General features: G+C 41.6%; 1 protein-coding gene, 1 long non-coding RNA gene and 3 pseudogenes across 4 annotated transcripts; 3 read left to right on the plus strand and 2 right to left on the minus strand.

Moving 5' to 3' along the window:
* Positions 1–1,321: 1,321 nt before the first annotated feature.
* On the plus strand, positions 1,322–3,794 carry LOC116274540. The gene has a single exon (XM_031665440.1). It carries the CDS (start codon positions 2,023–2,025, stop codon positions 2,740–2,742), a length of 720 nt encoding a protein of 239 aa, XP_031521300.1. The 5' UTR covers positions 1,322–2,022; the 3' UTR covers positions 2,743–3,794.
* A 13,170-nt stretch (positions 3,795–16,964) lies between these two features.
* LOC110742699 lies at positions 16,965–19,353 on the plus strand. Its single transcript, XR_002520703.2, has 2 exons — positions 16,965–17,217; positions 18,099–19,353. It is a non-coding gene; the product is annotated as an uncharacterized LOC110742699 (long non-coding RNA).
* Positions 19,354–19,664: 311 nt separating this feature from the next.
* On the minus strand, positions 19,665–21,200 carry LOC101015436 (annotated as a pseudogene).
* A 7,384-nt stretch (positions 21,201–28,584) lies between these two features.
* On the plus strand, positions 28,585–30,924 carry LOC101015789 (annotated as a pseudogene). The gene has a single exon (XR_160298.5). The product of XR_160298.5 is annotated as a selenide, water dikinase 1 pseudogene (transcript).
* A 12,821-nt stretch (positions 30,925–43,745) lies between these two features.
* Positions 43,746–59,225, minus strand: LOC116274636 (annotated as a pseudogene). Its single transcript, XR_004183410.1, has 4 exons — positions 59,048–59,225; positions 53,180–53,464; positions 45,196–45,332; positions 43,746–44,816 (listed from the first exon to the last, which is right to left on the minus strand). The product of XR_004183410.1 is annotated as an uncharacterized LOC116274636 (transcript).
* Between the last annotated feature and the right edge of the window lie 10,468 nt (positions 59,226–69,693).

The following is a 69,693-nucleotide window of genomic DNA, read 5'->3' on the forward strand; positions in this document are numbered from 1 at the left end:
AGGGGAGTTGGGTCCATATTGTTAAATTCCTTCCTTCATATCTTTTAACATCTTCATGGTGGAAGATTAATATCTAGCCTCAGTTGGGACAGACGCTCCTTCTTGACTCCCTTTCCCGGCAGATATTGGTTGTAAAATTATCGGGAACTGCCATGCCTCAAGATCTCCCTGTTTTCTGGCTTTATCAATGATTTCATGCAGTGTACTACTGTGGCCACTAGGTGGTAGTGTAGGATTAAACATCACCGCCATGGCTTGATGGTATGGGGCCTTGCTATTTGGCGAAGGACACACCACTTGAGGTCTGTATTGAACCTCTGGAGATTGCCCGTACTGAAGCACAGCTGGCGGCCAGTACTGATAAACTACCGGTGGTTGGGTTCTATTTCACAGCGGCTGATATTGTGGATATTGTATTTGGATTGGCATTGCCAGGATAGAAACTCTATTCTGTTCTACTTGATATTCTCTTGGGGTTTGCACTTGTCTAACCTGAATTTCAGGTTGCAACGTTACAGATCAACAGCATCTAAGGGCAAAGCAATTGCTTAGGATAGAGGTCAAAATGGAGTTTCTTACGGCATCCATTTCCACATAGACATGCTAACAGTCTGATCTCTCCTTCTTTTCCCTATAATCTCTCAGAAACTGTTTAGCAGGTGAAGGTGCGGGATCCCACCCATACCTCACCAGATTGCATCCTCCCCTATATGACCTAACTGGTGCTCACATTCTTTGTCCACAGAATGAAATCCCAAGACCATCACGACGTGAAGCGGCTGCTCGGCTAGGAACCGAATTCGAGGGGGATTCGAGGAGCCCTGCGCACAGGACTGCTGGGGTCGGGCCCCGGCTTGGCCACAGGAAAATGAGGCACTCGGAGGTTTCTGTTCTCGGGGGTGGTGTGCTCTCTTCCTTGCTAGCAGAGTTGCTGCTTTGCGGCGGGGGAGGTGCTTAGGGCTCCTGCGAGTCTCAGTCAACCCCCAACTCACCGAGGATTCAGGAACCACGGGGAAAAAAACGACACGGAGACCCGCAGAACAAGAAGAGACTCACAAGGAGGCTAACCAGAAGGTGGGGCGACTCGAGGGGAGAAAGTAAAATTAATTTTAACAAAAGGGCTGCAGTGCTTGAGCCATCTTCCTATCGGCAGACGCCACGTACACGCAAAAAAACACACACACACACACACAGCTCACCCCGGATACAGGAACCACGGAAAAAAACAAAGGACACGGAGCTCCGGAACCCAAGCAGAGCCTCACAGAGTGGCGGACCAGAAGGTCGGGCGGCTCAGGGTGGGGGGGAACATAAAATGAAAAAAACAAATAAGGGCTGCAGTGCTTGAGCCATCTTCCTATCGGCAGACGCCACCTACACGCACACAGCACACAGGCCCACAGAGACACACGCCCACACACACGCGCGCGCATACACACACACACCAACACACACACACACACAGTGCCGCCCACACACACGGGCAGCCAACACTCGAAACAATCCCGCGCAAATACACCTCCGGGCAGCTTCTCAGGCTGCGCGGTTCTGCTCCGCCAGGAAGCCCCTCCCAGGAGAGAGCACCCCGAGAACACAGGCCTGCTGTAGTCAGAAATCACGGGGGGGAGGGGGCAACGTTTAAGGAGACTGACCCCCACTGGGTCCAGGCAGGCTTGACGCATGGCGCGGATCCTTTTGGATGGTTAGGGATTTCGCGGTGGATCCCTGGGCCTTCCCCGGACGTTTCCTCAGGCTGGATTGCCCTGCCCTGTCCTAGAAGGTGGGACTATACCGTGGATCCCCAAGAGAACGCAGGCGGGAGCCCAACACCGACGCCCATCACAGAGGTCCCCCCTCTCCGCTAAGCCGCAGGGACTCGTCGCCAGGCAACGAAGACCTTCACTGTGACGCAAGCCAGGGCTCAGCACTCGCGCCAGGTGCCCGGCCACTGACGCATGCGCACTCGAGGGGCTGGCTCGGGCGCCAGGCTGGCATGGTTGTCAGCCTGCCTAAGCAAGGAACATGGTGCAGGCAGAGCCGGCCTGGTCTGAGGAAAAGGGCTGCCTCCGACTACCATTGCGGGCCGAGAAAAGTCTCCCCCAAAGGGCCTCCCGAGGCCGTCTCCGTGGTCGGCTCCCCCTGGAGGAGGAGGCGATGGGAGACTGCGAGGAGGGCGCTGGAAAGGGCTCTTCGGACTTCATTCCCGAAAACGGCTCTGTGCAGGAATCGGGTCCCAGAGGGTTGGGAATGCAGTCTGGTGAGTCGTTGAGGGCTCTCCGGCTGATGGATGAATACCTGAGACCCCAGAGGAGGGTGTCAGCGGAAGATTGCGGGACCCTTGAGCTCACTGCCTCCCTTCATCCTGGGCTGTTTAGGGACTCCTGCTTCTCAGCACGGCAGTCGGAGAGAAGCGGGAACCGCGACCAAGGGAAGGACACGGTGGAGAAGGGGTCTCACCCCTGGAACTGGCATCCCACGGGGGCACGTGAGGTGGAGAGAGGGTCTCAGAGGCCGTCTGCGGCGATTGCAAGATTGAAGTGGTTGTCCACCAGTGCTGCTGAGGGGCACTGTGGATCCCCCGTGAGAGCAAGACAAAAGCAAGGCCCGCCTGGGAGAACGAGAAGGTTTGTGCTGGAGTCCAAGTCAAGTTCACGGATTCTTGCCAGAGGAATCAAGAGCCTCCAGCAGAGTGCAGACAAACCCGGGCCCTACAAAGAGACCACGACCCACGACCTGGACTGAAGTCAGCCCACTCCGAGAGCCTTGTGCCCCCTGAAGTTCCTGGCAGCCCAAAGATCCGAGGCGAGAGGCCGTTCCACCCAGCAACAGCCCCTCCACGAGGACAATGGAGGTGCAGATGAAATGAACCTAGATGACCAGGCAAAAGCCAGACACGGTTGCCCGCTTCTCATCCTACGGGAATCACGCAGCACTCTGAGAGAACTGGGAGGACCAGAGTTTCCTTGTGGGCAGATGTCGCCGGAATTCACTCTTCCGAAAGGATCACAGCAGCCGAGTCCTTGCACCGTGACGGCGTTTAGAAGGAAACACGCGTACAACGGTCCCCATGAGGGTCGTCTTCCGTGAACAGGGAAACGTTGACTGTGGAAGCCTTTGAGCCAGACCCAGGAAACCCTAGGCCCACGAGAAGCGTGGGAGTCAGGAAAAGAGGAGGCCCCTATGCAGGCCACATCCCAGCCAGCCTCAGTGCATCCCACTCCCACGTGTTTCCCGGAATGACAGCCGAAATCGAAAGCTGGCCAGAATGGCCGGGGATTGTGCTCCAACTGATCCCCCAGCACGTTGGAGTCCTCCCACATGGGCACCGGGCCAGGGTGCGGACCGCTAGTGCCACCAAGGGAACGCGAGGGTGGAGTCGGAAGTACCTTCCGTCTTCATCTGGAAGCACCTGTTTAGCAGATGAAGGTGGGGGACCCCACGCACACCTCACCAGACTGCATCCTCACCCCATCTGAGCAAACTGCTGCCCACCCTCTCCGTCCCCGGAATGAAATCCCAAGACGATGGAGGAGGGCCCGCCTCCTGACCTCACGACGTGAAGCGGCTGCTCGGCTAGGAACCGAATTCGAGGGGGATTCGAGGAGCCCTGCGCACAGGACTGCTGGGGTCGGGCCCCGGCTTGGCCACAGGAAAATGAGGCACTCGGAGGTTTCTGTTCTCGGGGGTGGTGTGCTCCTCTTCCTTGCTAGCAGAGTTGCTGCTTTGCGGCGGGAGGTGCTTAGGGCTCCTGCGAGTCTCAGCCAGTCCCGCAGTTCACCCCGGATACAGGAACCGTGGAAAAAGTAAATTACACCAAGCCGGGCAGCCCAAGCAGAGGTGCACAAAGGGGCTTCCCCAAGGTCGGGTTCCTTGAAAAAACATTTTTCAGTTGTTCAACCATATTTCTTTCCGTGGATGCCACGTACATACTCACAGATATACACACACACTGCAACAGTCACATGCAGTCATCCAACATTCACTACACTCCCACATACACACCCAGCCTGGCAGCTTGTGAGGCTGTGCCCTTCTCCTCTGCCAGGAAGCCCCTCCAGGGAGAGGGCATCCTGGGAAACACAGGCCTGCTGTAGTCAGAAATCACAGAGGGGCAACTTTTAAGGAGACTTATCCCCACTGCGACTAGGCCTGCTTGAAACCCCCGGGGATCTTTTTGGATACTTAGAGATTTTGCGATGTATCTGTTGGCCTTACCCTGACTTGTCTTCAGAATGGCCTGCCTCTATTGTATCCTGGATCATGGGTGTGTCCCATGGATACCCAAAGTAGACACTTGAAAACACAATGTGTACGCATGTCACAGAGTTTCCCCTCTTCGCCAAGTGGCAGAGACTTGTCGCCAAGCAACTAAAGCTTTCACTGTGACTCCAGCCGGGGCTCACTACTTGCTCCTGGTGGCCTCCCTCTGGCACGTGTGTGACGCATGCTCAGTCTCCAGGCTGTCCAGGTTGTCAGCCTACCTAAGCAAGGAAAATGGTGCAGGCAGAGCCTGCCTGGTCTCAGGAAATAGGGTGCCTGCCACAAGCACTGCCGGACCTTAGAGTTCCTTACTGTAGGGCTTCCTCCTTTTGTCTCCGTGGTCGTGTCCTGCTGGAGGAGGACAGGCTTTGAGACTGTGAGTTGGACCATGGAACCTGTGCTTCTGATTCCATTCCCAAAAGAGGCTGTGTGTAGGAATCGGGTCCCATTGGGCTGGGGATACAGTCTTGTGAGTTTTTGAGGGGTCTCTTTGAGGTGGAATTTTTAGTTAAAACTCTGGAGGATGGTGTTAGCAGAAGATGGCTGTGTCCTTAAGCTCACTGTCTTCCTTCATCCTGGGACTCGCAGGGGCTCCTGCTTCTTAGCACAGTCGTCTGGGAAAGGCAGGGACCACGACAAAGGCAAGTCCAAGGTGGAGCAGAGGTCTGACACCTGGAGCTGGCATCCCACCGGGGCAGGTGAGGTTGAGAGAATGTCTCAGAGGCTGTCTAAGGGCGATTTCAAGCCTGAAAAAGGTGTTCAGGAGTGGTGTGGAAGAGCACTGTGAACTCTCCATGAAAGCAAAGGAAAATCAAGTATCACCTGGGAGAACAAGGAGGGCCCATGTTAGAGTCCAAGCCACTTTGAGGGATTCCTGTTAGTGCACTCAAGAGCCTCCTGCAAAATGCAAACCACCTCAGTCCCCACAACGAGATCACTACCCACAGTCTGACCTGCAGCCAGCTGTACTGCAGTCTCTGTTGACTCTGAAATCCCTGGCAGCCAACCACATCCATGACGAGAGGAAGTACCACCCAGCAACAGCCCAATGAAAGACCCTCTCCACAGTGATGAAGGTTGTGCAGATGAAATGAAACACAGCCTAGATTACCAGGCAAAAGCCAGACACGGCTGCCTGTTTCTTATACTATAGTAATAATGTAGCTTTTTGATGGAATAGAGAAAATAAGAGTTTCCATGTTGGTGGAAATAACTAGAATCCACAGTTCCAGCAGGATCACAGCTGCCCAGTCATTAAAATGTGACAGTGCTCAGAAGGAATGAGTCATCCAATGGATTTTAATGATGGTCATCCTCTGTGACCTGGAAATGTTTACTTGGAAGACTTTGAGCCAGAGCATGGAAACCCTAGGCCCAGGAGAAGCATAGAAGTCAGGAAAAGAGAAGGTCAGAGTGGAAGCTAGTGTTCATGCAGCATCAGTCATCCACCCCACTGCCATGTGGCTCTGGGAATGAAAGTCCAAAGGAAGAGCTGGCCAGAAAGGCCACAGTTTGGGCTTCAATGGTTTCCTGAACGTTGGATTCCTCCTTCCTTGGAATCGGGCTATGGTGTGCAAAACTTCTGCAATGAAGGGAATGCAGTACTAGGGTTGGAAGCACCTTCTGTGACATTTGTCTGCACCTCTCCTGAAGGGGAAGGTTCGGGATCCCATCCACACCTCACTAGATTGTATTCTCACTCGTATCTGACCTTATTGCTGCTCACACTCTCCGACGCAGAATGAAATACAAAGACGATGGAGGAGTGCTCGCCTCACCACCTGAAGCTCCTGCTCTGCTGGGAACCAATTTCAAAGTGAATTCAATAGGCCCTGCGGACAGGACTCCTACGCTTTGGCCCAGGGTTGTCCTCAGTACAATGAGGCCTTGGGAGGTGTTCCTTCTTGGGTGTAGTGTTTCTAGAAGAATGGCTCCATTGCAGGGAAAGGTGATTTGAACCCCTGCGTATCTCAGCCAGTCCCCCCACTTCACCGCAGTTTCAGGAAACACGGAAAAAACAAACACGCCGCCTGGCAGCCCAAGCAGAGCCACACAGAGAGGCGCACCAAAGGTCAGTGGACTCAAAAGGACAAGCATCCCAGTGTGAGAGCCACGTGAGCCACATCCTTTCAGCAGACACCACTTAAATGCACACACATAAACACACACACACCCACACTGACACACGCACATGCAGACATCCAACACTCACAACACTCCCAGAGAAACACACTGCCCAGCAACTTCTGCAGCTGGGCGGTTCTGCTCCACCAGAAAGCCCCTCCGGGGAGAGAACAGCGCCGGAGAACACAAGCAGGCTGTACCTATAAATCCCAGGGAGGCAAGTTTCAATGAGACTCACCCCTACACAGTCTAGGCAGGCCTGAAGCATCCTGCGGATCCTTTGGGATCCTTAGGAATTCCGCGCTGTATCCCTGGGGCTCCTCTTGACGTTTCTTCAGGCTGGGTCGCCCCTGCCCACTTCTAGGATTGTGGGACTATCCCATGGATCCTTCAGAGAAGACAGGCGAGAGTCCACGGTGAAGCATGTCCACAGAGGTCCCCTTCTCCGCCATGACGCAGGGACCCGTTGCCAGGCAACAGTGGAATTCACTGTGACGCAAGACACAGCTCACCTCTCGCACCTGGCGACACGCTACTGGTGCATACGCATTTGCGAGGTGCACTCTGGTGACTGATTGTCAGGGCTGTCAGCCTACCTAAGCAGAGGAAAACGGTGCAGGCAGAGCCTGCCTGATCTCAGGATAAAGGCTGCCTGTGACAAAACTGTGGGACCCTAAAAATCTCGACCACAGGGCCTCTTCTGGCCATCTCTCTGGTGGTGTCTCGCTGGAGGAGGAGGTGACTTGAGACTGTGAGATGGGTGCTGGAAACTCCTCTTCTGATTCCGTTGCTAAAACAGGCTGTGAGCAGGAATTGGGTCCCATGTGGCTGGGAATACAGTCTTGTGAGTTGTTTGAGGGGTCTCTGGGAGATAGAATCCTAGTTAAAACTACGAGAGGATGGTGTCAGCAGAAGATTGCGGGGCCCTTGAGTTTACTGCCTCCCTTCATCGTGGGCCTCCCAGGGGCTCCTGCTTCTCAGCACGGCTCTCTGGGAAAGACAGAACCATGTCAAAGGCAAGTCCAAGGTGGAGCAGAGGTCTCACACCTGGAACTGGTATCCCACAGGGGAATATGAGGTTGAGTGTCTCAGAGGCTGTCTGGGGGTGATTGCAAGCCTGAAAAAGGTGTCCAGGAGTGCTGTTGAGAAGCACTGTGGACCCTCATGAAAGCAAAGAAAAACCAAGGCTTGCCTGGGAATACGAGAGAGAACCCGTGCTGGAGTCCAAGCCACCCTGAGGGATTCCTGCCAGTGGACCGAAGAGCCTCCTGCAAAATGCAAACTACCCCAGTCCTCACATCTAGATCACTACGCATAACCGGGCCTGCAGCCAGCCGAACCGCAGTCCCTTTTCTTCCCTGAAATCTCTGGAAGCCAAGAAGATCCATGGCAAGAGGAAGTACCCAGTGAAATGAAAGACCCTCTCCACAATGACAAAGGATGTTCAGATGAAATGAAACACAACCTCGATTATGGGGCAAAAGCCAGACATGGCTGGCTACTTCTCAGCCTATAGGAATCATGCAGCCCTCTGATGAAATAGGGAGAACAAGAGTTTTTTGTTGGTGGTGGTGGTGGAAATAACGGGAATCATGGGCCCCAAAGTATCACAGCTGCCCAGTCCTTAAAACGTGACAGTGTTTAGAAGGAAACATTCATGCATTGGATTTCCATGAGAATTGTCCTCCGTGAACTGGGAAACGTTTACTGTGGAAGACTTTGAGCCAGACCATGGCAACCGCAGGCCTAGGAGCAGCATGGAAATCAGGAAAAGAGAAGCCCAGAGTGGAAGCTAAAGCCCACGCGGCATCAATCATCCATCCCACTGCCATGTGACTCCAGGAATGCAAGTCCAAAGGGAGAGCGGGCCAGAAAGGCCATAGTTTGGGTTCCAACCATTCCCCAAACGTTGGATTCCTCCTTCCTCTGAAACGGGCTATCATATGCAAAGCTTCTGCAATGAAGGGAATGCAAAGATGGAGTTGGAAGCAACTTCAGTGACATCAGTCTGCACCTCTCCTGAAGGAGAAGGTTCTGGACCCTATCCGCACCTCACCAGGTCAGCTCTGCCTCACCAGATTTTATCCTCACCCATATCTGACTTTATTGCTGCTCACACTCTCCGACCCAGAATGAAATGCCAAGACAACGGCGGAGTGCCGGTCTCAGGACCTGAAGCTCCTGCTCTTTTGGGAATCGAATTCAAATTGGACTCAAGGGGCCCTGCAGACAGGACTCCTATGCTTTGGCCCAGGCTTGGCCTCAGGTAAATGAGGCCCTAGGCCTTGTCTGTTCTTGGGTGTGGTGTGCTTCTCTTATTTCTAGAAGAGTGGCTCCATTGCAGGGAAAGGTGATTTGGATTCCTGCGTGTCTCACCCAGCCCCCTCTTCACCGCGGTTTCAGGAACTGCAGAGAAAACAAAAAACAGGCAGCCTTGTAGCCCAAGCGGCGCAACACAGAGGCCACAAAAGGTTGACCAACTCAAAGGAACAAGCGTCCCAGTGTGTGAGCCACATCCTTTCAGTAGGTGACACTTACGCACACAGAAACACACACAGAGACACACACATGTAGACATCTAACACTCACAGCATTCCCACAGAAACACACAGTTCAGCAACTTCTGAGGCTGCACAGTTGTGCTCTGCCAGAAAGCCCCTCCAGGGAGACAGCAGCCCTGGGGGGTTGCTACAGGCAGGCTGTACCTAGCAATCACAGTGGGGCAGCTTTCAAGGAGACTCACCACTGCACTGTCTAGGCAGGCCTGAAGCATCCTGAGAATCCTTTGGGATCCTTAGGAATTTCGGGCTGTATACCTGGGGCTCCGCTTGACATTTCTTCAGGCTGGATAGGCCATGCCCACATCTAGAATCGCGGGACTATCCCATGGATCCCTCAGAGAAGACACGAGAGTCCAACACTGACTCACCTCCACAGAGGTCTCCTGTTCTGCCAAGCCGCAGAGACCCATCACCAGGGAACCGTGGCCTTCACTGTGATGCTAGAGACAGCTCATCTCTCACGCCTGGTGCCCTGCGACTGGCTCATGAGCATTCCCGAGGCAGGCTGGGACACCTGAGTGTCAGGGCTGTCAGCCTGCCTAAGCGGAGGAAAATAGTGCAGACAGAGCCAGCCTGGTCTCGGGAAAAAAGCTGCCTGTGATAACCACTGCGGGACACTAAAAGTCTCAGCCATAGGGCTTCCTCGGGCCATCTCCGTGGTCGGTCCCACTGGAGGAAGAAGCACATCCAGACTGTGAGGTGGGCACTGGAAACTGCTCTTCTGATTCCATTCCTGAAAGAGGCATTGTGCTGGATTCGGGTCCCACGGGGCTGGGAATACAGTCTGGTTAGTTATTGAAGGGTCTCTGAGTGATGTAGTCCTAGCTAAAAGGCCTGAGGGAGGTGTCAGTGGGAAACTGCCAGACCCTTGAGGTCACTGTCTCCCTATACTCTGGACCTCTCAGTGGCTCCTGCTTCTCAGCACAGCTCTCTGAGAAAGGCAGGAACCATGTCAAAGGCAAGTCCAAGGTGGAGCAGAGGTCTCACACCTGAAACTGGAAAACCATGGGGGCAGATGAGGTTTAGAGGCCGTCTGGGGATGATTGCAAGCCTGAAAAGGGTATCTGGGAGTGCTGTTGAGGGGCACTGTGGATCCCCCATGAAAACAAAGAAAAATTAAGTCTCACCTGGGAGCACAATCATCCCATGCTGGAGTCCAAGCCACTTTGAAGGATTGCTGCCAGTGGACTGAGGAGCCTCCTGCCAAGTGCAAACCACTCCAGTCCCCACAATGAAATCACTAATCACAACCCGGCCTGCAGCCAACCGAAAGGCAGTCTCTTTTAATCCCCGAAATCCTGGCAGCCAAGAAGATCTGTGGGGACAGGAAGTCCCACCCAGCAACGGCCCAATGAAAGACCCTTTTCTCAATGAAAAGGACACGCAGGTGAAATGAAACACAGCCTAGATTACCAGGTAAAATCCAGAAATGACTGGCTGCTTCTCATCCTATAGGAATCATGCAGCACTCTGCTGGAATACAGAGAACAAGTTTCCTTGTTGGCAGAAATAACAGAAATCCACAGTTCCAGCAGTATCACAGCTGCCCAGTCATTAAAATGTGACAGTGTTTAGAAGAAAACACTCATGCAATGGACCCCCATGAGGGTTGTCCTCCATGAACTGGGAAACATTTTCTGTGGAAGACCTTGAGCAAGACCCAGGAAACCCCAGATCCACAAGGAGCATGGAAGTCAGGAAAAGACAAGGCAAGAGTGGAAGCCAATGCCCAGGCAGCATCAATCATCTATCCTACTGCCATGTGGCTCCAGGAATGAAAGTCCAAGGGTGGACCCGACCAGAAAGGCCACAGTTTGTGCTCCAAGAGTTCACGGCACGTTGGAGTCCTCCTTCCTCTGAAGCTGGAGATGGTGTGGACAGCTTCTGCAATGAAGGGAATGTGGGGATGGAGTTGGAAGCACCTTCTATAACATCTGTCTGCACGTCCCCTAAAGGCAAAAGTTCAGGATCTCATCCAGTCGGATACACTAGATTGTATCTGCAAGCGCTCCAGTGGGTGAGACCCATCCTTTCACCAGACCCCACTTACACGCACACTCAGAAACACACACACACAGACACACTCACACTCGCAACATTCAACATTCAACACTCGCAACACTCCCACAGAAACACGCAGTCCAGAAACTGCTGAGGCTGCACGGTTCTGTTCCACCAAGACCCTCACGGGAGAGAGCAGCCCCGGGAAACACAGTCAGGCTGTACCTAGAAATGACGGAAGGGAAACTTTCGAAGAGACTCACCCCCATGCCGTCTAGGCAGGCCTGAAGCAACCTACGAATCCTTTGAAATCTATAGTGATTTCGCATTTTGTGCTGCATCCCCCGGCTCCCCTTGACATTTCTTCAGCCGGGGTTGGCCCTGACCATTTTGGGAACGCGGAACTATCCTGTAGATTCCCCAAAGAAGATAGGCTTGAATCCAACACCAAGGCATGTTCACAGAGGTCTCCTGCTCCGCCAAGCCGCAGGGACTCGTCGCCAAGCAACGGTGGCGTTCACTGTGACGCGAGCCAGGGCTCACCGCTCCTGCCAGGTGCCCCACGTCTGGTGCATGCGCATTCGCGAGGCATGCTCCATCGCCAGGTTGTCAGGGCTGTCAGCCTGCCTAAGCAGAGGAAAATGGTACAAGCAGAGCCGGCCTGGTCTCGGGGAAAAGGCTGCCTGCAACAAACACTGAGTGACCCTAAAAGTCTCGACCATACAGCCTCTTTGGGGCGTCACTGTGGTCAATCTCGCTGGAGGAGGAGGCGCTTTCAGACTGTAAGGTGGGCGCTGGAAACTGCTCTTCTGATTGAATTCCCGAAAGAGGCTGTGTGCAGGAATTGGGTCCCATGAGGCTGGGGATACAGTCTGGTGAGTGGTTGAGAGGTCTCTGAGAGATGAAATTTTAGCTAAAATGCCAGAGGAGGGTGTCAGCAGAAAATTGGCAGGCCCATAAGCTCACTGCCTCCCTTCATTCTGGGCCTCCCAGGAGCCCCTGCTTCTCAGCATGGCTGTCTGAGAAGGGCAGGTACCACGTCCAAGGCAAGTCCAAGATGGAGCAGAGGCCTCAGGCCAGGAACTGGCATCCCACAGGGGCAAATGAGGTCAAGAGAATGTCTCAGAAGCCGTCTGGGGGCCATTGCAAGTCTGATAAGTGTATCCAGGAGTGCCGATGAGAGGCACTCTGGAACGTCCATGAAAGCAAATGAAAATCAAGGCTCACCTAGGAGGATGAGAGGGCCCATGCTGGAGTCCAACTCACATTGAGGGATTGCTGCCTGTGGAACCAAAAGCCACCTGCAAAGTGCAAACCAACCCAGCCCGCACAACTAGATCACTACCCACAACCTGGCCTGCAGCCAGCCAAACCGCAGGCCCTTTTGATCCCTGAAAACCATGGCTGCCAAGAAGATCCCTGAGAAGAGGAAGGCCCTCGCAGCAACTGCCCAATGAAAGATCCTGTCCACAATGTAAAAGGACATGCAGATGAAATAAAACAGAGCCTCCATTACCAGGTAAAAGCCAGACACGGCTGGCTACTTCTCATCCTATAGGAATCATGCAGCCCTCCCATGGAATAGGGAGAGCAGACGTTTCCTTGTTGGTGGATGTAATGGGAATCCACAGTTCCAAAACTATCACAGCTGCCCAGTCCTTAAAACCTGACAGTGTTTAGAAGGAAACATTCATGCAATGGATCCCCATAAAGGTTGTCCTCCCTCAAGTGGGAAATGTTTACTGTGGAAGACTTTGAGCCAGACCTAGGAAACTGTAGGCCCACAAGGCACATGGAAGTCAGGAAAAGAGAAGGCCAGAGTCAAATCGAAAGCCCAGGTAGCATCAGTCATCCATCCTACTGCCATGTGGCTCTGGGAATGAAGGTCCAAGGGAGGAGCTGGCCAGAAAGGCCACTTTTTGGGCTCCAAGGGTTCCCCGCACTTTGGGGTCCTCCTTATTGGGAACTGGGCTATGTTGTGGATAGGTGTGCAATGAAGAGAATGTGGAGATGGAGTTGGAAACAGCTTCTACGCCATCTATCTGCTTCTTTTCTGAAGGTGAAGGTTCAGGACCCCATCCATACCTCACCAGACTGTATCCTCACCCCTATCCGACCTTATTTAGGCTCACACTATCCCACCCAAAATGAAATACCAAGATGATGGAGGAGTGTCTGCCTTAAGACCTGAAGCTCTTTCTCTGCTGGAAACCAAATTCGATTGGATTCAAGGAGCCCTGCAAACAAGACTCCTATAGTCTGGCCCAGGGTTGGCCTCAGGACAATGAGTACCTGGGAGGTGTCTTTTCTCCGGTGTAGTATGCTTCTCTTATTTCTAGAAGAGTGGCTCCTTTGCAGGGAAAAGTGATTTGTACCCCTGCGAGTCTCAGTCAGCTCCCCACTTCACCGCGGTTTCAGGAACCACGGGGAAAAGAAGAAACACAAAGCCCCACAGCCAAAGCGGAGGCACACAGAGAGGCGCACAAGAGGATTGACCGACTCGAAAGAACAAGCGCTCCAGTGCATAAGTCACATCCTTTAACCAACCCCACTTCCAGGTACACAGAGAAACACGTACACACAGACACACACACAGACATCAAACACTCGCAACACTCCCACAGAAATACACAACCCAGCACATTCTGAGGCTACCCGGTTCTACTCCACCAGGAAGTCGCTCCGGGGAGAGAGCAACCCTAGGGAACACAGGCAGGGTTTACCTATAAATCACCGGGGGGAGGGGGGGCAACTATCAAACAGACTCACCCACACACTGCCTAGGCATGCCTGACACATCCTGCGGGTCGCCTGGGATCCTTAGGGATTTTGATCTGCATCCCTGGGAGTCCGCTTGAGGTTTCTTCAGGCTGGGTCAGCCCTGCCCAATTCTAGGATTACGGGACTATCCCGTGGATCCCTCAGAGAAGACAGGTGAGAGTCCAATGGCGACGCACATCCACAGAGTTCTACTGGTTCTCCAAGCTGCAGGGACCCGTGGCCAGGCAACGGTGGCGTTCACTGTGAAGAGAGCCGCAGCTCACCACTCACGCCTGGTGCCCCGCGACTGGCCTATGCGCATTGGCTAGGCAGGCTCAGGTGTCCCGCTGTCAGGACTGTCAGCCTGCCTAAGCAGGGGAAAATGGTACAAGCATAGCCAGTCTGATCTCAAGAAAAAGGCTGCCTGAGACAACCCACTGTGGAACCCTAAAAGTCTTGACCGTAGGGCCTCTTTGGGGCATCTCCGTGGTTGATCCCGCTGGAGGAGGCATTTGGAGACTAAGGTGGGCGCTGGAAACTGCTCTTCTGACTTCTTTCCCCAAAGAGTCTGTGTGAGGAATAAGGTCCCAGAAGGATGGGTATACAGTCTGGTGAGGTGTTGAGGGGTATCCGGGTGATGGAATCATACCGGAGATCCCAGAGGAGGGTGTCAGCGGAAGATTGCGGGACCCTTGAGCTCACTGCCTCCCTTCATCCTGGTCTCCCAGGGGCTTCTGCTTCTCAGCACTGCTGTCTGGAAAACAAAGGCAAATCCAAAGTGGAGCAGGGGTCTCACACCTGGAACTGGCATCCCATGGGGGCAGATGAGGTTGAGAGAGTGTCTCAGAGGCCATCTGGGGTGACTGCAATCCTGAAAAGGGTGTCCAGGAATGCTGTTGAGAGGCATTGTGGACCCTTCATGAAAGCTAAGGAAAATCAAGGCTAGCCTGCGAGGACAAGAGGGCCTGTGCCGGAGCACAAGCCTCGTTCAAGGATTCCTGCCAGAAAACCAGAGAGCCTCCTCAAAGTGCAAACAACCCCAGCCCCCACAATGAGACCACTATCTGCAACCTAGAGGGCAGCCAGCCTACTCCAAGTCCCTGTTGCTTCCTGAAATCCCTGGCAGCCAAATACTGTATACAGAGACTGTCCCACCCAGCAACAGCCCAATGAAAGACCTTCTCCACAATTAGAAAGGACCTGCAGATGAAAGGAAACAGGGCCTAGATTACCAGTCAAAAGCCAGACACAGTTGCCTGCTTCTCATCCTACAGGAATCATGCAGCCCTCTGATAGAAGCAGGAGAACAAGTTTCCTTGTTGGTGGATATAACAGGAATTTACAGCTCCAAAAGTATCACAGCTGCCCAGTCATTAAAACATGACAGTGTTTAGAAGGAAACACTCATGCAATGGATCCCCATGAGGGTTGTCCTCCATGAACTGGGAAACGTTTACTGCTGAAGACTTTGAGCCAGACCTAGGAAACCCCAGGTCCATGAGGAATATGGAAGTCAGGATAAGAGGATGCCAGTGTGGAGGCCACATCTCACCCAGCATCAATCTATCCCACTTTCATGTGACTCCGGGAATGAAAGCCCAAATCGTGAGCTGGCCAGAATGGCCCCGGTTTGCTCTCTAACTGTTCCCCAGCACGTTGGAGTCCTTCCACCTGGGCACCGGGTCATGGTGTGGACAGCTTGTGCAATGAAGGGGATGTGGGAGTGGAGTTGGAAGTACCTCTTGTGTCATCTGTCTGCATCATTTTTGCAGGTGAAGATGCGGGACCCAATCCACATTTCACCAGACTGTATCCTCACCCCATCTGACCTTATTGCTGCTCACACTCTCCATCCCAGAATGAAATCCCCAGAAGATGGAAGAGTGCCTGCCTCACGACCTGAAGCACCTACTCGGCTGGGAACCAAATTTGAGATGGATTCAAGGGGCTCTGGGAATGAAACCCCAAATCGGGAACTGGCCAGAAAGGCTGCAGTTTGCACTCTGTTTTCAACTGTTCCCCACACGTTGGCATCCTCCCACCTGGGCACCAGGCCATGGTGTGGACAGATTGTGTAATGAAGCGAATGTGAGAATGGAGTTGGAAGCACCTTCTGTGTCATCAGTCTGCACCTTTTTTGCAGGTGAAAGTGTGAGACCCCATCCTTATGGATTTTGCAGTGTATCCCTGGGGCTCTGCTTGAGGTTTCTTCAGGCTGACTCACCACTGCACTCTACTAGGATCATGGGACTATCCTGTGGATCCCCCAGAGAAGAGAGACTAGAGTCCATCTCTGACACACCTCCACAGAAGACTCCTTTTCTGCTAAACCACAGGGACTAGTCGCCAGGCAAAGGTGGTGTTCACTGTGATGCGAGCTGTGGCTCACTGCTCTCTCCTGGTGCCCTGAGACTGGTGCATGCCCATTCGCAAGGCAGGCTCAGGCGCCATCTTATGATGGCATCGTCCTAGATTAGGCCCCATAGAAACTGAGGAAGTTGTTATCAGCCATTTATACCCTGAAAACATTCGTTCACCAAACCCTTGGTGGGGCATGGGTAGAAACTCATTAAAGTAGTCCTGGATGGTGCACAGAGTGGGAAGAAAACAGAGAAACCCAGAAAGGCTAGGCCTGAAGACGGCTCCAATCCTAGGAGATACTATTATTAAGTCCATCTTATGGAGGAGGAAACTGAAACAAAGGAAGGGAACTTGATCAAGACCATGTTGCCCCACAGTAGATGAGCCAAGATCCAAACCCAGGTAACCTGCCTCACCATCAGAGCCTGGACTCATAACCTCATGCTGCAGTTAAGCAGTTTTGCACTGTGGCTAGATACACAGACGCTGTGTTCACATCTCAACTTCTCTGCTATTTCCATTTCTGTGACTGTAGGCAAGTTACTTCTCTGTGCTCAGTTTCCTCTATACTGTAAGGACAGTAGCACCTGCCTTGAGGGGGGTATCTTAAATAAGTTAACAGCTGCAACATGTTTAGAACATTGCCATGGGCTGGGCACTGTGGCTCACACCTGTAATCCCAACACTTTGGGAGGCCAAGGCGGGTGGATCACCTGAGGTCTGGACTTCGAGACCATCCTGACCAACATGGCGAAACCCCGTCTCTACTGAAAATACAAAAATTAGCTGAGTGTGGTGGCATGCACCTGTAATCCCAGCTACTTGGGAGGCTGAGGCAGGAGAACCACTTGAACCTGGGAGGTGGAGGTTGCAGTGACCCAAGATCACACCATTGCACTCCAGCTTGGGTAACAAGAGTGAAACTCCGTCTCAAGAAAAAAAAAAAAAAGAACAGTGCCATGTGCATAGTCACCATCTAGTAATAGTATCATCAATTATGCCTGAACCCTGGAAGGTCATATGTCCTTGAAGAGTTGAAAATTCTGGACTTTGAAATGCCAGACTGTGGGATCCTGGAATCTGTCAGCAGCATGCTAACATCTTCCGGCTGCAGAATTGTATGCTTCTTTGCCGGGTTGGAAGGTGCAGGGTAGTGCATTTACCTAGTTCTGCTTCACTGTAGTGTGGTATCAAAGGCTTTCATTCTCCTTCCCCTGCATGCTCTCTCACTCAGATTCATACAGGCATTCTAGTCCTGCTTGACCCAATGGGAAAACAAGAGGGTGAGGAGTGAAGGTGGGTGGGTGGGTGCACTTGTTCACTTAACCATTCTGCCTCCAACCATGATGAACTTGTGCGCTTAGGGACTAGGTCCAGAACTAAAGTGTTCTTGCTCTTCCTTTACATTTAAGCCTCAATTTGCAGCAATCTTAGAGCTTCATCTTTCCCCGTGATCCTGTCTGGGTATTTTTGCTTGATGGACATGCATTCCCTCTGCCAGGGGTGGATAGTCTAGGGCCTGGCCAGGCAGCCATGGCAGATGAGAAGACAGTCCACATCAGCTTCATTGTGTTGGGTTATTTTTCTGCTGGCCCTTGGCACATTCCTAATGAGCCATTATTACCTTCATTTCTACAGCACCTTCTCCAGCAGTGTCATGGTGACCAGGGATGTCATATAGAGCATGTGCCACTGTTACCCAAGGCAGATGGTGGTAGGGCTTGGTGAGGGCAAGAGGACTGGAGACTATCCCTGTATTCCATCAATCCTGATCCTTCAATCATCTTTACATTCTCATTTTGACTCCCTGTTTTCTTCTTTCTGCTCTTCTGAGCACACGTCCATGCATCCACACACCTGTCCATCCACCCATCTATATCTATTCATCCCTCTATCACATAGCATTAGGATTGACTAGAGGACCCCAGAATCTACAGTCATTAACTAGGCACCATGGAGAAGACACAATGAAACACAGCATATTATCCATGTACTTAAACCAAAAGTCAATGAGTACTTTACTCTCTCCAGGCACTCCTGTTTTAGGATGTTGTTTGGCCCTCATCCTGAGATTTTTGGTGCCTTTTGTAGTGCCATTTTATAGCAGAGAAGGCTGAGGCTCAGAAAGTGTGGTTCTGAAGCTGAGTGGCAGCATTTGTATTGGAGCTCAGATATGCAGATGTAAGTATCACCCTCCACTTTGAATTCTCTACCACAGGGCCCTGGAGTTGCTTAGCATTTTGGGGTGGGTCTGGTCTCACCTTGGTTGAATGTATTAAGCAGTGCTCTATCTTTTGTTGTCTTAATGTATTCCTAGCCTTATGACTGCTTTAGTGATGAGAAGAGCACTACTTTCCAAGTCCTGGGTTCTAGTCCCAGTTCTGTCCCAAACTTTCTGTGTGACATTTGTCTGAGCCTCAGCTTTTTGAATTGCAAAATGGGACACAAGCCTCTATTTTGCAGAGCCTCACAGGATATAAAGATCAGAGAAAAGATAGGTAGAAAAATAGTTTTTAAACTCTAGAGTGTTGTAGGAGAGCGAAAGACTGCTGGTTACCTAAAATCCTGAGCCAGTTTCCAAATCAATTTTTGTACTTTTTCATTTTCTCTTTAACTTTAGATACAAAAAATATTTTTGGGGTGGGGGGAGGGGGGAGGGATAGCATTAGGAGATATACCTAATGTAAATGATGAGTTAATGGGTGCAGCACACCAACATGACACATGTATGCATATGTAACAAACCTGCACATTGTGCACATGTACCCTAGAACTTAAAGTATAATAATAATTTAAAAAATTATGAGGTATGCTTTTAAGAGAATCCTATTGAAAACCAAACCAGTGGGTTTTTTTTGAAAATATTTTAATTTACTCATTTGTGTTAAAAATATTGCAATGTAAGCAGGCATTTCTAACTTTAATGATGATTTCTCTCAGCTCCTTTAACATTTATTTCTCTGATTTTTGGCTCTACACAAGGTTTGAAAACTTTACTTTCATTTTTGTAAATTATCTTTATTTCTCTCACAGATTTGTAGTGTTTTTCTTCTCCTTGGTGTTATGCAGCCTGTTTTAAGTAATTTATTTTTTTAAGGAATTAATTTCACTATTTTTCTCTTTTTGGCACACTGCATGTTTGAATTCAAGCACTTATATCTGGTTTTCACTTGATTTTAGCCAAAAGGCTGAGAAGCAATTATGTCTGCTTTTCAATTTTAGAAACTTATGAGTCACCAACTCCGAATATTGACTTTGATTTTGAAAATATATTCTATAAAAATAATCAGACTTGTTTACTCCATCTCATTCTCCCTGTCATACATGTATATGTTAGATTTTATTAATATAATTTTTCTCCTTTTATTTGTCTTTACAGTAGCTAATTACTGCTTCGTGTTCTAGTTCACTAATCTTCTCATCAGCTCAGACTAATTTAATGTTTCACACATATGTTGTATATTAAGTAGACTGATTATATTTTCAATTGTTTCCTTCACATTTGGCTGTTTTTTTCTCTTTTTTTCTTTCTTTCTTTCTTTTTTTTCTTTTTTGCTGGTCTCAGTTTTTAATTGTGGCAGGGCCTCAAGCATGTGCACGCGTGCGTGCGCACACACGCACACACACTAAGGCTTCAGATCTTGTTGAAAGCTGCAATGTCGACACTCTGCATGTGCTCTTCAAACTTGGCGATCTCCTCCCCCAGCAAGTCTGTCCCCGCCTTGTCATCCTCCACCACACACTGAGCCTGCAGCTTCTGGATACCATAGCCCATGGGCACCAGCTTAGAGTCCCCCTAGAGCAGCTGGTCCAGCTGGATGGAGCACACACAAGCTTCCGGCTGGGCCATGTTAGTCTCAGCATCCCAAGGCTTGACATCCAGCAGATGGAGGACTTGCCACCAGTGCGGGCTTCTTGGCGTTTTTCTCTGTGTACTGCCACAGTCACTCCTCCTGCAGCAGTACTGCCTCCTTGTCCTCCTCCTCATTGTCACTGGCAAACAGGGCAATACCAAGACCAGCACAGTCGGGGAGACCCTAACCCAGTGGTGCTAGAGGAATTAAAGACACACACATGGAAATATAGCCTGTGGAACGGGAAATCAGGGGACTCACAGCCTTCAGAGCTGAGAGCCTTGAACAGAGTTTTACCCATATTTACTGACAGCAAGCCAGTGATAAGCATTGTTTCTACAGATCATAGATTAACTAAAACAAGAAACAAAGGGTTAGGCTCTGTCTAGTTATCTGCAACAGGAACATGTCCTTAAGGCACAGATTGCTCATGCTATTGTTTGTGGTTCAGGAACACCTTTTAGCAGATTTCCCACCCTGGGTGGGCCAGGTGTTTCTTGTTCTCATTCCGGTAAACCCACAACCTTCAGGGTGAGTGTCATGGCCATCACTAACATGTCACAGTGCTGCAGAGATTTTGTTTATGGCCAGTTTGGGGGTCAATTTATGACCAGATTTGGGGGCCTATCCTCAGGAAGTCAATGTCATCATCCTCATCATCCTCTGCTGGTTTGGCTGGCTTCTTAGTTGGCTCCACTTGGCTCATGAGAGACACATTCTGGGTTTGCGGGGCTGTGGTGCCCAGGCAAGCTCTTCTCCAGCATGTTCAGTTGGGCCTCCAGCTTGGAAATGGCCTGCTGCATTTCCTGCACCAACCTGCACAGGCTCTGGTTCTCCACTTCCAGACTGGTGATCTGGAAGACGAGCTCATTGTTGTTTCCGCTGGGTCCGCTGGAGGCCCCGGGACATGAGCTTGGGGCCTGAGCTTCTGACCAGGGATTTCTGGAAATTCTGTCTGGCTCTCGCAATGTCATGGAGGATCATGCTGGCGCTGTTCTCCTGGTGGGAGGCACCGGCCACAGGCTTGTTCATCTGCTCGAAGAATCTCCTTTCTGCATTGTCATATTTTAACTTGTCGAACCAGATCTTCTCATGTACTAGGAAGTTTGTAGCCATTTTTCTGATGCCAGCCAAGGATGCAGTGACCAGGAAGGAGGAATCGGCGGATGCGGGACACCTGAGGAAAGGCTGGCTGTTTTTCAAATATGGCTTGTTGCTGGGCACAGTGGCTCATGCCTGTAATCCCAGCACTTTGGGAGGCCAAGGCGGGCGGATCACCTGAGGTAGGGAGTTGGAGACCAGCCTGACCAACATGGAGAAACCCCATCTCTACTAAAAATACAAAATTAGCTGGGCATGGTGGTGGGTGCCTATAATCCCAGCCACTTGGGAGGCTGAGTCAGGAGAATCGCTTGAACCCAGGAGGCAGAGGTTGTGATGAGCCAAGATCATACCATTGCACTCCAGCCTGGGCAATAAGAGCAAAACTCCGTCTCACAAAACGAAAAACAAAACAAAACAAAACCCCCCCCCCACACAAAACAAACAAATGTGACTTGTCACCCTTATAACTTCTTGTACTTTTCACATTATTAGTATATTTTCTGTTTCCCCCATTGTCTTGGATTAAATATTTTAAACCTAAGTCCTGTAACTGTGGGTAATATAAGTTGTAATTTGGTTCTCACTTGTGAAAGATATCATGTTTGCAATGTCTGCAGTTAGCTTATGTTGTTATTATTTTTTTTTTTTTTTGTAGACAAGGATTTTTATTTTATTTTTTAGGGTGTTTTTAAAAATTATACTTTAAGTTCTAGGGTACATGTGCACAACGTGCAGGTTTGTTACATATGTATACCTGTGCCATGTTGGTGTGCTGCACCCATTAACTCGTCATTTACATTAGATATTTCTCTGAATGTTATCCCTCCCTCCCTATGTTGTTATTTTTTAATTTGTCTTATGGCAAGTTGGACAACCCACAGAAATTTGTTATTTGTGTGTTCACCCGTATCTAAGAAGAGCACTAGCTTCTTAGTTTAATTACTTTCTGGATCCTTCCTTTGGTTTTCTTTTGTACCTGGAAAGTTCTCATATGTTTCTTTATATTCTACTAAGGATTTTTAAAGTTCTTGTAACTTTCTCAGAATTTTAGCATGTAAAATATTTTTATATTTAAAGATTTCAGAATACATAATATCTTTCCAAAATGCACAAATATCAACAGCATATAACTGAGGAAATTATTTTACAATTTTCTTGTGTGACAGACAAATATCTCATGAGAAATCTCAAGTCGTATCAGTTAGAACATATTCTTTCCTCAATATACCATAATTTTTAATACTAAAAAATTGATTTTATATTTTTACAAATATCTGAAGTAAATGTACTTAACTGTAGAGAATAATACCTACATATGGCCAGAATACTGTTTTTCTGTATCAGTAAGACAATGCTGGCAAAATTACTGACCTAAATTCAAGTTTTTGGCTTTGATCACCATGCTTCTTCATTAGCATGTTTCTTTTGTTTCTTCTTCTTCTTCTTCTTCTTCTTCTTCTTCTTCTTCATCTTATTTATTTATTTTTTTTGAGACACAGTTTCACTCTTGTTGCCCAGGCTGGAGTGCAATGGTGCGATCTCGGCTCACCACAACTTTCACTTCCCAAGTTCAAGTGATCCTCCTGCCTCAGTCTCCCCAGTAGCTGAGATTACAGGCATGCGCCACCATGCCCTGCTAATTTTGTATTTTTAGTAGAGACGGGATTTCTCCATGTTGGTCAGGCTGGTCTCAAACTCCTGACCTCAGGTTATCCACCCACTTTGGTCTCCCAAAGTGCTGGGATTACATTCGTGACCCACTGCGGCCGGCCAGCACTGTTCTAAATCAATAAAAATGATCTCAGTTTAAATTTTCCATTTGATTAAGAACTTAATTTTAAAATTTTATTTTTTGAGGCACCATCCTGCTTTGTCACCCAGGTAAGTGCAGTGTCAGGATCACAGCTCATTGCAGCCTCAGCATCCTAGGCTCAAGTGATCCTTAAATGTCATAATTAATTAATTAATTTTTTTTTGGTAGAGATGAGGTCTCACTATATTGCTCAGGCTGGTCTTAAACTTCTGGGCTCAAGTAATTCTTCTGCACTGGCCTCCCACAGTGCAGGAATTACAGGCATGAGCTGGTGCATCCAGTACTTTAAAAATTTTTAATGAGATTTCTATTTGGCTACATATGACTTGAATTCATTTTCATTAATAATTTTCATTGTTATACAAAAAACTAGCCGGGCGAGGTGGCGGGCTCCTGTAGTCCCAGCTACTCGGGAGGCTGAGGCAGGAGAATGGCGTAAAAACCCAGGAGGCGGAGCTTGCAGTGAGCTGAGATCCGGCCACTGCACTCTAGCCTGGGCGACAGAGCGAGACTCCGTCTCAAGAAAAAAAAAAAAAAAAAAAAAAATAATAATAATTTTCATTGTGATTTACAATGCTCAGAAAATACTACCTCCTGGGTTTCTGCTTTCGTAAATTCAACGACATATATTAGGCCTGAAACCTTTCCATTTAAAATAATTGTCTGGTGTTTGAAAAGAATGGGCATTTTTATTTACTGGCCAAAATTGCTGCCCATTTATTTATATGCCTAATTAGTCAAACTTTCTAATAAAATTATTTAACATTATTTATATTCATACCATTATTGCATAGCAAAAGATTTAATTTCCTTAATTACATTAATGGCCTTAATGTAACCTAGTATAAGTAAAAATGTGACAGAGGCTGGGGAGGAAGTGGTTGAAGAAAGAAAAAATGTTGATGGACGTGGACCAAGTTTCACTTAGGAGAAATAAGATTCAATGATTAATTGCACAGAATATTGACTATAATAAATAATAATGCAGTGTATATTTCAAAATTGGTATAAAAAGATTTTAAATGTTTTTGTCACAAAAGTATAATAAGTATGTGAGGTAATGAATTTGTTATTTAGCTTGATTTAAACATTTTGCAGCATAAACATAAAAATATGACAGTGGACCCAACAAATACATACTTAGGATGTTATAATTATATAATTATATTGAGACAGAGTGTTGCTCTGTCACCAGGCTGGAGTGCAGTGGCATGATCTCCGCTCACTGCAACCTCCGCCTCCCGGGTTCAAGCAATTCCCCTGCCTCAGCTTCCTGAGTAGCTGGAATTACAGTTGCGTGCCACCAGGCCTGGCTAATTTTTGTATTTTTAGTAGAGATGGGGTTTCACCAAGTTGGTCAGGCTAGTCTCAAACTCCTGACCTCGTGATCCGCCCACCTTGGCCTCCCAAAGTGCTGGGATTACAGGTATGAGCCACTGCGCCCAGCCAATAATCACTATTTTTATAAAGAAAATACAGTTTTTTAAAGAGAGAAGAGATTATAGAAGTCAGAGACAAGTACAATTTATTGTGATTGGAACTAAATGCTATCAGAAGATTTACTATGTATGTGAAATTCTTTGACAAACTTTATGAACTTCAACTGGTGACAGGAAATCTCATTGTTCTCCTCTTTCTTTTTAAAGACAAAGTCAACTTTACTACATTGCAATAATTTTTCTTAGGGTAAAACTTGGGATTCACAATTATCTCAGGGTTAATGGTGAATGTATTTTAAAAATTCTCTGATAGTCCTGACTGATCTTAGTAGGTCTAGTTCGGTTCTCATTGAATTGGATCACCTCATAGTCCCTTTTTTTTTTTTTTTTTTTTTTTTTTGAGACGGAGTCTCGCTCTGTCACCCAGGCTGGAGTGCAGTGGCCGGATCTCTGCTCACTGCAAGCTCCGCCTCCCGGGTTTACGCCATTCTCCTGGCTCAGCCTCCCGAGTAGCTGGGACTACAGGCGCTCGCCACCTCGCCCGGCTAGTTTTTCGTACTTTTTAGTAGAGACGGGGTTTCACCGTGTTAGCCAGGATGGTCTCGATCTCCTGACCTCGTGATCCGCCCGTCTCGGCCTCCCAAAGTGCTAGGATTACAGGCTTGAGCCACCGCGCCCGGCCTCTCATAGTCCCTTAATAAGCCAACTTTAAGAGGAATATACTTTCCGTTTTTTGAGAATTGTTTGAGTCATTGCCTGATGCAAGTAACAGACATAGACATGAACAGGTTACAAAAGATAAATAATGTCCCTAATGTACCAAAAAACTTTTTAAAACTGAGTCTCTTAGGACTCATCCCATGCAAATGAGTCCAAAAACACAATAATAACGAATAAAATACAATTTTCTGCAATGGAAGATATCTGAGGATCACTGAAAACAACAAAGTTGGCCAGCCACTGTGGCTCATGCCTGTAAACCCAGCACTTTGGGAGGCCGAGGCGGGTGGTTCACAAGGTCAGGAGTTCAAAACCAGCCTGGCCAACATGGTGAAACCCCATCTCTACTAAAAATACAAAAATTAGCCAGGTGTGGTGGTGTGTGCCTGTAATCCCGGCTACTTGGGAAGCTGAGACAGAAGAATCACTTGAACCCAGGAGGTGGAGGTGGCAGTGAACTGAGATCGCACCACTGCACTAGAAATAAAAAAGAAGATATAAAAAATGAAAGAGAAAGAAGAAAGTGGATTACTCACAATAGCCAAGATATGGAATCGACCTAAATGGTCATCAACAGTTGAATGAATAAAGAAAATGTGGTCTATTTACACAATGGAATGCTATTCAGCCCTTAAAAAGAAGAAAGCCTTGTTATTTGCAAAAAGCTTAATGAACCTAAAGGACATTATGCTAAGTAAAATAAGCCAGCATTGGAAAAAATTTTTAAAAAGATCTCATTTCTATGCAGAGTGTAAAAGAAAAATCAAACTCATAGAAGCAGAGAGTAGAATAATGATTGCCTGCAACTGTGGGTGGAAAAGATGTTGGCCAAACATAATGGGTCTTTCCTACATCTATTACCTTAACAGATGTTATTTTCCTTGTAGTTTTGATTCACTAGGGAATTGAAACATATCCTGAAGAATCAAAACTGAAGGAATAATGTATTTGTTAAAGCAATGCAGGTTGTATACTGACATTTCAGAGGCTTAGCAAAATAATATATTTTCTTCTCACATTATCCCTTATGGTTTTTTCCTTGATAAAAAGACTTCCTCATGATATTTTAGTAATCATTTCTTCTTTCATCTTCTATCTGCATCCTCCTCTTTCTTCTGTGAATAAATTAACAAAGAGATGCAGAAAAGACACATTTGCTTTTTACCCACACATCGCTTCCACTCACTAGTAGTCAACGTAAGTAGAGCTGAGAACAGCAGTTTTCTGGCAGGACACTTCTCAGCAATAAACAAAACCCTGAAAGAAAAGTGTAGATTTTTCATGAAAAGCTAATGTATTTTAAGCAAAATAAGCACATGCATCAATAATAAAATGCTTGTGGCAAAATATAGGTCCGTTTTATTGATTTCTATGGAGCTCAGGTAATATTTGACCAAAAGCTAGGCAATATACAGCAGAAAAAGGAATATTTTTTGAAATAAGAATATTGTGAAGTTATTCTGTCAAAAGAAGTAAAAATATTATGACCTCATACTAACAGTCTCATCTATAGTTCTACAACATCAAATGCTTTTTATTAAAAATTGTATTTTATACAGGTATCCAATTTGTATCACCCTCCTTCGCTATTTCAATGCCTTCTCCACTTTATATCAGTGGGAAACAGGCCACCTGGTCCCTGGAAAGCATGTGGTGCTATTGCTACTTTAACGATGATGAAAAAATGCACTTGTTTGGGTGGTACTGATGTGCCCAAAGGACTGTTTTCTTTATTCTTCTCTAAATTTACTGATAAAATAAAATTCTTAACTAAGAAGACTTTATCTCATTCATGTATATATTATGAAATTTTGTTGACACTTAAGTGTCTCTGACTTACCAGGAATATTGAAATTTTCCATAAATTCAATTGAGCACTGTAAATAAACAATTGTTTACTAATAGCCTTTGGGAGGCAGAGTAAGATTTGTAGAATTTCTTTATAATGTGTTCCTAGTAATCCCTCTGAACACAGCATTCTCAATTTTTAATATTCACCCTGAGTCACTCAGGGGAAATTGGTATCTCTGTAAACAGGCAGAAGAAGGTGCTAGGTGGAGGTGCATCACATTGCACAGAAATGATGTCCACACACACCTATAAGGGCCTTAATTTAATGGACTGTTAGTTACATGGCTACATACTTACTGAATCTAGTCATACTATCTTTTGTCAGCTAATGGCATTTGTTACCTATTAATTCAATACAATTATTTGCTTGGCTGAAAAATAAATCCTTTGTTAATTTATTGTAAATTGAGAGATTAGATTTGCAATCTTCAATCTTTTAATGTTAAAGCAAATCAGAGAAGAGCAATGTATGTATATAGTATCCATTTCCTATCTATGAAATTTATCTTTGTATTGCCTTGAAAACCCTAGGTAGCCACCTAAAGAATGCCCTCTTCAAATCCTTTAGCCAGGATTTTAGACTCCAAAAATAAAAAACTTAATGATAGACCAAAGTCTAAATCTTCTCTTTGCTTCTTGTCAGGAATCTGGCCATTTCAAAAAGCATGTCAATTATGCCAAGCCATTGAAAAGATGTGGTTTTGACTAGTTTTATCCCATTTCATTTTTTTTCTAATTGTTACTTTTATCATGTTAATCTAAGAGCAAATATCTACATAAGCGTTCTTGCATTCAAGCAATATTTATATTATGACTAGGTGTGACGGCTCATGCCTGTAATCTCAGCACTTTTGGAGGCCGAGGTGGGCAGATCACTTGAGGTCAGAAGTTCAAGACTAGCCTGGCAAACATGGTGAAACCTCATCTCTACTAAAAATACAAAAGTTAACCAGGTGTGGTGGTGTGTGCCTGTAGTTTCAGCTGCTTTGCAGGCTGAGGCAGGACAATAAGCTGAACCTGGGAAATGGAGGTTGCAATGACCTGAGATCCTGCCACTGCACTTCAGCTGGAGTAATGAAGTGAGACTCTGTCTCCAAAAAAAAGAAAAGAAGTGTGTGTGTGTGTGTGTGTGTGTGTGTGTGTTTAAAGTTCAATATTGTATTACAGTATAGAAGAATCCTCTAAAAATATTAACTTCTTTCTGGCTTATTCTTTGTGTACCATTTTATACATTCACAAAAACATTAAACAATGAAAATGTACCCAATTATTCAATTTTTGTTAATTTTTATTAAAAGTGAGAGTTAAAAATAATTATTTCTTTTCTGGTTAAAGAAGTTTTTGTTTTGTTTTGTTTTTTTGAGACAGAGCCTCACTCTGTCACCCAGGCTGGAGTGCAGTGGCTCGATCTTGGCTTACTGCAACCTCCACCTCCCAGGTTCAAGCGATTAAAGATGGTTTTTATTGTTATACTCAGGACTGTTATCTCTGGAGACACATTTGCCTGTGTTTTAATATTGGCTCTGTTTCTTTCTCTGCAAACTGAGGATAATAACAACACCTATGTTATTCAGTTACTGTGAGAATTAAATTTATTAACACATAATAGTATTATAGTTAATGCTCAGTACAAATTAACAATTAATAAGATATGTATATGCTGAATTACACTAGTATGTTAAGATGGAAATGCCCTTTTATAGCACGAGTTTTTTGATCAATATATTTAATTTTTAAAAATAAATGTTGTATAGATACACAATGAAATACTATTCAGCCTTAAAAGGTGGTAAATTTCATCATTTGAAACAATATAGATAAATTTAGAAGACATCATACTAGATGGAATAATCCTGACACAGAAAGACAAATACTACATGATTTTATATATATATATATACACACATACACACACACACACACACACACACACACACACACACACAGAATAAAATTTAACTCGGGGTGCAAAGCAAGCCGCTAGATCCATAAAGAACCCAGCCAACCTGCAAAGGGAGGGGAGGGGATGAGCTGTGAGGAGAGCGGGGCCCAAGAACCATGTCTACCCGGGAGTCCTTTAACCTGGAAAGTTACAAATTGGACAAAAGCTTCCGGCTAACCAGATTCACTGAACTTAAGGCTGCAAAGTGCCCCAAGATATCCTGCAAAAATTGCTGGAATCTTTACAGGCGAACCACTTCCAAGAAGATGAGCAATTTTTGGGAGCCGTTATGCCAAGGCTTGGCATTGGAATGGATACTTGTGTCATTCCTTTGAGACACAGTGGGCTTTCCTTGGTTCAAATCACAGATTACATTTACCTGATCGTAGACGACTCCTATATGATGGGCAGGGTAGCATGTGCCAATGTCCTCAGTGACCTCTATGCAATGGGGGTCACGGAATGTGGCAATATGCTGATGCTCCTCAGAATCAATAATAAAATGATCGACAGGGAAAGAGATAAAGTGATGCTTCTGATTATCCAAGGTTTTAAAGATGCAGCTGAATAAACAGGAACATCTGTAACAGGCAGCCAAACAGTACTAAACCCCTGGATTGTCCTGGGAGGAGTCGCTACCACTGTCTGCCAGCCCAGTGAATTTATCATGCCAGACAATGCAGTGCCAGGGGACGTGCTGGTGTTGACAAAACCCCTGGGGACACAGGTGGCAGTGACTGTGCACCAGTGGCTGGATATTCCTGAGAAATGGAATAAGATTAAACTAGTGGTCACCCAAGAAGATGTAGAGCTGGCCTACCAGAAGGTGATGATGAACATGGGGAGGCTCAACAGGACAGGCGGCCTTCTGATCTGTTTACCACGTGAGCAAGCAGCTCGGTTCTGTGCAGAGATAAAGTCCTCCAGATGTGGTGAAGGCCACCAAGCATGATTATTGGGATTGTAGAGAAGGGCAACCACACAGCCAGAATCATAGACAAACCCTGGATCATCAAGATCGCACCACAAGTGGCCACTCAAAATGTGAATCCCACACCTGGGGCCACCTCTTAATCTAGACAGAAATAGCTGTTTGGTTTTGTTTTAAAATAGATCTATTTCCGTTATCGTCACTTCAATTAAAGACTATAAGCAACAAAAATCTCATTATATCTACACATCGGGTGACCTTAGGTCGGTTTGTAAGTGGATACAATTAATAAAATAAAATCCATTGCCTTTTTTTCTTGTTACATTAACTGAAGATGTACCTAATCTTGAGGCAGCATCTGAGTTAAGAATTATATTGTTATCTAATACTGATGATTCATTTTGAATCTTTCAACACTTATCTCTTGCCACATAGGCTCTTTTTAAAGGTGCTTTCACATAGCACAGACATAACCAGTAGTCGTGTCAAATAGCAGTCGGTGTCTTCATTTTATGTATATTTATCATATAAGTTTGATTTTTTTTAAGCGTCTTGAATGGTTTTCTGGAGAGACAGCATTGGTCAGTGGCACATGATGGCATCCCAGTCATAAGAAGGTTGCATGATTCCTTTGAATGTTTGATTTGAAAAGCCTAGTCTTGTCTCTCAAGAGCATCTCGGACCCAGAACATTCTCCAGTAGTGCATTGGTTCAACACGGCAAGTGCTTCGCTCCTTGGAAGACACTTTGAAGACAAAAAAGAAATATTATTTCTTTTTTTTAATGTAGTCTTCCTGATATTTACAGTAATCCCACTAACTGTTTTCTTTATTGATAGCAAAAAAAGGATACTTTTTGCAACGTTCTATAGTGCTATAAGGAATTGCCTTCCAAATGGAGGTTCATGTATAATACTCATTTACAATTCAATATATAAATAATTTTTAAATATAATCAATAATAAAGACTGTTCTGTGGATGGTAGTGTTTAATACATTTTATATTTTGTATAGTGATTTTAGGCCTTTTGTTTTCTTAAAATCAGCAGCTTTTTAGCCTAATTCTTAGCATTATTTTGTCCTTTGTGCCAGTATGTTTTTGTGCACGCTTTTTGTGATCTGTGTCAAAAACCTGCATTGCCAACATTGCAGCTCGAACTTAAACTTGTTATTCAAATACATATTTATTTTTTTAATTACTCTTGTATAAAAAAAAAGAATAAAGTTTAACTCAAAAAAGTAGAAAGTGGAATAATCTTTACCAGAGGCTGGGTGTGGTGGGAAGGAAACAGAGAGGGGTTGATCAAAAAATACAAAGTTTCAAATAGACAGGATAAACAGGTTTTGAGATCTATTGCACAGCAGGGTGACTATAGTAAACAATAACGTATATTTTAGAATAACTAAGAGTAAATTTCAAGTATCTCACCACAAAAAATAATAGGTAAGCAAGTTGTTATTTAACTCGACATAATCATTTCATACTACATACATATATTCAAATATCTCATTGTACCCCATAATGTACATTATCTGATTGGTCAGTGAAAATACTATTAATATATATATTTTTAAAAGGATAGTATTTAAAACATTCAACTACTATTATACCCCCAGACTGACTAGAAGAAACACTGGTTACAAACCACTGATGTGGCCACTTTGTTTTTTGGTTTAACATTAATCATGATCAAAAAGAATCAACAAAGAAGAGTGAATAAATTTCCCTCATACTCAGTATGTGCTAGGGACTTATTGGGCACATTTATTTGTATTAACTGCTTTAATTTTACCAAAACCCTAAGATTTAGGCAGTAAAGAGCTGAAGAGTCAAGTACAGAGAGATCAAGAAACTGTATTCATGTCATACAGCCCATAAATGGCAAAACTGGAAGGCAACAAGGAACCACCTGATACAGAGTTTCCATCTTAACCATTAGGCCCAACACCCTCTCATCCAATGCTACTTTTTATTTTTGACCTAACATTTTTAGCTTTGAATTTTCTAAATTAGTAGAAATAAAGAGAAATTTTAAAAACCCTTTTTTGGGAAAAAAAAATAGTGAACAGGAGGCAAGGACTAGATTGCAGCTCCCACTCAGAGCAGTATGTGGAGACTCACTTCATTAACTTTTGCTCCAGAAGTACCGCAGGAATAAACCAGGAGAGCTGAGAGAATGTGAAGACCCTATGAAGGAAGCAAGTTGCTCCTGCAGGACCTGGCAGACAGCCAAAATATTGATAGTGTTCAAGATGTGAAAGTGGGAAAAAGGGATAGTCTGCCCTTGAACACATACCCTCACTAGGGAACCTGAAGTTCTAGAACATGGAATAAGAAATCTGACTTTACCTGGAGCTGAGTCAGTTTAGAGAGCTGAGCTACATACAGAGGTAGAAGAAGCAGGAAAAGCCCTGTGGGCTCTCTGACTCTTCTGGAAAGCCATTTTAGACCTGCCTCAAAGGGGTCCTCGGGGAGGGCTGCCAGGGGAACTTGGAAAGGACCACAGGGAGAAGGAAACCTCCAGCTGAACTTTCTAACAATTCTAACCAAACTTGAAGTCTCCTGACCAGAAACTCAGAAAGGGTGTGAATTGGGTGAGCAGACTCCACAGGCGGCAAGGCACAAAAGCCCTGCCTGCTTTTGCAGCTGGGAGACTAGTGGCCAGGGGCAGTCTCTTAGCTCTGCTCCCTCACTGCCTGGCAGAACAATCGGTGCTCTTGGGGGTGGGGAGCACGGTGGGAATGAGTCTTGCTTTTTTGGGTTGCATGAGAGATGGGTGAGGCATATAACTGCTGGCTTTCCCCGTCTCCACCACACCCCTGACAACCTGCGTGACACAGTAGAGGCAACCATAATCCTTTGGGAACATAACTCTATTGACCTGGGAACCACACCTCCATTTCCCACTGCAGCTGCAGCAAGCCCCGCCCAAGGAGAGGCTAAGCTCAAACACACCTACCCAGGGCCCCACATGATCTTCCCTCCCTACCCACCCTGGTAGCTGAAAACAAATATCATATATTCTTGGGAGTCCTAGGACCCCACCCATCACCTGATTCTCCCTATACTACCACAGCTGATGCTCCCTTGAAAGCACCACCTCCTGGCAAGTGGCCAACCAGTACAAAAATAGTGCATTAAACAACCAAAACTAAGGACTCTCACAGAGTCCAATTTATCATCTGCTACCTCCACAAAAGCAGGTGTTAATATCCACAGCTGAGAGACCTGCGTTCAATTCACATCAACTCTGTGTGGACAACCCTCAGTACCAGCCTGGAGCCTGACGGACCTGCTGAGTGGCTAGATCCAGAAGAGAGATAACAATCATTACAGCTTGGCTCTCAGGAAGCCACATTGATAAGAAAAAGGGGAGAGTACTACATCAAGAGAATACCCCATGGGACAAAATAATCTGAACAGTAGCCTTGACACTTAGACATTCCCTCGGACATAGCCTACCCAAGTGAGATGGAACCAGAAAAACAATTCTGGTAATATGACAAAACAAGGTTCTTTAACATTCCCCCAAAATCACACTCACCAGCAATGGATCTAAACCAAGAGGAAATCCCTGATTTACCTGAAAAAATAATTCAGAAGGTCAGTTATTAAACTAATCAAGGAGGCACTAGAGAAAGGTGAAGTCCAATTTAGGAAATAGAAAAAAAAAAATACAAGAAATAAGGGGAGAAATCTTCAGTTAAATAGATAGAATAAATGAAAAACAATTACAACTTCAGAAAATGAAGGACACACTTAGAGAAAAGCAAAATGTTCTGGAAAGTCTCAGCAATAGAATCAAGCAAGCAGAAGAAAGAAGTTCAGAGCTCAAAGACAAGGTTTTTGGATTAACCCAATCCAACAACAACAAAGAAAAAAAGAATGAGAAAAAATGAACAAAGCTTCCAAGAAGTTTGGAATTATTTTAAGTGAACAAAGCTAAGAATAATTGGTGTTGCTGAGGAGAAAGAGAAATCTAAAACTTTGGAAAGAAAATCCTATCAGATTAAGAACAGATTTCTCAGCAGAAACCCTACAAGCTAGAAAAGGTTGGGACATTATCTTTAGTCTCTTAAAATTAAACAATTATTAGCCAAGAATTTTTTATCCAGTAAAACTAAGCTTCATAAATGAAGAAAAGATACTGTCTCTTTCAGACAAACAAATGCTGAGAGCATTTGCCACTACCAAGTCAGCACTAAAAGAACTACTAAAAAGAGCTCAAAATATTGATACACCTCTTTGAAACACATCAAACAGAACCTCTTTATAGCATAAATCTCACAGGACCTAAAAACCAAAAATACAATTTAAAAAAAACAGTTTTCAGGTCACAAACAGCACAGTGAATAAAATAGTACCTTACATCTCAATACTAACATTGAAAGTAAATGGCCTGAATGCTCCACTTAAAAAATACAGAATTGAAGAATTGATAAGAATTCACCAACCAATTATCTGCTGCCTTTGAGAGACTCATCTAACATAAGGATTCACATAAAACTTAAGGTAATGGAGTGGAAGAAAACATTCCATGCAAATAGACACCAAAAGCAAACAGGAGTAGCTATTTTTATATCAGACAAAGCAAACTTTAAAGCAATAGCAGTTAAAGAAGACAAAGAGGGACATTTTATCATAATAAAAGGCCTTGTCCAACAGAAAAATATCACAATCTTAAATACATATATGCATCTAACACTGGAGCTCCCAAATTTATAAAACAATTACTACTAGACCTAAGAAATGAGAGAGACAGTAACACAATAGTGGAAAATTTTAATATTCCACTGACAGCACTAGACAGTTCATCAAGACAGCAAGTCAACAAAGAAACAATGGACTTAAACTATACCCTAGAACAAATGAGCTTAACAGATACTTACAGAACATTCTTTTTTTTTTTTTTTTTTTTTTTTACAGACTGTTTCTGGCTCTGTTGCCCAGGCTGGAGTGCGGTGGCCGGATCTCAGCTCACTGCAAGCTCCGCCTCCCGGGTTCACGCCATTCTCCTGCCTCAGCCTCCCGAGTAGCTGGGACCACAGGCGCCCGCCACTTCTCCTGGCTAGTTTTTTGTATTTTTTAGTAGAGACGGGGTTTCACCTTGTTAGCCAGGATGGTCTCGATCTCCTGACCTCGTGATCCGCCCGTCTCGGCCTCCCAAAGTGCTGGGATTACAGGCTTGAGCCACCGCGCCCGGCCGATACTTACAGAACATTCTAACCAAGAACTGCAGAGAGAAAAAAAAAATATATATATATATATATATACGTATATATATATATATACACATATGTATATATATATATATATATAAAAGTAGAGATGGGGTTTCACCATGTAAGCCATGCTGGTCTCAAACTCCTGACCTCAAGTGATCTGCCCACCTCAGCCTCCCAAAGTGTGGGAATTACAGGTGTGAGCCACAAGGCCCAGCCTACAGATGCAAAAGGTCTTAACAAAATACTAGCTAACCAAATCAAACAACATATTTTTAAAAAATCCACTATAATCAAGTAGGTTTTATACCAAAGATTCATGGATGGTTTAACATGTAGAAGTCACTAAATGTGATATACCACATAAACAGAATTAAAACAAAAAATCACGATTATCTCAATAGATGCAGATAAAACATCTGACAAAATTCCAGGATCCCTTTATGATTAAAACCCTCAGCAAAATTGGCATACCAGAGACATATTTTAATGTAATAAAAGCCATCTATGACAAATCTACTGCCAACATAATACTGAATGGGGAAAAGTTGAAAGCATTTTTCTCTGAGAACTGGAACAAGACAAAAATGTCCAGTCTCACCATTTTCATTCAACATAGTACTGAGAGTCCTACCCAAAGTAGTCAAACAAGAGAAAGAAATAAAGGGCGTCCAAATTGGTAAAGAGGAGCTCAAACTGTAATTTTTTCCTGATGATATAATTGTATACCTAGAAAGCACTAAAGACTCCTCCAAAAATCTCCTAAAACTGATAAATTCAACAAAGTTTCAGAATACAAAATCAATGTACACAAATCAGTAGCTCTGCTATACACCAACAGCAACCAAGCTGAAAATCAAATTAAGACTTCAACCCCTTTTATAATAGTTGCACAAAAAGAAAAAAAAAATTACTTAGGAATATACCTAACCACGAAGGTGAACCATCTCTATGAGAAAAACTACAAAACACTGCTGAAAGAAATTACAGATGACACAAGCAAATGAAAATATATACCTACTCATGGATGGGTAGAATCAATATTGTGAAAATGACCATAATGCCAAAAGCAATCTACAAATTAAACACAATTGCCATCAAAATACTATCATTATTCTTCACAGAACTATAAAAAACAATCCTACAATTCATATGCAACCAAAAAAGAGCTTGCATAGCCAAAGCAAGACTAACCAAAACCAACAAATCTGAAGGCATCACATGACCTAACTTCAAACTACACTATAAGGCCACAGTCACCAAAACAACATGGTACTGGTATAAAAAACAGGCACGTAAGCCAACGGAACAGCATGGAGAACCCAGAAATACACTCAAATACTTACAGCCAACTGATCTTTCACAAAGCAAACAAAAACATAAAGTAGGAAAAGGACACCCTATTCAACAAATGGTGTTGGGGTAATTGGCAAGCCACATGTAGAAGAATACAACTGGGTCCTCATCTCCCACCTTATATAAAAATCAACTCAAGATGGATCTAAGACTTAAATCTAAGATCTAAGACCTAAAACTATAAACAAAAACCCACAGAGTGGGAGGAAATTTTCAAAATTTATACATCTGATGAAGGACTGAGATCCAGAATCTACAATGAATTCAAACAAATTAGCATAGAAAAAACAATCTCATTGAAAAGTGTGCTAAAAACACGAAGAGACAATTCTCAAAAGAAGATATAAAAATGGCCAGCAAACCTATGAAAAAAACAGGGAAATGCAAATCCAAACTACAATGTGATACCACCTTACTCCCACAAGAATTGCCATAATCAAATAATCAAAAAATAATAAATGTTCATGTGGATGCAGTGAAAAGGGAACACTTCTACACTGCTGGTGGGAATCTAAACTAGCACAACCACTATGGAAAAGAGTGTGGAGATGCTTTAAAGAACTAAAGGTAGAACTACCATTTGATCCACCAATCCCACTACTGGATGTCTACCCAGAGCAAAAAAAGATATCATACAAAAAAGATACTTGCACATGCATGTTTATAGCAGAATGATTTGCAGTTGCAAAAATGTGAAACAAACCTAAATGACCATCAATCAATGAGCAAACAAAGGAACTGTAGTATACATATGATGGAATACTAATCAGCTATAAAAAGGAATGAATTAATGTAATTCACAGCAGCCTAGATAGGACTGAAGACTATTATTCTAAGTGAAGTAACTCAGGAATGGAAAACCAAACATCGTATGTTTTCACTCACAAGTTGGAACTAAGTTATGAGTATGTAAAGGCATGAAAATGACACAATGGATGGTGGAGACTCAGAGAGGAATGTTGGCAAGGAGGTGAGAGATAAAACACTACAAATTGGGTTAAGTGTACACTGCTTGGGTGATGAGTGCACCAAAATCTCACAAATCACCACTAACAAACTTACTCAGCCGGGCACGGTGGCTCACACCTGTAATCCCAACACTTTGGGAGGCTGAGGTAGGCAGATCACAAGGTCAGGAGTTCCAGACCAGCCTGACCAACATGGTGAAACCCCATCTCTACTAAAAATACAAAAATTAGCCGGGCATGATGGCTTGCACCTGTAATCTCAGCTGCTCAGGAGGCTGAGGCAGGAGAATCGCTTGAACCCGGGAGGCAGAGGTTGCAGTGAGCCAAGATTGCGCCACTTTTTCCAGCCTTGGTGACACAGCGAGACTCCATCTCAAAAAAACAAAAAACAAAACAAAAACACATAAAACTTACTCATGTAACCAAATACCACCTGTTCCCCAAAACCTATGGGAAAAAAAAAAAAAGACTGAAGGGGACCTCAGGGCTCATCCAGACTCACCTTTCTCATTTTGCAGAAGAGAGGTTGGATATAGTGTCAATCTCACCTAGCCTTTAAGAGATCGACTCCAGACCTAAAATCAGACCCTCTGACTCCAAGCCCAAGTTCTCTTTAGCTGTCACTCTCTCTCTTCAAAGAACAAGAAAGAATCAAATTGAGAAAGGGAGTGGTAACACCCACACCCAGATTCTATTCTCCTGGGCACTGCCTTCCCTGTAGGACCTTTTTCATTCCCAGTGCTCATGTTATGCCTAAACCCTGGAAAAATGTGCCCTTTAAATCTCTGTGCACCCCTGAAACTAGCAGACATTAAAAGTAATAACAACAGGTTGGGCACACAGGCTTGTACCTGTGGTCCCAGCTAGTTGGGAGAGTGAGGCGGGAGGACATCTTAAACCCAAGAGTTCTAGGCTGCAGTGACTTAAAAAAATTTGACCTTGGCCGGCGCGGTGGCTCATGCCTGTAATCCCAGCACTTTGGGAGGTCGAGGCGGGCGGATCACAAGGTCAAGAGATTGAGACCAGCCTGGCCAACATGGTGAAACCCAGTCTCTACTAAAAATACAAAAATTAGCTGGGCATGGTGGCACGCGACTGCAGTCCCAGCCACTCAGTGGGCTGAAGCAGAACAATCTTTTGGACTGGGAGATGAAGGACCCAGTGAGCCGAGATCACACCACTGCACTCCAGCCTGGTGACAGAGCAAGACTCCGTCTCAAAAAATAAAAAAAAATTAAAAAATAAATTCACCTCAAAATCCCAGGAAATCAAAAGAGAAATAGATTAGTTCAAATTAAAAAACTGCTGCATGGAATCTGATACAATCAACAAAATGAGATAACTAAAAAAATAGAGAAAATATTTGCAAATCATACATGTGACAAGTGGTTAATATCAAAAATACATAAGAAACTCAAACGACTATATGACAAAAGACGATTAAAATGAGTGAAAGTCTTAAATATTTTTCAAGACATACATATGGTCAAGAGATACATAAAAATGCTCAATATAAGTTATTATCGGGGAAAGGAAAGCAAAAAAAACTGTATAAACTCATTTCTGTTAGAATTACTCTTATTTTTAAAAATGTGTTAGTCAAGGTGTGAAAAAATGGCAATGTTTGCACACTGTTGGTTTGAATGTGAATGAGGACAGTCATTATGAAAAACAAAATAAAGCTTTCTCAAAAAAATTTAAAATTAAACCACCATATAATTTTATTATTGGTTATATATCCAAAACAAATGAAATCAGAATGAAGAAACATTTGTGCTTGTTTTTTGCAACACTCTTCATAATTACCAAAATATAGAATCAGTGGTTTCAACATTTAATGAGTACACAAAGACAATGCGGCATATACACACTTTATATGGCATATACACATGGCATATAAAGATGAATGGAATACTATTCATCTTTAAAGAAGGAAATTTTATTATTTTCAATCACATGAATTAACCTGGAGGAAAACATTATATTTGTCAAAATAAGCCAGGCACAAAGATTATTATTTCATGATTTCACTTACAAAAGGATTCTAAAAAACTTAATCTTATTGAAGTAAAGTGGTGACCACCAGACACCAAGTTATTTAGGAGAAAGGAAGGTTTGAAAAGATGTTGATCAAAAAATACATAATTATAGTTAATAGAATAAGTTTAAGAGATTTTTTTTTGTACAGCATAGTGACTATAGATCAAAATAAGGTATTTGTAGTTTTGAAAGATGCTGACAATGTCATGTGCTCTTGTCACAAAAATGTTAACTATGTGAGGTAACATACCTAGAATTAAGCATTTGACGATGTATATATACTTCCAAATATTATGTTTTACAAAATAAATACACATTTCTTTATTACAGATAGTAATGGTATGAAAGACACTAAAAGGGCAGGTGTTGCTTATAGACTTCTGACTGGCCACTCTGGGAAAACAATAAACAAGCTTGCATAAAAAATAACACAAAATAGTTTAAAAGTTGCCATAATCTCCAAAATTTCTCCAGAGAAAATGACCAAGAAATTGACGACAGGTGAGTAAGAATATAAACTGTAGACTGATCTTCACTCACTAAAAAAACACACAAGAGAGTGAAATTCCTCTGAGTTGTAATATTAATATGGACAAGAAATATTCCGAATTTCAAATCCACAGATGTCATTTTATTATTTTGCAACCTTTAACATTCATACTTAAAAATAAAGGATTCAGCAGGGCACAGTGGCTCACGCCTGTAATCGCAGCTCTTTGGGAGGCTGAGGAGGGCGGATCACGAAGTCAGGAGTTCGAGACCAGTCTGGTCAATATGATGAAACCGCATCTCTACTAAAAATAATTAGCTGGGTGTGGTGACAGGCGCCTGCAGTCCTAGCTACTTGGGAGGCCAAGGCAGGAGAATTGCTTGAAACCAAGAGGCGGAGGTTGCAGTGAGCCGAGATCGCGCCACTGCACTCCAGCCTGGGTGACAGAGCAAGATTCCGTCTCATAAATAAATAAATAAATAAATAATTATGTGTTGTGCTATATCATAGAACATTAAATTTAAAATTCCTCACTTACCATTAATTCTTAATAGTTTAATTTCTAAGATGTATTTTCCAGCAAATATTAAATGTGTCACACTTCGTGTAAGAATTTAATTAAATTTTCCTTTTACAGACAGAGAAAAACAATGCTAAGTTATTTAATCCTCTCATCTGTGGACAGTGTATGCCTTTTATCTTAATTGATCTGAAAGTTATATTGATAAGCAAACTTTCTAATTAAAACAAATTTTTGAGTACATTAAAAATACCAACTTTCTCATCAAAACCTACAAAGTACCATGTAAAATGACATGGCATGAAGACAACAGTGAGAAAACTGTAGCCATCACATAGAAAAAGAAGGAGAAGACCTGTGATGAATACACAGAAGACACATAATAAGACAAACAAAACTAAAGATAATTAGGAAATAAGAGAAACAGAATTTCTCTTTAAGTTCAGCAATATTTAGCTTCGCAGCATGGAAAAAATATATTATTTCCACATGAAGAATCAATCTTATTTCTTCACTATTGATATTTTCCCTCTCCGACTTGAACTTACAAACTATCTCTAGCAGGAATATTTATGGCTTATGATGGAGCATCTGCTACACAGCAAGCACTGTCATGTTTGTTTGCTGCATTTATATATATAAAAAAATCATGACTTATGAAGCATCCCTAGTTCTTACCTGAACAAATTGGCTCAATAAATATACTTATGTCAATTATAATGAGAACAAAATAAGTTAAAAAATATAGGCTTATGTAGAATTCTCCAATGAAAAGAACAAAGTGAATGTCCTAATTAAATAAAATATAATACACAATTTTGGAAATATATCTAAAAATTATTTTGTGTGCACTAATTTTATAAAAATCATTATTAGTCAACAGCTCACATAATGAATACCTCATAAACTATAAAAGAAAAAATTATGAGACAAGAAAATTATAGGTCTAGCATGAGTACTAGGCAAGGAAAAACAGAAAATTTTCATGGACAGATTCTGAACCATAAGTCAGAAGATTTTATAGTAATGAATTTTTTAAAAAGCAGAGTATAGATTTACTTTCAGCATTTTAAAGGTTTTCAATTTCAGTTAATAAGTCACTTATTAAAATTTTGTTTTGTTACAATATTGCTTTGTTCTTGTGAAAATAGGTACCAACTCATATTCACACAAACATACTTAACCTGCAATTTTCTTTCACCTAAGGTTTATTTTTAGAGTAACATATGTGCATAGCTAACTCTATGTAAATCAAAACTAAAATTCTGTATGTTTGCAGGCAGAGAGAGACCACATGTTTGAAGAAAAATACGTAATAAATTTTTTAAAATGTTTAAACAGAACTCAGAATTTTAAGACTCAGGATTTTATTTATACTTGTAAATAATTTTTATGATACTCATAAAAATGACCCTGTAGTCAATAGCAATTTAATTGTACATTTTAAAGTAAGTAAAAGTGTAGAATGGGTTAGTAGTCCAAAAGATAGATGCTAGAGTTGATAGAAACTTCATTTACCCTGATCTGATTAATAAATTATATGACTGTATCAAAAAATGCCATATATGACATAAATATAAACAGATACTATGTACCCACAAAAATTGAGAAAACTAAGTTTAAATTATCAATAATAATAAAAATTTAACCAATGGGAACAATATTCATTAATTTATTTGCTGTTTGAAGCCACTGGCAAAAGAAATTATTGGAGATGTTAGTCCATGATGTTATCAAATAGTCTATCGTTACCATCTTTGACCTACACCCTTGAGTAAGGTGGGATAGGTTAAAGTTAGCAGCATAATAACACTTCATTGAATGCACAATGGTCTTATCATGTTAAAATTTTTAATTAAAAATTTAACTTTACAATAATCTAAATTTTTTAAGCTGTACTGCATTTTATTACATAAAAGTACGATTAGTAAAATTATATACTAATTAAATTTAACTAAAATTATTTTGTTTGGAGTATAATGCAGAAGAATACTACTGTCAACACTTACCTCATACATCACTCAATATTATAAACACAAGGAACCTCTCCACTTGGATTTTTATCATGCATCTTACATTGTGATGTCTTTACCCTTCCATAGAAAAATTCAAAACTAATATCCACCTAACAAAAAAGAATCTCTCATACCTTTGATGCAGCAATAATTGATCACATGCTTTCACTAGTGAATGCAATTGGAATGAAGAGCATGAAGTAATTTGAGTTTAATTACATCATTATTCACTTTTCATAAATTCTGCAATTTTTTTCAAGGAAAAAAGCATACTTTGAATGTAATTGTAACTCTGCAAAAATATTTCTACTTCTTTTAAAGTTATATAGAAATAATTTATCCACCTACTTTAGTTTTAGGTTATTTTGTATACTCAGCACATTTACTTAGTGCAGTGTTTGAAGTGTCAGTGCCTTAGATATTTCTACTGTGAATTCTTTGATACTTACATACTTATTTTTGAATTGTATTTTATATTTACTGCATCTGAAAAAATATAGTTTAGTATGCATCCCCTGGTGTTTTCTAAGCTGTAGTTTTTGAAAAATTTTTGAAATGTATTACATTTGTAGTTTTTCTCCGATATAAGACCTTGCCACACTGTTCCACAAAGTTTGTAGGGTTTCTCTTCTGACTATGAATTATCTGTATGTCTTGTAAGGTCTGTGAGGACTGGTTAGACAGGCTTTTCCACATTCTTCACATTTGTAGGGTTTCTCTCCAGTATGAATTTTCTTATGTGCACTTTAAAGGATTGAAGATCGGCTGAACACAGTTTTTCACACATGTCTATTACAGCCCTTTGTAGGCAGTTTTGTCTCCAGTATGAATTCAACTTATGAGTTCAAGATAAGCTTTGCGGACACAGTTAAAAGATTTCGCTACTACATTCTTCACATATTAGTGGGGTTTCATGGCTCATGCCTATAGACCCATCTACTCTTGATGTGTAAGTAAGAGAATTGCTTGAAAACTGAAGTTAAAGGTTTCAGTAAGCCACGATTCTTCACCATTTGTAGGGTTTCTGCTCTAGGTGTCAGATTTTTACTTATGTCTCAGTAAGTTATGAAGATAGGTTAAAAGACTTTGCACAAAAACATTAACCTCACACTTTGAGTTTTTGATAGTAATCGAATTTCTCATGCTGGTATGAAGTATTAAGTCTCTGATGTTTAGTAAGGTGTTGGGGACTTCTTAAAGACCTTGCCACATTGTTCACATCTGTAGGGTTTCTCTTCTGAAGTATGAATGCTATCTTGTGTCTAGTAAGGTGTGAGGACTGGTTAAAGGCTTTGCCACAGTGTGCACATTTATAGGAGTTTTTCTCCAGTATGAATAATCTTATGTTTAGTCAAGTGCTTGAGGACCATTGGTGAAAGGCTTTGTCCACATTCTTCACATTTGTAGGGTTTCTCTACCAGTATGAATTTTCTTTATGTGCACTAAGGATTGGAAGATCGTGTGAAAAGTTATTGTCCACATCTCTTTACATTTGTAGGGTTTTTCTCCAGTATGAATTAACTTATGTTCAGTAAGCTTTGCGGACAAGTTAAAAGTATTTGCCACATTCTTCACATTTGTGGGGTTTCTCTCTAGCTATGAATTATCTTATGTGTAGTAAGGGTTGAAAACTGGTTAAAGGTTTTGCCACATTCTTCACATTTGTAGGGTTTCTCTCTAGTGTCATGAATTTTCTTATGTGTCAGTAAGTTATGAAGATAGGTTAAAAGCTTTCGCCACATTCCTCGACATTTGTATGGTTTCTGCTCCAGTATGAATTACTCTGATGTTTAGTAAGGGTTGGGGACTTCGTTAAAAGACCTTGCCACATTGTTCACATCTGTAGGGTTTCTCTTCAGTATGAATTATCTTGTGTCGTAGTAAGGTGTGAGGACTGGTTAAAGGCTTTGCCACAGTGTGCACATTTATAGGGTTTTATCTCCAGTATGAATAATCTTATGTTTAGTAAGGCTGTGAGGATTGGTGAAAGGCTTTTCCACATTCTTCACATTTGTAGGGCTTTCTCTCCAGTGTGAATTTTCTTATTTTTAGAAAGGTTTGTGGACCAGTTGGCTAAAGGTTTTTGCCACATTGCTTCACATTTGTAAGAAATTCTCTCTAGTGTGAATGATCTTTTATATTGAGTTAGACGTGAACACATGCAAAATGATTTGTCACATTCTTTACATCTGAAATGTTTATTTTCAGTACGTCTTATCTTGTGTCTATTTGAATTTGAAAATTTATGAATGACTTTTACATATTTATTACACTGAAATATTTTGCTCTAGGTAGTTTTTAAACATTGGTCAAGTCCATTATAACCTACTTGGTGTCCCTTACACTCATCCATACTTTTACAGCTTTTTCTTAACTGTAAATTCTTAGGTCCATACTTTCCATATCTGCTCAGTGTCACCTTCTGGAAAGAATCTCTTATGTTCTGCTCTAGCCAAAGGTCTTGGGCAAAACGAGAACACATAGCTGAAAGAAACAAAAATAACAAATTACTCCACCTGCTAGACTCAGATGAATATACTTTACAAATTTAACCTATAAAATCATACCAACTACATAAGCAAGACGGCATAGCAAAATACCACAGGTTCTGATTCCTTCATAGATATATAAATGTAACAAAAACATACTGACCAAAACCTATCTGTGGAGAATTAATAAATGAGTTAAGTGTGTGCAGTGCCCCAGGTTTGCACAATGCAAAGAGCTACACAAAGGGGAGAGAAAAGTCTCTCACATTTACCCAATGCAGCTCTTTCTGTTCCCCGATGTAACACAGTACCTTTAGAAGTAAACTGCCAACTCGGTTTCTTTTTCAAAAGGCAAGAGAAATAATAATATACACATCTTTATTTCTGGCTTGTAGGTGCTTTTGCAGACACTGGTTTCTGTTTCCCGTGACAAAAAGTGCTAAAACAAATGGCAGTATACTTTGGAATGACAAAATTTTGAGTCCACTGAGATCAAAGGTAAATGCTATAGCTACTAAGAGACAGTGAACAGTTGTGGCAAGTGACTACTGACTATTAAGAAGAAACAAGAATGAACTAAAAAAAAACCCTAAAAAATTTCAGACATGACACATCCTAAGAAAAAGTCTGAAAGACTCTCAGAATCTTTAGTCAGACAAATGGTCTTAGACTTTGCCAGGATAAAGTTACATTATAAACACTGACAGGTAGCTTTTTTTAATGTTCAAATTTCAAATAAAGATTACAATGTATACAAACTATTAGGGCAATGTAGCCCTATCAATTATAAAATTTTCAGAAAGCAAGCATTAAAAAATAAAGATATGGGCTTGGCATGGTGGCTCATGCCTGTAATTCCAGCACTTTGTGAGGATGAGGCGGATATATGACCTTATGTCAGGAGTTCGAGACCAGCCTGGCCAACACAGAGCAAGATTCTGTCTCAAAAACAAAAACAAAACAAGATGCACAAATATGTTTTAAAAATTTTAAATAAATTGAATAATACTCCATTAGTGTAACAGGAACACAGACAACTATTAAAAATCAGAAAAATGGGAATAACAACAAAACAACGAAAGATATTAGAAAACAGAAATTGCGGAGGCAAAAAATACAAAAAGTAACTGAAATACTATAAGATAAAATGATGTAAAAATGAAAAGGCTCAACAAACTAGAATACATACAAAGATACTTATGTAACAAGCAGCTATATAAGCACAATTTAAAAAGTCACAGACGAGAATCTTGGGAGCTGCAAGATGAAAATAATGTGTCATTTATAAGCATAATCTTATGAGATAACCAGTTAATTTTTCATGGAAGTTTTGCAGGTCAGAAGGAAACTGTGTGATATAATGAAAGTCCTGAAGAAAACAGCTGTCAAGTGAGAATAATACCAGCAGCAAAACTGTCCTGCCAAATAAAAACACCTTCCAAAACAACCAAATCCTGAAAAAGTATATTGGCACTGCATTTGCCCTACATATCAAAGATGCTGAAAGGAGTTTCTTCCACTAAAAATGACACAATGCAAGAAAGCAACACATAATCATATGAAAATACATAACTTTCTGGGAAAGACATGCACATACACAAAAATGGAATACCTTAGCATTATAATAATAGTGCAGAAAACATTTCTATTTATTCTCTAAAATGTGAAAGATAAAAGCATAAAAATTTTTATAAACATCTGCTAACATACCACATAAAAATATGTAATTGGCAACATCGCCAACAAAATTGAGAACAAATGTAATGAGAGAACTGTTGAATCCAACTGAAGTTTATTTTTTACCAGGTTAAAATATATTGTTTTATCTTTTGGAGGTTTTATGTAATCTCCAAGGTACAAGAAGAAAAATACCTGTATAGATACACAAAAGAAAATAAGACAGAAATGAAAGCATATCAGTAAAAAAAATTTAAAAAGACACAAAGGAAGACAGAAAAAAAGAAAATGAGAAAGATATAATGAATTAAACAATAAAATAACGTTAGTAAGTCTTTCTCAGAAAATTATTTAAATATATATAAAATTAACTTTTGGATCAATGGATACACTTTTTTTTTCTTCTTCTTTTTTTTTTTTTTTTTTTTTTGAGATGGAGTTTTACTTTTGTCACCCAGGCTAGAGTGCAATGGCATGATTTCGACCCACTGCAAACTCAACCTCCCAGTTCAAGCGATTCTCTTGTTTTAGCCTCCCAAGTAGCTGGGATTACAGGCACCCATCACCATGCCCAGATAAGTTTTGTATTTTTAGTAGAGATGGATTTTCACCATATTGGCCAGGCTGGTCTCAAACTTCTGACCTCAGGTGGTTCACCTGCCACCAAAGTGCGAGGATTCCATGTGTGAGCTACCATGCCTGGCCTCAATAGACATATTTTCCATCAATGAATCCATAGAAAAAAATTTAAAAATGAACATCCAACTTTTTTACAAGTCAGTTGAAGTGTCATGATAACAAAAGAATAAAAATGGCAAGATGGATGTAGACATTCCATGCAAATATTAACAAAACAATGGCAGAAGAGGTCAAAATAGTATTACACAAGCTGCATCTTAAGTTAAAGACTATCATGTTATAAAATGTACTTTAAAGTCAAAACTCCAAAGAGATTTTTAAAAAATTATAAAATAATAGATTCATTCACTGGGAACCTATGACAAATTTCTACATATGTGTGTGTGTTTGAGTTTGTGTATCTCACATTAAAGTTCCAAATATATAAAGTAAATATTGAAAGAATGGAGGAAACATATAGAGAGCAATATAATTATAGTAGAGTATTTTAATACCCACTTGCTCTAATAAAAATAAGACAAAATATTAGTAAGGAAAGAGAGGGCTTAAAGGCACTATAAAACAATCAGATTTAACAAAGAGGTATAGAGAATACTCCTTAACAACATTAATGTTACACACTCTTCTCAATAGCTCATACAACATTCTCCTCAATAGGACACTTGGTAGGCCAAAAAAGAAGTCTTAACAAATTTTTTACAACTGAATTTGTATAGATTACTTTCTATAACAAACATGAAATAAGAGTATACAACAATAGAAAAAACCAAAAAATTCACAAATATATAGATATTAAACAACATACTCTTTAGCATACTCCTGTTCAAAGGTTGAAATAATAAATGTTGTAAATATGTCCATACTGCTCAATGTAATACACAGATTTAATGCAATGTTTTCCAAATTTCTCATTGCATTTTTGAAGAAATAGAAACAGCAACCCCAAAGGTATATACTTGTCAAGAGACAATAAAGTACCAATCTTCAAAAAAAAGGAACAATGTTGGAGGCAGAACAGTTCCTGATTTCAAAACATATTACAAAGCTACAGAATTAAAACAATTTGGTATGAGTACAAATGTTAAAAAGTAGACTAATAGAATGCTATATATATATAAACTTTCAAATAGTCATATGAAGAATCATATTTATACTCATAATTATCACAGCATTGTTAGTGAAAGCCAATGGGTAAAAGCAATGCAAATTTCTGTCAACAAATCATTCAGTAAACATAATTTATCACTCATTTTTCAAAAACCAGGAAATATTCTAACAACTATAAGGATAAGTCTTGATAACATTATGCAAAATAAAATGAGCCAGCCACAGAAAAGATTGTATAAGATATATGAAGCACTTACACTCTTAGAATCAGGAAACAAAACAGTGTTTGAAAATTGCCATGAAATGGAAAAAAATGGTAGTTGTTTAATATGTAGTGAGATGTAGCTTTGCAAGATAAAAACATCCTAGGGATATGTTGCATAACATTGTCAATATAATTAAGATGACTAAACTGAATATTTTAAAATACTTGATTATAAATTTTGTTATGTGTTTTTGACAGGTAAAAATAAACAATATCTAAAAAAAAAAGAGTTATGATAGTTTTTAAATTACCTTCAAATCCAAAAGTTTTTTTCTCTCAAACAAACATAATATTGATTCACAAATAAACGGATGTTGAAATTAGGAGAATTTTTTTGACTTCTCACCTAGACAAGATTAAACAACCATTCACAACAAACCAACACCACAAATAAACAAGTTATAAAAAATACAAGGATAATATTCATAGAGGCAAACAGAGATAATTATATTGGCAGTAGACATATGGCTGATTCATATTTGACTTTGCTCCACACTGTCTTAAATTGTACGACATAAATACTGTCACACACAATATAATATAACATCAAAATACAATTGATTGGTTTGAGGTGGTGCATATCCTAAAATTACCTAACTCAAAGCTATAAAATTGCAGAAGAAAATTAAAACATGGAAGGTAAAACTTACTAGACACCATCAAGTACATCAATATATTCATGAAAGAAATCTTAGAAGAATATTGAAAAATAAAAGTAATCCAGAGCTTTCTTAAAGACAAAAATGTCTGAAAACTTTCCAAGTTTTGATGTAATTAAAAAACTCTAACCAATAATACTTGATTCACAATTATTTGACTTCAAAAACAAGATTAAAATAAAGACTTTGCAAGATAAAAGGTGAGGATGTTTATCACCACTAGAATACTTCTACAAAAAATGTTACGTGGTGGCCAAGCACAGTGGCTCATGCCTGTAATTCAACAGCTTTAGGAGGCCATGGCAGTCAGATCACTTCAAAGCAGGAGTTGAAGATCAGCCTGAGCAACATAGTAAGACACTGCATATAAAAAAAGTATGCTAAAATGAGTCCCTTATGTTGAAAAATGGACACCATTATAAAAATATTTGTAAACATAAAGCTCTTTATTAAATGCAAATATATAGACACACATTCTTTACTATAATAATGATGGTGCATAAAACCCTTAAACTTCTATAGAATATGAAAAATGAGGCCAAGCACAGTGACTCACACCTGTAATCCCAGCACTTTGGGAGGCGGAGACAGGTGGATTGCTTGAGGCCAGAAGTTTGAGACTAGCCTGGCCAACGTGGCAAAAATTAGCTGGCCGTTACGGTGTATGCCTTTAATCCCAGCTACCTGGGAGACTAAGGCACAAGAATTGTTTGAACCTGGGAGGCAGACGTTACAGTGAACTGAGGTCACACCATTGCGCTCCAGCCTCAGGTGCAATGAAACTCTGTGAAGACAGTGAAACTCTATCTCAAAAAAAAAAAAAAAAAGGCGGCAAAATGAAATATTAATATATTAATAAATACACATATTTAAAAAAATTAAGTCCAGGCTCGGTGGCTCACACCTATAATCCCAGCACTTTGGGAGTCCGAGGTGGGCAGATCACCTGAGGTCGAGGTCGGGAGTTCGAGACCCGCCTGACCAACATGGAGAAACCCTGTCTCTACCCTGTCTCTACTAAAAATATAAAAAATTAGCCGGGCATAGTAGTGCGTGCCTGTAATCCCAGCTACTGGGGAGGTAGAGGCAGGAGAATGGCTTGAGCCCAGGAGGCAGAGATTGTGGTGAGACAAGATCGTACCATTGCACTCCAGCCTGGGCAACAAGAGCAAAACTCTGTCTCAATAAATAAATAAATAATCAAAGCATGTCACTACACAATTAAAATAAACAAAAATTAAGGCAGTAAAACTGGAAAAAAACACATAAAACAATAACAAACTAGTAACTAACTTCCTTTCTTTAAACAATCAATTTAAATATAAATTAATTAAGCTACTTAATAAAAAGAAATTAATCCTAGGGCTTTGGGAGGCCAAGGTGGGCTATTCACTTGATCCCGGAAGTTCAAGACAAGTCTGGGTAACATGGCAAAACCCTATCTCTACAAAAAATACATAAATAACTAGCTGGGTGTAATGGTACTTACTTGTAATCCAGCTACTTGACAGGCTGAAATAAAAGGATCATCTGAGTTTGGGAGTTTGAGGCTGCAGTGACCCATGATCACACCCCTGCAAACCAGCCAATTGACAAAGTGTAACTGTATCTTAAAAATAAATGAATGATGGCCAGGCGCGGTGGCTCAAGCCTGTAATCCCAGCACTTTGGGAGGCCGAGACGGGTGGATCACGACGTCAGGAGATCGAGACCATCTTGGCTAACACAGTGAAACCCCGTCTCTACTAAAAAATACAAAAAAATAGCCGGGCGAGGTGGCGGGCGCCTGTAGTCCCAGCTACTCGGGAGGCTGAGGCAGGAGAATGGTGCAAACCCGGGAGGCGGAGCTTGCAGTGAGCTGAGATCCGGCCACTGCACTCCAGCCTGGGCGACAGCCTGAGACTCCCTCTCCCAAAAAAAAAAAAAAAAAAAAAAAAGAAAGAAAAAAGCATTCAACACGTGGCCTACAAGAGACTCATTTTAGGCCTGGCACATTGGCTCACACTTGAAATTCCAGCACTTTGGGAGGCTGAAACCAGCCTGGCCAAAATGGTAAAACCCTCTCTCTACTAAAAAAATTAAAATACAAAAGTTAGCCAGATGAGGTGGTGCATGCCTGTAATCCCAGCTACTCGGGTAACTGAGGCAGGAGAACTGCTTGAACCCAGGAGACAGAGGTTGCATTGAGCCAGCCTGGGTGACAGAAAAAGACTGTATCTCAAAAAAAAGAGATTCATTAGCATTGAGTCAAATAGGCTGAAAGTATCAGAATGGAAAATATCTATATTCTATGCAAATAGTAACCACAATTGCGTGAGGAAGTCATAATTATATTAAACATAATGTCATAATTATATTAAACATAATATGCTTTAAGTCGAGTATTAGCATGAGACAAAAATTGATATCATATAATACTAAAATGGGTAAATTTATCAAGAATTTATGACTATTACATTTTTCTATCTATATGTATGTGCATGTACAACATCCGGGCTCCAAAATGTATAAAGCAAATATTAACAAAAGTCAAGTAAGAAATACATAGCAACATAATAATTGCAGAAATCAAGATCCCATTTTCAATAATAAATAGAAGGTTCAGATTAAAAAATCAACAGAAAACTTAGGCAACATTATAGATTACATTAATTATTTTGCATATACAGGAATACCTGAGAGTGGATAATCTGTAAAGAAAAAAGGTTTATTTGTTCACAGTTTGGCAGACTGTACAAGAAGTGTGTGTCAGCATCTGCTTCTGGTGACAGCCTCAGGAAGCTTACAATCACAGTGGAAGGCAAAGAGTAACTGGACCTGTCACATGGTAAAGGACAGGAATTGTGAGGTGAAGAAGCTAGGTTCTTTCAATGAACCAGCTCACTTTTGAATTAAGTGTAAATTTTCTGATTACCAAGAGGATGGTGTCACACCATTCATGAAAAATTTGCCCGCATGACCCAAACACTTTCCACTAGGTCCCACTTTCAACATTGAGGATTATATTGCAGCATGAGGTTTGGAGAACATGGACATCCAAACCATATTACAGACCAACTAGGCTTAACAGTTACGTGTAAAACTTTCCAGTCAAAATCAAGAGAATACAAAATATTCTTATCTGCATCTGGTGTATTCTGTTATTAATCATACCAAGGCTTATTAAATTTATTTATTTATTTATTTTTTGAGGTGGAGTCTCAATCTATCACCCAGGCTGGAGTGCAGTGGCACGATCTTGGCTCACTGCAAACTCCGCCTCCGGTGTTCAAGTGATTCTTCTGCCTCAGCCTCTGGAGTAGCTGGGACTACAGGCGCATGCCACCACGCCCAGCTAATTTTTGTATTTTTAGTAGAGACAGGGTTTCACCATATTGGCCAAGCTGGTCTCGAACTCCTGACCTCGTGATCCACCCGCCTTGGCCTCTCAAAATGCTGGGATTATAGGCATGAGCCACTGCACCCAGCTGCCTTATTAAATTTAAGAATACCAGCTGGGTGCAGTGGTTCATGCCTATAATCACAATACTCTGGGGGACCAAGTTGGGAGGATCATTGAAGTCAGAAGTTTGAGACCAGCCTGGGCAACATAGTGAGGTCCTGTCCCTACAAATAATCAAAAACTTAGTTGAACATGGTAGTGCAGGTCTGTAGTCACAGCTACTCAGGAGGCTGAGGTGGAAGGATCACTTGAGCCCAGGAGGCTGAGGCTGCAGTGAGCCAAAATTATGCCACTGCACTCCAGCCTGGGTGACATAGTAAGATCCTATCTCAGAACAACAACAAATAAATTTAAGACCAAAATCATACACTGTGTGTTTTCCGACCAAAACTGAATAAACCTAGGAATTAAAAACAAAAGTAGAACTGGAAAATCTAAAAATATATGAAAATAAAACATACTCTTCAACATATTATTGCTCAATGGTCAAAAAATTTAATTTTTCGGCCAGGCACGGTGGCTCACACCTATAATCCCAGCACTTTGGGAGGCCAAGATGGGCAGATCACCTGAGGTCGGAGGTTTGAGACCAGCCTGACCAACATGGAAAAACCCCGTCTCTACCAAAAATACAAAATTAGCTGGGCATGGTGGTGCATGTCTGTAATCCCAGCTACTCAGGAGGCTGAGGCAGGAGAATCACTTGAACCTGGGAGGAGGAGGCTGCAGTGAGCCAAGATCATGCCATTGTGCTCCAGCCTGGGCAATAAGAGTGAAACTTTGTCTCAAAAAAAAATAAAAAATAAAAAAAATATGTTTCAAAGATGTCAATACAACATACAGTGGTAAACAAATTCAATATAATCTCTAACAAAATTCTAATAGCACAATTTTTTTACAGAAATATTGTTTAAAAATTTTAAATTTGATTATAAACTATAGCAAAACATCCATTAAAAAGAAAGAAGATGCATTATACTTTCTGATTTCAAAGCATAATAAAAGCCACAGTAACAAAAACAATGTGGTATTGACACAAAAACAGATAAACAGAAGAAAGAACAAGAGAGCCCAGAAATAAACCCTTCTATATATGATCAAATGATCTTCCACAAAGTTGCCATGAGCACACAATAGAGGAAAGATAATCTCTTTGAAAAATAATGTTGAAAATTGGATAACACTGATAAATTAAGTTGGATCATTTTCTTGACAAAAAATACTAAAAAAAAAAAATACTAAGACATAAAAAATAACTGTTAATCTCTTAGAAATGAATATAAGAAAAAGACATGATATTGGTCTTGGCATTATTTTCTTAGACATGACATTAAATGCATGTGCAACAAAGAAAAGAACAGAAAAATTGAAGTACACTATACTTCAATATCTCTGCACATTAAATACAGCATTCAATAGAGTGACAAGGTCTCCTAGAAAATGGGTGAAAATATTTGCAAATCACATGTGATAGGAGTTATATCCAGAATACATAAACAACTCTTAAAACCAAAAAAAGAGCAGCATGGTGACTCATGCCTGTAATCCCAACACTTTGGGAGGCCAAGGCAGGCAGATCACGAGATCAACAGTTTGAGACCAGCCTGGCCAACATGATGAAACCCCGTCTGTACTAAAAATACAAAAATTAGCCGGGCATGGTGGCGCCTGCCTGTAATCCCAGCTACTTGGGAGGCTGAGGCATGAGAATCGCTTGAACCTGGGAGGCAGAGGTCGCAGTGAGCTGAGATCGTGCCACTGCCCTCCAGCCTGGGCAACAGAGTGAGATTGCATCTCGGGAAAAAAAAAAAGAATAAAGAATAAAGTTGAATAACTTGATTTAGAAACGAACAATTAATTGAAGTAAATTTTTATTAAAAATGATATACAAATGGGGAAAAGCATTTGAAAAAACACACTAAATTACTATTTGTAGATTAATGCATAATAATTACAATAAAAAACAATCACCTGGGCTGGACGCGGTGGCTCACACCTGTAATCCCAGCACTTTGGGAGGCCAAGGTGGGTGGGTCATGAGGTCAAGAGATTGAGACCATCCTGGCTAACATGGTGAAACCCTTTCTCTACTAAAAATACAAAAAATTAGCCAGGCGTGGTGGCAGGCACCTGTAGTCCCAGCTACTCAGGAGGCTGAGGCAGGAGAATGGCGTGAACCTGGGAGGCAGAGGTTGCAGTGAGCCGAGATTGTGCCACTGCACTCCAACCTGGGCAACAGAGTAAGACTCTGTCTCAGAAAAAAAAAAAGGAACAAAAAAAAAATCAGCTTATACCAATTAGAATGACCATAATCAATTTTTTTTTAAAAAAACACCAAATCTGTTGATAATGCAATAAAAATAAACCCCATGTTGATTGGTGGAAAACAAGAATGCAGCCATTATTTTAAAATTTTATAAATGTTTCTCAATAAACATTTTTTTGAAATTTAAAGCCACTATTTTAAAATTTTATAAATGTTTCTAAATAAAATTATGGGCTGGGTGCAGTGGCTCATGCCTGTAATCCCAGCACTTTTGGAGGCCAAGGCAAGCAGATCACTTGAGATCAGGACCTCGAGACCAGCCTGGCCAAAATGGTGAAACCTTGTCTCTACTAAAAATACAAAACTTAGCCAGGCAAGGTGGTGAGCGCCTGTAATTCCAGCTACTCAGAAGGCTGAGGCACAAGAATCATTTGAATCCAGGGGGCAGAGGTTGCAGTGACCTGGTATCATGTCACAGCACTCCAGCCTGAGTGACAGAACGAGACTCCGTCTCAAAAGTAAAATAAAGTTATCATCAACTACAGCAACCCCATTTATGAATCTATATCCAAACTATGCAACCCAGGACCCCAAAAACATATTTGAACATCTATGTTTATTGTACCAGTATTCACAAAAGCTGGAAGGCTGAAGCAACTTAGATGTCCCTTGACTTACAAACACATCAAAAAATGTAACATATACACAAAACGGAATTTTATTCAGCCTTAAAATAGAAAATCTTGTGACATTTTAAGATAAACTTTGAGAATATTGTATCACCTGAAATAATCCAGTAACAAAATGATAGAGACTGTAATTCCACTTATGAGATCTCTTAAGTAGTCACACTCATAAAATCCAAAGTGGAAGGGTGTCTGTCAAGGGATAAAGAGAAGATAAAATGGACAGTTGTTACTTAATGGGTATTAAGTTTTAGTTTCACAAGATGTAAAATTTCTAAAAGTCTTTTGCATAACCATGTGAATATACCTAACATGCCTGAAATGAACAGCTTTTTTGGGGGGACAGAGTCTTGCTCTGTCACCTGAGCTGGAGTGCAGTGGCACAATTATCACTCAGTATAGCCTCAAACTCCTAGGCTCAAGTAATTCTCCTCTCTAAATCTCCCAGAAAGCTGGGACCACAGGTGGACAAGACCATGCCTGGCTATTAAAAGGAAAAAAAAAAAAATTTGTAGTTGAATCTCCATGTTTCCCAGGCTGGTCTCAAACTTTCATGCTCAAGCAATCGTCTCTGTCTTGGCCTCCCAAAATCCTGAGATTACGCATGGAAGCTACCACCATGCCTGGCCCTGAAATGTATACTCGAGTAGATTTAAGATGATAAATTTTATGTTATGAGTTTTTACAACAATTAATTTTTTTAAAAACTGAAAAAAATACAGAATTATAAATCTTTTCAAAAATTACCTTCAGGCCAGATGCAGTGGCTCCCACTTGTAATCCTAGCACTTTGGGAGGATGAGGCAGGCAGATTGCCTGAGCTGAGGAGTTTGAGATCACCCTGGGCAACATGGTGAAACCCCATCTCTACTAAAAATACAACAAAATAGCCAGGCATGGTGGTGGCCACCTGTAATCCTAGCCACTCAGGAGACTGAGGCAGGAGAATCGCTTGAGCCTAAAAGGTGGAGGTTGCAGTGAGTCAAGATCACTGCACTCCAACCTGGGCAAAAGAGTAAGACTCCACCTCCAAAAATGGGAAAAAAAAAAATTACCCTGAAACCACAAAAGTGTTTCTCTCACACAAGGAAATATATATTCATTATAAAACACATGGTAAAAAGAAGACTATTTCCATGATTACTCACTTACACAAAATAAAACCACCATTGAAAATCAGCTAAGAATGAATATAAACAAGATAAGCTATAACCAAAATAGGGGTCATATTTATAAATAAAAACACCCACATATATAATCTGATTGTGACAGACATGTGCCTGATTTATCTATTAAACCCCACATTGACTTAAAGTGTACAAACAATTGCAAAATGTCTTAAATTACAATACGTAAGTAAAACAAAAATTATAATAAACTAATATTAAGGAACCTACACTGAAAAAAACACTAATATAGAACTACAAAACAATAATAAGAGACATGTTTACTCATAAAATCTGGTTTGCAATATTGGTGTAACATTAAGAAAGAATTTCTTATGACATTCTTGAACATTAAGAAAGAATTTACTGCCATCCACTGTATGGCCGTAAAATTTCAGAGGAAATGCAGCATAGCTATAAATAGAAGACTGTAATGAGAAATTTTCAACAAGCATTTTTTAGTTTTTTAGACGGAGTCTCGCTGTCACCCAGGCTAAAGTGCAGAGGCGTGATCTTGGTTCACCGCAATCTCTGCCTCCCATGTTCAAGTGATTCGCCTGCCTCAGCTCCTGAGAAGCTGGGATTACAGGCATGCGTCACCATGCCCAGTTAATTTTTGTATTTTTAGTAGAGACAGGGTTTCACCATGTTGGCCAGGCTGGTCTCGAACTCCTGGTCTTGTGATCTGCCCACCTCAGCCTCCCAAAGTGCTGGGATTTAGCATTAGTTAGAGAAAGGAGACACCGCAGAGTCCCTTACACTTCGCACTCTTGTCACAATACAAATTCTTCTAGGACAAATGAAGACAATCAATTTTCATATTTTTTGCTGGCTCTTTTAAGTTTACAGAACAAACAGAAGCCAGCTACGTCTGAATAAATCTGCATTTGAAAAACAGGCTGGATACTTTGGGAGGTCAAAACAGGTAGATCACCTGAGGTCAGGAGTTCAAGACCAGCCTGGCCAACATGGTGAAACCCCTTCTCTAATAAAAATAGAAAAATTACCTGGGCATAGTGGTGGGTGCCTGTAATCCCAGCTACTCAGGAGGCTGAGGCAGGAGAATCACTTGAACCCAGGAGGAAGAGGCTGCAGTAAGTCAAGATCCACCACTGCACTCCAGCCAAGGCAACAAGAATGACAACTCTGTCTCAAAAAAAAAAAAAAAAAAAAAAGAAAAAAGAAAAGGAAAACAACATTTTCACATATAATAATGCAATGTTTATTAAGTAGGCACTATGTGCTGAAGGGAATGTTACAGAGCACTTTGCTGGGAATAACACGTTACATGATTTAATCCTCATAGCACCTTGGGAGCTGGTATTAAGTGTTTAATAATTCCCAGGATTTAGAAAAAGGGCCCAGCATTTTTATTTCTTTTGTTTTTCTGTCATTGATTTTTTAAAAAATGTATAGAATAAAAGCTGAATATAAACATAGGAGAGGGATACAGAAAGAAAAACTTTAATGTAGCTTAGAGAAATTTGTATTGTGTTTATATTTACTTTTTTGTGACTTGCAGAGCAACTATAGCATCTGCAAGAATAGAAAACAGGTTAATAAATGGAATGTCTCTGCAAGCACTGATTTTAATTAAAAAACTACAACTTAAGACCCTGAAATACATACTTTATTTTTTTCACTTACCTGCTTTTAGGTTTCAGAATATTGTGAGCATTGGCTCTAGAAAGGCTGCAGGATTCACCACCGAGTACTCTCATCTCTTCTAATCAGTTCTGTGAGGCAAGACTCCAGGTGGGGCCAGACCTAAATAAGGCCTCCAAAAACAGCAAACTTGAACAAGGCTGGGGCGGGGAGTACACCCTATGTAGAACTCTGCTCTCTATGCCACTGGGGTCTTTCCTATTCTGTTTTTGCTAAGCTTACCTAAAAGAAAATTAAATCCCAGTTTGTGAAATTTTAATCTTTTTTAGTCACTGCCCTGTCAATTTTATAACATATACTAATAAGCAATTTAAACAAATCTCTTAGGGTTTTCTAGGGTAATTTTATTAGAAGCCAAATATGTATTCTTAGCAAGGCATAAGAAATAGAAATACTAATAACAACCTATTGTGTCCATAAATATCCATTGAAATGACCTCGTAAGTTACAAAAATATTAAGTGGCCCAAATAAAGTACACTTTTTTGCCCACATCTATTTATTGTGCCAACCATATGATGTTAATTCAACCATGTATTCAGTTGCTAGGCAAGACTAACAGTTCCTAGATGGTACGGACCATGATTGCTTCATCTATTTTTCTAATGGCCATATGAAATGCAAGCAATTAGTTTATCTGTTTGGGTCTCCAGACCACCTCCTTGTTTTTCATCCAAGTACCAGGAAACTGAAGAAATTCTCATCTGGGTATCAACCAAAGACATCTCTTGAATGAGGGGAGGTACAAACACAGGATGATTCATTTCTCTTACACTGAGACAGAGGCAGAAGTAACCACTCTTTTCAGCCTGACACAGTTCCTCCTTGGTCATCCTCAAATGTCTCAGAGATGCCTAGGTGATTGTGAGAGGATTCCCAGTGATCCTAGGCTGATTGCTTAAGGATAAGCCAAGCAGGAGAGGGACAGGCTGATTCTAAATAAAAATGAAACTGTCCTAGTGGAGCTCCAGAACCTGGATCACCTGTCTTGATTGGCTAGCTCTTGTGTAAAAGGAAGACAAGAATACTCTACTCCAGTATCACATTCTATGGGTAGGTATAGTTGTGGTCATGGCTGTGGATACCTTGTGACCTTGATCTGTCACTCCTAAGATGCTTATTTACACTTATAGATTCTGCCATCAGATTCTATTTACACAAGAGCATCTCACATTACTGTAGCAGATCACTGAACAAGATCTGAAAAGCTCAAAGAACCACACTCCCAAAGAGGGGCTTTAAGATGTCTACGGTGACATCTCACAATGCAGAAAATGCCTCCTGTTGGTTTTCTGTACATTCTCAATCCAAAGTCTGGCCCTGCTTTGTAAATCTGAGGCAGAGGCCAGACATTCTGTGTAGATTCTAGGTTGAATCAACCTGGCTCTGCATTCTTGAGTGTTACAGGAGGCAGAGTACAACCAAAGGAGAGATCCCCTCAAAGAGGCTGCTTTAGCACATTCTAAGTGATATGTCTACCTAAAACAAAAGAGCTGAGGCAACAATATAAGTAGACAGTTCATTTGGAACAAGTTTGAGAATTGTAACCTGGGAGCAAAGATTCAAGTTGCCTGAAATCTACATTTTGATTAGCAGCAGTTAAAAGTGGATTTGTAAAGGCAATAGGAAAGGGACAGAGTGCCCAGATCAGCTCGGTCATGGAGACCCTAACCCAGTGACACTAGAGGAGTTAAAGACACACACACAGAAATATAGAGGTGTGAAGTGGGAAATCAGGAGTCTCACAGCCTCCAGAGCTAAGAGCCCTGAACAGAGATTTACCCACATATTTATTAACAGCGAGCCAGTCATTGGCATTGTTTCTATAGATATTAGATTAACTAAAAGTATCCCTTATGGGAAACGAAGGGATGGGCTGAAATAAAGGGCGGGTTTGGCTAGTTATCTGCAGCAGGAGCGTGTCCTTAAGGCACAGATCGCTCATGCTATTGTTTGTGATTTAAGAATGCCTTTAAGCGGTTTTCTGCCCTAGGCGGGCCAGGTGTTCCTTGCCCTCATTCTGGTAAACCCACAACCTTCCAGCGTGGGTGTTATGGCCGTCATGAACATGTCACAGTGCTGCAGAGATTTTGTTTATGGCCAGATTTTGAGGAGCCTGTTCCCAACAACAGAGAGTGGGCTGATACAAGGTTGTCAGAAATTCTTATTTACAACAAATAGCATTACTAATTGGATATACATTGTTAAGCTATAGGGTGTGGGTTATAGTGTCCAGTGTGTCACTATTAGTTTAATTTATAGCTACTTGAAGAAATAGCAAGCAGTTTCAAGAAATACATAGCTCAAAGAAGGGAGAAAGACATAATTGTGGTCTCATTTTAATGTCTCTTTGAGCCTTATAACTAAAAGAATTTGCATTTCTCAAATAAATGTTCCCGCCCACCCAAATCTCAATACCTAGATTCAGAGTTTGGAGCTGCAAATTTAGGTCCAGGATGGGTGGAATGGCAGCAGGTGTCATCTGCACATTGTAGGCATTTTAAGAAGAGAAGGAAAGGGAAAGTGGAGATTCTTATGCCTGCATGTCTACTCAGTGCACATGCTACTCTGGGTTTCTGGGCCCCATGGTCTCTGAATCAGTTTCTGGTCTAAAGAGTCATTGAAAGATGTGAAATGGTTGATTGCTGTCCTATGAAGTATTTAGAAATCAGGTCTAGCCTCTCTAATAGAGGACTATAGATACAAAATAGGCAGAGACACAATTCTGCCTGCATATTTAGGGGACACCATGCACTTTGCAGCACAATTGTGAGTTGACTGAAAGCCTGAAAGGAAAAGCCTCCTCTAGGTTAAAGCTTGGTTTAACAACCTAACCTCATGAATAAAATAAGCAGAGAAGCAACGGGAAACAAACCCCTAAGTTAGCAGAAGGCAAAAAATAACAAATAAGAGCTGTACTGAAGGAGATTTAGACATAAAAAACTATGCAACAGATCAAGAAATCCAGGAGTTAAATCTATAAAAAAAATTAATAAGCTAAACCACTAGGTAGATTAATGAAGATTCAAATAAATACAATTAGAAATGACAAAAGGGATACTACCACTGACTCCAGAAAAATACAAATAACTGTTGAAGTCTACTATGAACACTTCTATGCACACAAACTAGAAAATCTAAAAGAAATAGTAAATTCCTGAAAAATACATCCTCCAAGGACTGAACAAAAAAGAAATTGAATCTCTGAATAGACCAATAACAAACTACAGAATTGAATTAGTAATAAATAGCCTAGCAACCAAAAAAAGCCCAGAACCAGAGACATCCACAGCTAAATTCTATAAGACGTACAAAAAAAAGAGCTGGTAGCATTCTTTCCAAAACTATTCCAAAAAATTGAGAAAAAGACATTCCCCTTCAACTCATAAGAACAGCATCATTCAGACACCAAAACCTGACACGGATATAACAAAAAAGAAAATTTTATGCAAATATCCTTAGGACCATTGATATGCAAAAATCTTCAACAAAATACTGGCAAATTAAATTCAGCAGCACACCAAAAAGTTAATCAGTTATGATCAAGTAGGCTTTTTCTCTGGGATATGAGGTTCGTTCAACATACACAAATTAATAAATGTGATTCATTACATTAACAAAAATAAAGATAAAAACCACAAGATTATCTTAATAGATGCAGAAGGAGCTTTCAAAAAAATTTTAACATCTTTCATGTTAAAAATCTTGAACAAAGTAGGCATTGAAGGTACATATTTCAAAATAATGAGTTATCTATGACAAACCCATTACCAACATACTGAATGGACACAAACTGCAAGCATTTCTCCATGAAAATTAGCACAAGACAAGGATGCCTTCTCTTACCACTCCTATTCAACATAGAACTGGTAGTCCACACCAGAGTAATCAGGCAAGATATGAAAATAGAGGGTATTCAATAGAAAGAAAAAAAGTCAAACTATCCCTGTTTGCAGACAACATAATTCTATATCTAGAAAACCCACAGAAAAGTTCTTCTCTTTTCTGTCTCCATAGAAAAGTTCTTTGAACTGAAAAACTGAAGCAAAATTTCAGAATACAAAATAAATATACAAAAATTAATAGGATCCCTGTACATCAACAGCATCCAAGCCGAAAGCCAAGTCAAAAACACAATCCCAGGCCGGGTGTGGTGGCTCATGCTTGTAATCCCAACACTTTGGGAGGCTGAGGTGGGTGGATCACTTGAGGCAGGAGTTCAAGACCAGGCTGACCAACATAGTGAAACCCCGTCCCTACTAAATACAAAAAATTAGCCAGACGTGGTGGCACCTGCCTGAAATCCCAGCTACTCAGCTACTTGGCAGGCTGAGGCAGGAGAATCGCTTGAACCCGGGAGGCGGAGGTTGCAGTGAGCCAAGATTGCACCATTGCACTGCAGCCTGGGCAACAAGAGCAAAACTCTGTCTCAAAAAAAAAAAAAAAAACAATCCCATTCACAATTGCCACAAGAATAATAAAACATCCAGGAATACAACTAAGCGAAAGATCTCTACAATAAGAATTACAAAACACTGCTTAAATAAGTCAGATATGACACAAATACACTGAATATTATTTTATGCTCATGGATAGAAAAGATCAATATCAGCTGGGTGGGGTGGCTCAAGACTGTAATCCCAGTACACAGGGAGGCTGAGGTGGGCAGATCACCTAAGAGTGGGAATTCAAGACCAGCCTAACCAACATGGAGAAACCCTGTCTTTACTAAAAATACAAAATTAGCTGGGCGTGGGGGCGCATGTCTGTAATCCCAACTACTCAGGAGGCTAAGGCAGGAGAATTGCTTGAATCCAGAGGCAGAGGTTGTGGTGAGCCGAGGTTGTGCTATTGCACTCCAGCCTGGACAACAAGAGTGAAACTCTGTCTCAAAAAAAAAAGAAAAGAAAAGATCAATATCATTAAAATGGCCATACTGCCCAAAGAAATTTACAGATCTAATGTCATTCTTATCAAGCTACCAAAAACATTCTTAACAGAATTTAAAAAACTATTTTAAAATTCATATAGAACCAACAAAGAGCCTGAATAGCCAAGGCAATTCTAAGCAAAAAGAACAAAGCTGGACATTACATTACCCGACTTGAAACTATTCTATAAGGTTGTAACCAAAGCAGCATGGTAGTGATTTAAAAAAAAAAAAAAAAAAAAAAAAAAAAGGCTCATAGAACAATGCAACAGAATAGAGAGCCAAGAAATAATGCCACACATCTACAACCATCTTATCTTCAACAAAGCCAAGAAATAATGCCACACATCTACAACCATCTTATCTTCAACAAAGCTGCCAAGAGCAATGTGGGAAGAATTTTTTTTTTTTTTTTTTTTGAGATGGAATTTTGCTCTTGTTGCCCAGGCTGGAGTGCAATGGCTTGATCTCTGCTCACTGCAACCTCCACCTCCAGGCTCAAGCATTTCTCCTGCCTCAGCCTCCTGAGTAGCTGGGATTACAGGCATGGGCCACCCTGTCCGGCTATTTTTTTTTTTTTTTTTGTATTTTTAGTAGAGACGGGGTTTCTCCATGTTGGTCAGGTTGGTCTCAAACTCCCAACCTCAGGTGATCCACCCACCTTGGCCTCCCAAAGCACTGGGATTACAGGCGTGAGCCACCATGCCCGGCCAGAATTCCCTAGTTAATAAAATGGTACTGAAATAACTAGCTAGCACTATGTATAAGATTTTCTTTTTTGTAGTTAAAAAAAAAGCGGAATTTTTCTTCAGTGGTCAAATAAAATACTTCTTAATCAAAATATAGTTAAGTTTATCTCCTTCCCACAGGCTCCTGAACTTTGAGCTACTCTCAATCTGAGCCAACATACAATCCCATTTTATATTTCTCCTAAAAACTTGCTGACTTCACGGTAAAACATTTTCTAATCTAAAATCTGATTTGGGCTGAGCGTGGTGGCTCATGCCTGTAATCCCAGAATTTTGAGAGGCTGAGAAGAGCAGAACACCTGAGGTCAGGAGTTCGAGACCAGCCTGGCCAATATGGCGAAACCCTGTTTCTACTAAAAATACAAAAATTAGCCCAGCATGGCGGCGGGCAGCTGTAATCCCAGCTTCTCAGGAGGCTGTGGCATGAGAGTCACTTGAACCCAGGAGGTAGAGGTTGCAGTGAGGTGATATCCAGCCACTGCACTCCAGCCTGGGCAACAAAGTAAGACTCCGTCTCAAAAAAAAATTTAATTAAATTAAAAATTAAAAATTAAATCTGATTTATACACCCTCCATTTGCCATTCCCTTCTGACCTTCTAATCTTTTTTGCTCCTCCCTAAGAAAGCCTTTTTCCGCCTAAACTTTGCAATCCTTAAAGATGTTATAGTTGGTACTTCCTTCTGTTGCAATATTTTAGAATTTTTTTAAAATAAACCTAATTTTGTTTTATTTTACAAAGTCTAGAAACTGCCACAAAACAATAACAACTTCATCCTGAGTATGACCCTCCCAATCCCCTTCCATCTTAATGTATACTGCATCTGCCTGTGGATCCCCAGCTTTCCAGGGCTCTATAGGTTCTCTCAGTGTAAAGGTTCTCCCATGGCTGGGGTGAGCAGGCTCTGACAACTGCAGGGGAAGCTTCTTAGAAAGAACTGGGCCTTTAATAACCTCCCTTCCCTTTGCAGGCTCAGTAATAGCCTTAGCTTGGAGTCATTGGTGCAAGCTTTAATTTCCATGTCAGAGTTGTTCAAATGGTTTTTGAAACTGAAAAATTCAGCAAAATTACTCAAACACAGTGTTTACATAAGGGAAGGAAATTTTTTTTTTTTTTTTGAGACGGAGTCTCGCGCTGTGTCACCCAGGCTGGAGTGCAGTGGCGCGATCTCGGCTCACTGCAAGCTCCGCCTCCCAGGTTCACGCCATTCTCCTGCCTCAGCCTCCGAGTAGCTGGGACTACAGGCGCCCGCCACCACGCCCGGCTAGTTTTTTGTATTTTTAGTAGAGACGGGGTTTCACCATGTTAGCCAGGATGGTCTCGATCTCCTGACCTCATGATCCACCCGCCTCGGCCTCCCAAAGTGCTGGGATTACAGGTTTGAGCCACCGCGCCCGGCCAAGGGAAGGAAATTTTAAAGCGCTTACATTACATACCTAAAATGCAAAAGTATGTATTATTTTAAAACAATAAATACATTATTTTATTATATCCATTAAAAATGTTATGATCCAAGTTTCATTTCAAAAAATTTAGCATTAACTTCAGAAATGAAGATGATTGGATACAGAAGAGAGGTATTCACTGAAATGTACCCTGAAAAAGGAGGAACTGATGTTTTCATAAATCTGTGTAACTCACCAATTATCTACCACATCATCTTGTGGAAATATATTCATTTTCTTTCTTTCTTTTTTCCTGAGATGGAGTCCCACTCTATTGCCCAGGTTGGAGTGCAGCAGCACAATCTCAGCTCACTGCAACCTCTGCCTATGTGGTTCATATGATTCTCCTACCTCAGCCTCCCGAATAGCTGGCATTACAGGTGCCTACCACCATTCATGGCTAATTTCTAATTTTTGTATTTTTAGTAGAGACAGGGTTTCACCATGTTGGCCAGGCTGGTCTAGAACTCCTCTGACCTCAGATGATCACCCTGCCACAGCCTCCCACAGTGCTGAGATTACAGGCATGAGCCACCGCATCCGGCCAGAAATGTACTCATTTTCTACAGTCAAAATGGAAGAGATATTTTCCCTATTCTTTTCCTTGGTAGCATTCTAAAAGCTAAGCCTTGGACATCACCCGGCCATAAAAAACAGACCTGAGAAAATTCCTAAACTCAGTCTGGGAAATAAAAAGGTAAATGAGAATTCTTAACAAATAGAATATATGATTAGATATTTTTTTCCAAAACCCACCTCTTTTATGCCCATTGTAATTATCCTCTTACCTTTTAGTTCTACTAATAAACTGCAAGTTACAATTAAAACACTGAAGTCAAAGTAAGTGAAGAAATCTTTTCAGGGTGACAATCCCAGGGAGTGGCAATGCTGATTAAAAAACGGATGTATCTGACTCACATGTCAAGTCAACACCCAATCACTTGAGAGATTCTCCCACCCCATCCTGCTCCCTTAAGTGCTCAATGACCACCCTCTCTGGAGACACTGCACTATGCCTCAGTGACTGCCCCAGGTACATTTCACTTTGCAAGTTCTTGAACCATCCCCCTGGGATCAGGTTTGACTGTCTTTTGGGATACTATTGTTTCTTTCACAAATCTTAGAGAATCCAGTGGGCTGAAATTATTTCTGTGTTCTCCCCTCAATACCAGCATCTGATTGACCAGCAATATGTCTCCAGAAATGGAAGCTGTGTTGGTTTGAAGACAATCTTAACTTCTCAAAGGGTTTGCTTTACAAAGAAAGAGTACACCAGGAGATTCCTCTCAACCCCAGGGCATCCACCTGCTCCCTTGAGAGGCTACACTCCAACCTCAGGCTGTCCTATGTCTCCCATTCCCAGATACCCAGAGTTCCATTCCAGGCCAGGAGCTGAAATTTACCAGAGATTCTAGCATACATAGCCACAGTGGATATCTTGATTTATCCCCAGAAAGGACTGAAACCCAGGACCAAGGAAAAAACTGAAGGGTGACTGAGGACACATTACCTTATAGAGTTTCCAAAGGGAAACCTTGACCCAAAAATATTCTGATAAGATCTCTGTACCTAGGGAAGATTAAAAAAAAAAAAAAAAAAAAAGGGCACAGAGATTTTTTACAATATAGTGTCAGGGGATGAGTCTTTGGTTTCTTCTCCTGGGAAATATTTACAAACAGATAACAAATCTTTTTTAAAATGCCATCCATGCTGTGTCAAAAAATGATTAATTAAAATACAGTATTTCAAATGTACACTAAAGGACAAATAGTTGATAATGTGAATTAGGAAGGGAAAGTTGGCATTTGGGAATGTCAGAAGGAACTGGAAATTTAGTATTTTACTGCAAGCCAGTCAGGCTGGAGGAATGGGAAATAGGGAGGAGTCTTGAGACCCTGCTTGGGACACAGGTGAAAAATGCAGGGGAAAATCTGTCCCCTGTGGACTGTGAAAATAATTAAGTGGCAGACAATTAGACAGAGGTGGCTCCAGTCCCAGGGTTTCTGGGGTTTTTTTTGTTTTTGTTTTTTTATTATACTTTAAGTTCTAGGGTATATGTGCATAATGTGCAGGTTTGTTACATATGTATACTTGTGCCATGTTGGTGTGCTGCACCCATCAACTCGTCAGCACCCATCAACTTGTCATTTACATCAGGCATAACTCCCAATGCAATCCCTCCCCCCTTCCCCCTCCCCATGATAGGCCCTGGTGTATGATGTTCCCCTTCCCGAGTCCAACTGATCTCATTGTTCAGTTCCCACCTATGAGTGAGAACATGGGTGTTTGGTTTTCTGTTCTTGCGATAGTTTGCTGAGAATGATGGTTTCTAGCTGCATCCATGTCCACACAAAGGACACAAACTCATCCTTTTTTATGGATGCATAGTATTCCATGGTGTATATGTGCCACATTTTCTTAATCCAGTCTGTCACTGATGGACATTTGGGTTGATTCCAAGTCTTTGCTATTGTGAATAGTGCCACAATAAACATATGTGTGCATATGTCTTTATAGCAGCATGATTTATAATCCTTTGGGTATATACCCAGTAATGGGATGGCTGGGTCATATGGTACATCTAGTTCTAAATCCTTGAGGAATCGCCATACTGTTTTCCATAATGGTTGAACTAGTTTACAATCCCATCAACAGTGTAAAAGTGTTCCTATTTCTCCACATCCTCTCCAGCACTTGTTGTTTCCTGACTTTTTAATGATTGCCATTCTAACTGGTGCGAGATGCTATCTCATTGTGGTTTTGATTTGCATTTCTCTGATGGCCAGTGATGATGAGCATTTTTTCATGTGTCTGTTGGCTGTATGAATGTCTTCTTTTGAGAAGTGTCTGTTCATATCCTTTGCCCACTTTTTGATGGGGTTGTTTTTTTCTTGTAAATTTGTTTGAGTTCTTTGTAGGTTCTGGATATTAGCCCTTTGTCAGATGACGAGATTGCAAAAATTTTCTCCCATTCTGTAGGTTGCCTGTTCACTCTGATGGTAGTTTCTTTTGCTGTGCAGAAGCTCTTTAGTTTAATTAGATCCCGTTTGTCAATTTTGACTTTTGTTCCCATTGCTTTTGGTGTTTTAGACATGAAGTCCTTGCCCATGCCTATGTCCTGAATGGTATTCCCTAGGTTTTCTTCTAGGGCTTTTATGGTATTAGGTCTAACACTTAAGTCTCTAAACCATCTTGAATTAATTTTCGTATGAGGAGTAAGGAAAGGATCCAGTTTCAGCTTTCTACTTATGGCTAGCCAATTTTCCCAGCACCATTTATTAAACAGGGAATCCTTTCCCCATTTCTTGTTTTTCTGAGGTTTGTCAAAGATCAGATGGCTGTAGATGTGTGCTATTATTTCTGAGGACTCTGTTCCATTCCATTGGTCTATATCTCTGTTTTGGTACCAGTACCATGCTGTTTTGGTTACTGTAGCCTTGTAGTAGAGTTTGAAGTCAGGTAGCGTGATGCCTCCAGCTTTGTTCTTTTGACTTAGGATTGTCTTGGCAATGTGGGCTCTTTTTCGGTTCCATATGAACTTTAAAGCAGTTTTTTCCAATTCTGTGAAGAAACTCATTGGTAGTTTGATGGGGATGGCATTGAATCTATAAATTACCTTGGGCAGTATGGCCATTTTCACGATATTGATTCTTCCTATCCATGAGCATGGTATGTTCTTCCATTTGTTTGTGTCCTCTTTTATTTCACTGAGCAGTGGTTTGTAGTTTTCCTTGAAGAGGTCTTTTACATCCCTTGTAAGTTAGATTCCTAGGTATTTCATTCTCTTTGAAGCAATTGTGAATGGAAGTTCATTCATGATTTGGCTCTCTGTCTGTTACTGGTGTATAAGAATGCTTGTGATTTTTGCACATTAATTTTGTATCCTGAGACTTTGCGGAAGTTGCTTATCAGCATAAGGAGATTTTGGGCTGAGACAATGGGGTTTTCTAAATATACAATCATGTCATCTGCAAACAGGGACAATTTGACTTCTTCTTTTCCTAACTGAATTTCTTTATTTCTTTCCCTTGCCTGATTCCCTAGCCAGAACTTCCAACACTATGTTGAATAGGAGTGGTGAGAGAGGGCCTCCCTGTCTTGTGCCAGTTTTCAAAGGGAATTTTTCCAGTTTTTGCCCATTCAGTATGATATTGGCTGTGGGTTTGTCATAAATAGCT

This window comes from Papio anubis, chromosome 4, assembly GCF_008728515.1.
Source record: "Papio anubis isolate 15944 chromosome 4, Panubis1.0, whole genome shotgun sequence".
NCBI classification, from domain to species: domain Eukaryota; kingdom Metazoa; phylum Chordata; class Mammalia; order Primates; family Cercopithecidae; genus Papio; species Papio anubis.

Bases quoted from the DNA above. Each gene is read 5' to 3' on its own strand.
- LOC116274540 (XM_031665440.1), top strand. From the start codon at position 2,023: ATGGTGCAGGCAGAGCCGGCCTGGTCTGAGGAAAAGGGCTGCCTCCGA.